This window comes from Pongo pygmaeus, chromosome 5 (assembly GCF_028885625.2).
Source record: "Pongo pygmaeus isolate AG05252 chromosome 5, NHGRI_mPonPyg2-v2.0_pri, whole genome shotgun sequence".
Lineage (NCBI taxonomy): Eukaryota > Metazoa > Chordata > Mammalia > Primates > Hominidae > Pongo > Pongo pygmaeus.
In genome coordinates this window covers 70,744,265-70,805,212 of record NC_072378.2, presented here as the reverse complement: position 1 = coordinate 70,805,212, position 60,948 = coordinate 70,744,265, and the positions used below count along the sequence as shown (strand labels likewise).

The following is a 60,948-nucleotide window of genomic DNA, read 5'->3' as shown; positions in this document are numbered from 1 at the left end:
AAAACTAAAGGTAAAGAAGTAGGCTGGCAAAGAGAAAACAATATAATAGTAAAACTAAACATATCATAAACCACAAGTAGATAAGATGAGATTAAACTTATCCATTAAAAGAAAAATTTGTCAGATTAAAATAAAATTAAACATAGACCTCTTAAAACATGCTTTACAAATGACACATACACAGTGCATTAGTTCAGGTTCTCCAAGAAGTAGACACCGAGACAAAATTAGATGTGTAAGAAATTTATTGGACAAGTAAAAGGGAGAAGAGGAGAAGGAACTCTTCAGCCTGTCATGCAGGTCTGACCCCTGTGAAAGGGAGAGGGAAGGTAGGATTGAATAGGAAGAGTCTTAAACCACAATCCAGTTCCAAGGCATTTTTGACACTCTAATTGGGAGTCCTTAGGACAAAGTCACTTGGTTGTGGAGTTCCATGTGTTCCAGAAACGGACCTGCATTAGTTCTCCTGTTATGCTCAGTTGCTGCTTGAGTAGCCTGTGGGAAATGTGGCCTTAACATGAACACAGTGGCAGACCCAGAAGAACAGCAGCTGGGACACCTGGTTGATTATGCTCCCTGAGCAGGAGATATGAGATTTTCATGTCTAATACAAATAGAAAGTTAAATAAAGGGATGAGAAACTTCTATGAAGCAAAACCTAAACAAAAGAAAGTAGTGTAAGAACATTAATATCAAACAGAATAGTTAAAGGCTAAAAGCATTTAAAAGAATAAAGAAAGAAACTAAATAGTGAGGAAACTGTGTTGGCTTTGTGCAGTCATTTTAGCTAATCTGAAACTAGACTTTCCAGAATCCCTATCCCTGTATGCTTCCAGATTAGGGCTGGCCTCAATAGAAATTTGCATGAAATTTGGAAGGCAGGAGTTAAGTAACAACCATATTCATGCTCTGCAGCTCAGCTGTTGCAGCACCTGGGGCAGCAGCTGGTCCCAGAGCTCCTCTGACTCTTGCTGGACCTCTTCCCACAGCTTCTGTGACTTCTGCACCAACATGTGCAGCTCTGTGGCAAAGGGCTTCAGCTTCCCCTACAGGTGATTAATATCATCAAATGTGGAGGCCTGAAGGCAGTGAGACAGACACAGTTTCCAGTGTGTCCTCTGAGTTTTCATTGTCTTCTCACAGCTTCTGTTTTATTCTTGCTCTCCCCATTTCATGTCCACTTTCCTTCCTGTTGGCCCTGCTGCCTTTAGGTGCAGCCCCAGACAAGCAGCAGCACAGACAGTTTAGCCAGAGCCCACAGTTGTTTATGGTCCAACACTTATAATTAATCCCTTCCTCAACATTACTCAAAGTCTTCCTGATTTTCTGATCACACCCTAACTGATAGGAAGAATTATCAAAGACAATTAGACCATGAAGAATAACAAGGAGAAACTCTGCAAATTGCAATCATAGTATAGGAGTTTAACATACTTTTACTAGAAACTGAGGGATTAAGTACATAACAAATTAGTAAATATCTAAAAAATAAAAACAGCAAATATATAAAACATACAATATGAACAACATTGATGATATATGTATATTATCTACATATAACCCAGAAAATAGAAAAAGAAAATTTCAGTACACAGGAACAATATTGTTCACAAAGTAGGTTCCAGTACACTGTAAAGAAATTATATTATACAAAACACATTCTTTGATAACAATTATAAATTATGAATAAAAATATAATAAAATATATATTAGAAACTAAAACTCCTACATAATCCTTGAATCAAAGAGGAAATGGAAATGAAAATTACAAAATTTTTAGAATGAATTTTTATGTACTATATAAAAAATGTGTGTGATAAAGCCAATGTACATTCATAGACATAAGTGCATGTATTAAAACAAAACAATATGAAAAAGAATTTCAAAATATCCAGTGTATTCAATTAAAAAAACTAAAAAAGAACAGCAAAGTAAACATAAAGAAAGTAAAAAAAAAATAATAAAAATGAAAGCAAAAAATGTATATATAAAACTTAGCTGGGCGTGGTGGCCCATGCCTGTAACCCCAGCACTTTGGGAGTCCAAGGCAGTTGGATCACAAGGTCAGGAGTTTGAGACCAACCTGGCCAACACGGTAAACCCCGTCTCTACTAAAAATACAAAAATTAGCTGGATGCGGTGGCACATGCCTGTAATCCGAGCTACTCAGGAGGCTGAGGCAGGAGAATTGCTTGAACCTGGGAGGCAGAGGTGGCAGTGAGCCAAGATCACACCACTGCACTCCAGCCTGGGTGACAGAGTGAGACTCCATCTCAGAAAAAAAAAAAAATATATATATATATATGTATATATATATAAAATACATAATATATATAATATATAGATATTATATATGTATATGTATACATTAAATATACATATACATATATACATGTATACACAGAGCAAAACCATATCGGTTATATATATGTACATATGTGTGTATATATATAAAATACACAATATATATAATATATACATATATACATATATAAATGATATGGTTTTGCTCTGCATCCCCACTTAAATCTCATCAAGAATTGTAATCCCCACGTGTTGAGGGAGGGATCTGGTGGGAGATGATTGGATTATGTGGATGGTTTCCCCCATGCTGGGCTTATAATAGTGAATTAGTTCTCATGAGGTCTGATGGTTTAAAAGGTGCAGTTTCCCCTGGCTCACTCTCTCTCCTGCTGCCTTGTGAAGAAGATGCCCTCCTTTCCCTTTGTCTTCCACCATGATTGTAAGTTTTCTGAGGCCTCCCCAGCCATGCAGAACTGTGAGTCAATTAAACCTCTTTTGTTTATAAATTACCCTGTCTTTATAGCAGGTAGTATCTTTATAGCCGTGTGAAAATGGACTAATACAAAAGCTAAGAAACAATAGAATGAATCAGGAAAACTAGCTAGACCCTCCGGAAATACTATTTAAGAAACAGAGAGGTGATATGATAAACTATCTTAAAAATTAAAAAAGGACTAATTGCAGATATTAGAAAGATTTTAAACAGTCATATGATATACTAGGGAAAGTTTTTAGCAAATTGTACAACTTTGATGGAATGAATAGTATTTGGGAAAATATAAATCACTAATGGAAACTCAAGACAAAAAGGAGAACCACAATAAAGCAACAAACCTTAATGGAATTATATTGTTAATAGTGAGATTATTTTTATATTCCCACAAAATGGCTGAGGTCCAAATTGCATTAGTAGTAATCTTGACTCCAAGGAAAATATTATTATTGTTTTATATAAACTGTTGTAGAAAACCACAAGAATAATCGCAACAAAACAATAATCAATACCTGGCAAGGAATACACAAGAAAGCATTTCACTTATAAATTGTACATAAGTATTTCACTTATAAATACAGATTCCAAAATATTAAATAAAATGCAAGCAAATGTAACTAAGCTATCTATTAAAAATAAATATATCATGAATATATCATGATATTTTATGATGCTGAACCATGTTGGCACCCCTAGGTGCCAAGAGTAATAAGTAAAGGGCAGAAACTACAGAAGCATCTAGGTAAATGCTGGAAACATATACAAATTTTTTAAAATTACATTTATAATAAAAAAATTTAATAAACTCAGAAGAGAAGGCTATTTCCTTATCCTAACTTAAAAAATCTATTAAAAACCTAAAACAAACATTGTCCTTAATTGTAAAACTTACGGGCATTATTTTAAATCAGAAACAAGATAAAAGAGACTACTATCACCATTTTATTCAACGTTTTATTGAAAGTCCTATCCATTGCAATAAGATAAGCAAAAGAAATAAAAGATACAAGTATTAGAAAGAAGGATATGACTATCTTTATTTGCAGATGATGTGATTGCATGGAAAAGCCATAGAAATATAAAAAATATTTTAAATATTGAGAAATCAGGAAAGTTTTCTGCTTATCTAATCAGCATACAAAATAAATAGCAACTCAATACACTAGCAATAACCACTAAGATAGATGCTATAGGTGCTTGGGTTCTAACAAAATATGGATGGAGAGACTCAATAATATGAAGTTAAAAAAGAATTTCCCCAAAATTTATCTATAAATGCAATACGATTATAGTAAAACTCTAACACATTTTTAAGAAACTTGACATTGTTATCATAAAATTCATCTGGAAAACTAAAGGGCCAGGAATAGCCAAGACAACTCTGAAGATGAGCATTAAATGGGGATTTGTCCTATAAGATAGCAATTTCTATATTTATAATGATTTAAAAGGTAATATATTAAGCCAAGGACAGACAAATTGACAAAGAGTACAGAACACAGAGATCGGAAATAGATTCAGACATATCTCAAATAAAGTTGTGCAACAGAATTGTCATTACAAATTAGTTGGGAATTATGAATTATCCAATAAATGATGCAGCAACAATTGGTTTTTCTCGTGGCAGTGAGGGGGAATCAGATATAAATCCCTACTATACAGGAAAATAAATTTCGGGCTTATTAAATACCTACAAGTGAAAACTAAAACTTTTAGAAGAAAAAAAAAATTTAAACATGTTTATGAGTTTAAAGTAGGGGAGAATTTCTTAAATGGGGCTTAATAAGCCAAAACTCTTAAAGAAAAATATTGATAAACATGACATTAAAATAAAAAATGAAAACCTTATTTGTGTCTGTATTAGTCTGTTCTCAGACTGCTATAAAGAACTACCTGAGACTAGGTCATCCATGAAGAAAAGAAGTTTAATTGACTCACAGTTCCTCAGGCTTAACAGGAAGCATGACTGGAGGCCTTAGAAAATTTGTAATCATGGCAGAAAGCAAAGGGGAACAAGCACCTTCTCACAAAATGGCAGGAGAGAGAGAGAGAGAAGGGGGAAGTGCTGCACACATTTAAACAGCCAGATCTCTTGTAAGAACTCTATCATGTGACAGCACTAGGGGGGTGTTGCTAAACCATTAGAAACCACCCCCATGATCCAATCACCTCCCACCAGGCCCCACATTGAACACATGGGGATTACAACTCCACATGAGATATGGATGGGGACATAGACCAATCTCAGCGTCCCAATACGCCCTGAACAAAATGAAAAGCAAAGAACAGACACGAATATGAAATTTGCAAAGGCTCTGAGTTATACTTTTTAGTTGACATGAAATTAATTTATATTATCTTTTATCTTTTTAAAATTTAAATCAACAGTTATATTTGAAGAGTGGACATTGCATCTCTGTGTGACTAATTTCTTAAGTTTTTTCTAATTTCTAAGATGAACAAACTTTTATTTTATAATTTTTTAAAAAAACTTAGTATCCTACTGAATTTATGTGGAAGATATGTTGTCATTCTTCCAGTGTTGAAAACATGTTTATGCTTTTTAATAAAACTAAAATAAAAACATTTTTATAGTTACCTCAAATAACTTCTGTAGCTTTTGAAGTACTCAGTATGTGTAATTCAAATGAAGGATAATGCTCCAGACTCAGCCCTTTTGTTAAAAACAGTGAGTAGGATATCAGTGACAACCTGTGAGCTCTGTTCCAAGCCAGAATTAAGTGCAAACACAGAATCCTTGCAATAGTTCAATACGAGTTCTGTGAACTCTGGGTTTAGAGTGGCGTTCTCAGGTTCAGGCCCACTTGAGTGCACTTTTCAGTTACATGTTCTCGCCTCACGTTGCTTCTTAATTATTTGGCAAAGACAGTTTTTCCAGGCCAGTAGTAAAGATTTCTTTAAATTAACTGGGGAACAGTAGTGCTGGAAACACGGGGAGTTTAAATTAATAGCACTGTTACATTCCCATTTCTAGTACCATACGGTTAAAATAAGCTGAAGGGAAAAGCAGCATATGGTTCATTTCTTTCCCTAGAAATTTCTATTTAGTAGTGACATACTCGGAAGCAGTTTGAAATGGAGAGTTCATGTTTGAAGAGCCTCAAAGAAGTTGTTCTATTAAATTCCATTGACAATAAAAGTGCAAAAGGGGTCTTGTCAAGTCCCCCCACCTCCATGGTCATCATAAGAATAAACACGGTGTCGGAGAAACTGGGCTATGAAGATAAGGGAATCCTTCGGAGTGGAGTGATTTCTAGCACCCTATGACATTGACAAAGGAAAAGGTAAGTGAAAGAAAAACGATTAACACAGTTTCTAAACTTCTACGGTGCTTCAATTAGAATCTGAATCACAATGGAATGACTGCATTCAGTTAAGTGATTACAAGAATAAACCATGTTCTCTCCTATTCAGAATATGCTTTCTCTAGGTTTTATTTTCTTGCCTACATAATTACAGCACCTGTATGCTTTTGCTGCCAGTACAAGTTTTGGATTAGGACAGAAGTAAGGAAATTTGCTATTTATGTGTGTGCGTATGTGTATATGTGTGTGCCTTCATTCATCTAACATTCATCTGACTGTAGAGACAGCATTGTGCAATAAAAACTAAATAGGTTTTGGAAGCAGGTGGACCTAGGTCGAATCCTGTTTCTTCCACTTAGGTATTGTATCCTTTACAAGTTACTTAGTGAATTTGATTTCTTATCTGTAAAATAGAAATTATAATACTTAACAGAGAGTAATTATAAGAAGTAAGGATTGCTTAAATGTGTCAAGTATATGGTACATAATAAATAATCATCTTCTCTACTGGGTAGGGTAAGCTAATAATAAGCTGTCAGTTTTTCAATAGTCTTACAGGTCATTTAAGTCTTTTTGGAAATGCTAGTGTCGGAAAGAACTGAAATGTGTCTACAAATGGACATCTAACCTCTTTAATAAAATTCCTTTAAAATAATTAATTATTTTGTTCACATTATACTTAAAGTTTATGCTTATCAAAATTATACTTTATTGAAGCAGTAAAATTGGTTGTTGTTCATATGAATTTTTACTTGGACATATTTGTATATATCAACAAAATATATATGTACTTCACAAAGATCTTCTGAGTCTCTTGAAATATTGAGCATATTCTTGATTGAAAATCTAGGCTGGGTGCAGTGGCTCACGCTTGGAATCCCAGAACTTTGGGAGACCGAGGCGGGCAGATCACCTGAGGTCAGGAGTTCGAGATCAGTCTGGCCAACATGGTGAAACCCAGTCTCTACTAAAAATACAAAAATTATCTGGGTGTGGTGGCAGGCTCCCAAAATCCCAGCTACTCAGGATGCTGAGGCAAGAGAATCACTTGAACCTGGGAGGCGGAGGTTGCAGTGAGCCAAGATCGTGCCATTGCACTTCAGCCTGGGTGACAAGATTGAAACTCTGTCTCAAAAAACAAAAACAAAACAAAACAAAAAAGGAAATCTAGAATACAGCAAATAATAGGTTCTGAGCTTAACTTTCTGAAGATTTAATCTAAGATCCACACATAATAGATAAGAAAATAAGTTCTTCATCAACAGATCAAAGCCTTTGTTTGAGATAAATCCACTTCTTTTATTTATTCAATTATTTTTCCATCCAGTCAATCAAGAAATAATTATCAAGAGCCAACCAGATTTTGGCCTGGCACAGTGGCTCCTGCCTGTAATCTCAGCATTTTGGGGAGGCCAAGGGGGGATCACCTGAGCTCTGGACAGCCTGGGCAACAGTGAAACACTGTCTCTACAAAAAAAAATAATAATAATACAAAAATTAGCTGGACGTGGTGGCAGATGCCTGCAGTCCTAGCTACTCAGGTGGCTGAGGCATGAGGATAACTTGAGCTGAGGAGGCAGAGGTTGCATTGAGTGGAGATCACACCACTGCACTCCAGCCTGGGTGACAGAGCAAGACTGTTTCAAAAAAAAAGAGCCAACCAGATTTTAATTACTAACTACTATATTTGATCACTGGACAACTAGCTTAAAAGCCAGGGCTCTTCCATCTCCATAGGCTTGCATCACTCACCTGCCTTCCTCCACTGGATTCTCCTCTGAATTACCAATTCCTCCATGAGGAATGGTATGCTTCTTCTATACAAAACCAGCAAACTGTCCTTTTCACCCTTTTATCTAATCACATAACACTTTGGAATTCTTGAAGTCACTCTTCAGGGGAAAGAACATATTAATAAGCTGTACAATTACAGACATAACTCACAACCTACTCAATATTTTCTGAACATCTGTGTTATTTGTATCACTAGCAATGGCATTTTTAGAAAAGAAAGAAACTATATTAACTTATTTTAGGACAAATAATGCTCTCACATGAAACTTGTTTAGTTGCTTTTGTGACAATAAATAATAACTCCTTAGGTGTATTTATCTGTGAATAAGTGTGAGAAGATAGAATGGCTATTGACTGGACATAGGGATTGCTATGCTAAAAGGCCCTTAAGGCAGCAAGAACAGTCAGAGAAGGCAGTTGCAGAAAGAACAGATTTAACTATGAGCGCTGGGAGATGGATGTGAAGAGGTTAAATAGGGATAATGGAATTAAGTGGAGGAAAGTTGTATTAGTATAACACCTTCTCCAATGCCACCATCAAACCCCCTGAACTTAAGTAAAATTAAAATATTTGAAAGTAGTAAAAGTGATATAAATTTTAGGTGGCCACAAAAGAATGAAATAAAACTCACCTATAAGTTTTAATACAATTTAGTAGCCAAAAGCCTTGCTTCTATCAATTCCCTATTAACCAGTGGTTGCCACTATACAGACAGGATTGAAGTATTGAAGTCTTAGTTGGTAGGCTTTCTTATGACATAAATTCCTTTTATTCTTTAAAGTTATAAAGATTAAAACAACGGGGCTAAAACATTCTGATGAATATTTGGAATACTAACATAGAAATAACACGACACCAACTCTCTCCAAATGGCTAAACTAGCATCTTGCCAGTGTCTTTATTGGTAGTAAAAGCAGTTCCAAAATATGTGTTGGTATTTCATCATTTCTAACTTAGAATTTATAGTTCATTAGTTCACTGATACAATGGTGTAGAATAATATGTTCATATTTCAGTTTGATAAATGCGTATATGTTTGAATGATGGAAAGATATGGAGGTGCTTTAGGCTCCCAGACCAACCTACTGAACTTTGTTAACCTATTATGTCCCTGACTATAGAATAGACCTATACTGATACTATATAGAGCCTACCTCAAATACCGTCTTTTGTAACGACATCTCTTAAGAAGATGTTTCAGGGCAATGTTTTATCTATTTATGTGTGTTCATTCATATGCTATGCACACCACACGCATATATATGCACATATAGTTCACAGTCTAAGTTGGTGAATAGGATCACTTTCACCAGCTTTTATGGAGCCGGAGCATTTTTGGTCATAATTCCATAAAGTACTTCTAGTGAGTTCCCATTTTTGTTTTCTGATACAAAACCCAGTGGTACCAACACAATTTTCCTTGTGAGTAGATTGTCTGTATTGCTTTGATGCTTTCTGATATAGTGTGGATATTTGTCCCCACCCAAATCTCATGTTGAAATGTAATCCCCAGTGTTGGAAGTGAACCCTGTGGGAGATGTTTTGATCTTGGGGGCAGACCCATCATGAGTGCTCGGGCCATCCCTTTGGTGATAACTGAGCTCTCACTCTGAGTTCACATGTGATCTGGTCATTTAAAAGTGTGTGGCACTTCCCCACCCAACCTCCTGCTTTCACCATGTGTTGTGTAAGCTCCTGCTTTGTCTTCCACTATAATTGTAAGTTTCCTGAGGCCTCCCCAAAAGCAGATGCTGATGTCATGCTTCCTCTATAGCCGGCAGAACTGTGAGCCAATTAAACCTCTTTTCTTATAAATTACCCAGTCTCAGGTATTTCTTTATATCAATGTAAGAATGGCCTAATACACTTTCTTTGTTGGACAGTTTTATTTATTTTTTATTATTTTTATTTTTTTGAGACCAAGTTTCACTCTTGTTTCCCAGGCTGGAGTGCAGTGGTGTGATCTCAGCTCACTACAACCTGTGCCTCCTAGGTTCAAGCAATTCTCCTGCCTCAGCCTCCCGAATATCTGGGACTCCAGGCGTGCACCACCATGCTCAGCTAATTTTTGTATTTTTAGTAGAGACAGGGTTTCACCATGTTGGCCAGGTTGGTCTCAAACTCCTGACCTCAGGTGATCCACCCGCCTTGGCCTCCCAAAGTGTTGGGATTACAGGCGTGAGCCACTGTGCCCGGCCTGTTGGACAGTTTTAATGATCTATTCAAACTGATGTTCTGTCACATCTACCAGGTCTCAAGGCAATGTCCTCTCTGTTGATCAGGGAGAACTTTATGGTCCCTAGGGATGTCTTCTCAGTTGATGTCTTGCTCTTGTGAGGCAGCTCAATGTGGGAGCACCTCTCAAATAGCCTCTCTGGAAGAATGTTCATTGCTAAGCTGTTCAGTGCAAATCCTTCTTTGGTTGGTTCTCAGCTCTAACAGGTCTCCATCTTCACACCCCAAAGATTTATTGATTATCTTTCTGATCACCTTCCTCATTGATATATTGATCTATGATTATTTACTAAATCTTGATCATAATAGGTTCTACTTTGCTTTCATTGTCACATTACTTTGTAAAAATTGTAATTGAAGTGGAACATTCATACCCAAAGTACACATAAACATATCACAGCTCAATGAATTTTCACAAAATGAGTGCTCCTGTGTAACCAACACTCAGATCAAAAAGCAAAAGGTCACCAGCACTCCAATAGCCTCCCTGTACACAAGGATAATAATTATCCTCATTCCTAACAGCAGAGATTAGTTTTGCTTATTTTTGTACTTTATGTAAATGGAATCATACAGTATATATTATTTTGTGTGTCTAGGTTTTTTTTTTTACACTCCACATGTTTGTGAGATTCATCCATATTGTCACAAGTAGAGGTAGATCTTTTGTTTTCATTCCTGTAGGGTATGCTGTGGTGTGAATATACAATTTGTTCTCTCATTTTATTGTTAGGGGCATTTGAGTAGTTCCCAGTTTGGGGCTATTATGTGAGTACTGCTATGACTATTCTAGTACCTGCATTTGGTGTTTGTACATACACATTTCTGTTGGGTATATACCTAAAAGAGGAGTTGCTGAGTCATAGGGTATACAGATGGTCAGCTTTTATTACCATCAGTTTTGAAGCTGCTATAAAATTATGATGAACTACACAAAACTACTACATAAAACAGGGTTTCTTGGGAAATAATGTCTTCACATTTTCAATTTAATACATGCCTATATGTTATTTGCTACATACTAGCCTGTCTTCTCAGCATTCTATAAATTTGTGTTTATTTTATAATCCTCTTGACTATCTCATGAGGTTGATAGCACACCCAGTGAGTAGCAGAACCAGAATTTGAATCCAAGCAGCCTGGCATTAAAGTCTGAGGTTGACTTTTAATATTATTTTCAGATGGTACTAGTAAATATTTAATAAATACCAGCTATCTTCATTTCACCACCCTTGGGCAGACAAGGTGTTTGCTTGTCATGGGGGTTAGAGCTCTAGTGCCCATGTTATCCTCCTGGACTGTGAAACTCCTGCATGTTTCTCAATGGTGAGATCCCCATATTTTTCTTTCCTTGGATCCTGTATGCTGGCCTAATTTTTTCCCCTTCCACAAAAACTATCTGAGTTTTGGAGGAGGATCTCTCTTCTTCCTACTCACTAAGAAACAGAACCATTTCATGGTTTCCCTTGCACTTCCACAGCTTTGGAAAATTTCTGTGCCAGCAGGACTGGGGGACATACACATGCTTCCTTCTCAAGCTAACATTCCCATCCTTGCTCTCCCTGCCCCTTCTCCCCCAACAGATATCCACAGTTGTTTTCCCTTCTTAGGGAAAGATAAGAAGCAGAGCCAGTGTGGTGTTGTGTACCTGTAGTCTCAACTACACAGGAAGCTGAGGGGGAAGCTTGAGCCTAGGAGTCAACCAGCTTGGACAACATAGCAAGATTCTGTCGAAAGAAGAAAGAAAGAAAGGAAGAAAGAAAGAAAGGAAGAAAGAAAGAAAGAAAGAAAGAAAGAAAGAAAGAAAGAAAGAAAGAAAGAAAGAGAAAGAGAGAGAGAGAGAGAAAGAAAGAAAGAGAGAGAAAGAGAGAGAGAGAGAGAAAGAAAGAAAGGAAGGAAGGAAGGAAGGAGAGAGAGGGAGAGGGAGGGAGGGAGGGAGGGAGAGAGAGAAAGAAAGAAAGAAGCATTTATGATGCTTTCATTCATATTGCAAATTTGTTTAGTACTTACTATGGCCCAGAAACCACTAAGCATTGCGATAGATGTAAAATGGAATGAACAAGAACAAATGATCTTAAAAGGCATAATGTCTAAGTGAAGAAATGAGTAAGATTTCACCTAAAAAGTATGGTATATGAAGCATATGCAAAGAAGGAGTGAGATCAAAAAGTTTTAACATCTATCAAAGCATAAGCATTGAATGAGACTGCATGTGTGTGCAGCCAACAGCAGAGCTGCAACAGTTAGTAGCCTCTGTATACAAGCCCAGCATGTGCAAGGGATGATACTAGATGGAGCCTATCAGCAGACCACGAACACTCAAATGCCAAGTGACATGCCTTGGCTTTATGCTCTAGGCCCTGCAGAGCCACAGAGAAGTTCTGAGTATGGTTATGATACAATAGAGCTATGTTTGGGGCTTGTTTCTCAGCCTTTAACCTATTGGCAACCCAAAGCCACAAAATAAAGAGATTGTTCTTTCCTATTCTCTTATAACTATTTCTCAACAACCTATGACCCACACGTTGGCATATAATTTTTTCAAACACTAGAGCTTGATCAGATAAAGACCAGATCTGGTTAGCTGTGTTTAGACATTTCAAATATTGTGTAGTTGTCATACACCAAGAAGCAGACAGCCAGCTGAAATTTTGACTTGTGTGTGCCAAAGAACAACTGAAACAAAAAGCTCACAAGAGGATGCACAATATGACTGGAATTTCCCTCTGCCAGCTGGCTGCTCTGACACTTGTGCTTCTTTTCATAATGTTTCCCATTTTGAAGGCTGCTGAGTAAGCCAAAGAAGCAAAAGTTACACTGGGGACTGGGCAAATCCCAGTGGAGTCAAACAAATGGAAGAATGTGGAAAGATGTGTCAAAGAGACACATCTTTTGGGTTAATCTTCATAAGCATGTCCTCTTTAGCACTATTCCTTTTCATTGTATTTTCTTCTTTTGAGAAAGTGTCTGTTAATTTCTCTCATATGAAATGAGCACTGTTTCATCTACCAAGGATAAGTTGGCTAAAGTTAACAGCTTGTTTACAAAACAGGATTGAAAAATCTCTTGGCTCACTGTTTGCAGGGAGGATGGCATGATGGGTATTGTGTAGGCCCTGATGTTAGACTGCCTGTGTGTGATTTCTGGCTCCACAAGACACTTACTGTGAGATCTTGGGAAGGTTTCTTATCATTTTTCTCATCTGTAAAATGAAGATAATGTTCGCTACCTCATTTGGGGTACTGAGGATTAAATAAGTTACAATTTATGTAGAAAAGAACCTGACATGTAGTAAGCACACAAATAATGTGAGTTGTGGCCAGGCGCAGTGGCTCACGCCTGTAATCCCAGCACTTTGGGAGGCTAAGGTGGGCGGATCACGAGGTAAAGAGATCAAGACCATCCTGGCCAACATGGTGAAACCCCCATCTTTACTAAAAATACAAAAATTAGCTGGACATGGTGGCGCACGCCTGTAATCCCAACTACTCAGAAGGCTGAGGCAGGAGAATTGCATGAACCCAGGAAGCGGAGGTAGCAGTCAGCCCAGATCACACTACTGCACTCCAGCCTGGGTGACAAAGCAAGACTCCGTCTCAAAAAAAAAAAAAAAAAAAAAAAAAAAAAGTTAGTTGTTTGTTGTTTCTCTTAGTATTATTGTATTCATTCTTTTGAGAAAGTGTCTGCTAATTTATCTCATATGAACTGAGAACTGTTTCATCTACCAAGGATAAGTTGGCTAAAGTTATCCCCATATTTGTCTAGATCTCTATTTCTCAATAGGAAGGAATAAATACCCTTTTGTTAATAAAGTCTATCTACTTGCCACAAACTACTAAAGATTCATGTATCTCTCCCAAGTATAAATTACTCAAAAAAAAACTAAAACTTTTAGAAATGTAATAAAGAGTCAAATATTTTTGCATATTTTTTCTCGAAGATGACAGGTCTCCATTAAGCTCTCTTTCTATTTTTCTGGACAAGCTAGACTATGCTGCGTGAAAACAAGTAATACTTCTCTAATAAAAAAGATATCTAAAAGATCATTAAAATACCTGCTCGCTTATCAAATAAAAATATGTAATCAATAATATTGATTATTCTTAAAACAATAAATATGAGAGTGTCATCCTTGGCTGAATATGTAACTCTTTCCCTTGACTACTTACTTCTCAAGGAACACTTGCAAAGGTACGCTTTGCAGAGAGAGCAGACATCTCAGAGGGAGCTGCACTGGTCAGAGATGCACTTCACAAATGGTTATAAATACTGGTTATAAAAGGGAATAGTGCTCAGATGCTAAGAAAAAGGGAAAAGCATCAGCTTAGAAATCATGTGACTTGGATTACAGTGTTGATTTTTGGAGTGGCTGTTTGATTATAACACAATGCCATTGCTTTTTGTCTCATGTTGATCATCTTTCAGATCGAAATGGTTTAAGTTTTCTTTACAGTGACACTAAGATATTAAAAAATATTAAAATAAAATGAAACTGTGAAATGCTTTGAGTACCACAATGCATTCTAAGATTGATACTGAAGAACATATCATACACAACGACAGATGGCACTCTTTGTTAGTTTCAATAAGATCTGCATGACCAGCTGATTGTTGTGTTATTTTATAAGGAAGTAGGTCAGCAGGAAGCACCAAGCTGGAAAAAAACAAAAAAACAAAAAAAAACACTAGTATGTGAGTGATGATCAAATCTTTGAATTATTCATTTTCCTCATTGATTGTATAATTGAGTAATATGGATACAAAATTCCAAAGTGCCCTCCAGAATTCACGTATCAGGGCAACAAGCAAGTCTCTCTGGCTTGAAAGGATGCTTTTGAAATATACGAAGGGTCTGGTTTTAAGGAAAAACCCAAATAGCAGTGCCTGTGAAGCTTTTCCCAACTTCTCACCTAAATTTGTTTAAAGTTAAAGAAAAAGATGAAAATACAAGGAAAGGAAACTAAGACTGTCAGCTAAACCTGTGCCAGGATTTGAGAGAAACCTCCAGGAATATCAAACAATTGGGCAGAAAGAGGAAAATGCTAGGAATTTTACTTTTTCATGTACTACAACTTTCCAGCTGGACAGAAAGTCAGGATTTGACGATTAGGAAGAAAACTTCATCATAAGCAGCAGAACTGTCAATTAGAAAATACGGTATTAATTGGGCAGAAATTTATAAAGAGAATAAAAGAAATGAAAGTGAGATAAGAGTAAAAGAGATGTGAGTGATTTAAAAAAAGACATATGAGTACATTAAAAATGCACTTGTAAAACTCAGAAATTCCACTCAGACAAGAACCCCTAGAGATACTCTTGTTTAAGTGCACCAGGAGTTACACATGTGTGTTTATAGCAATTTGTAATAGCAAAAACTCTCACAACAACCCCAGTGTTCATCAATAAAGTATTAGATAAATGAGCGTATTTTTGAGCAGTTAAAATATTCAATAGTTGAATTAAATTCATAAGAAAAGCAATATGTCCCAGAATTTGCACTGTGGAAAATCAAATCAGGAATTTTAAGGACATGCCTGAGTAGTTTCCCCAGAAAGCAGACTAAAATGAAAAAGATGGAAATATCCTCGGAAAGAAGATAGTAGTCACGGAAGATGAAGAACCAAAGTTTAACCTAAGAGTTACAGATAATCTCAAGAAAAAGAAACACAAGCAATTTGAATAGATGCAATAATGAAAAATGTCCCAGATGGAAAAAGAAAACTGTACATAAATAACACCATTAAAGGACCTGAGAAGGAAGGTAAAAAATGTTCATTATATTAAGGGCAGAAATCAATGGGAAAGAAATAAAATACAACTACCTTGAGTTATGTTCTGTTAAAAAATAAAGTTAATTTTTTAAAATTTTTTATTTCCATAGGTTATTGGGGGAATAGCTGGTGTTTCATTACATAAGTTCTCGAGTGGTGACTTGTGAAATTTTGGTGCACCCATCACGCTAGCGGTATACACTGTACCCAATGTGTAGTCTTTTATCCCTCACACCCTTCCCACTCTTTCCCCCTGAGTCCTCAAACTCCATTGTGTCCTTCTTATACTTTTGCATCCTTATAGCTTAGCTCCCACTTACGAGTGAGAACATATAGTGTTTGGTTTTTCCATTCCTGAGTTACTTCACTTAGAATAACACTCTCCAGACCAGGCACGGTGGTGCACGCCTATAATCCCAGCACTTTGGGAGGCTGAGGCAAGCAGATTGCCTGAGGTCAGGAGTTCGAGACCATCCTGGCCAACATGGTGAAACCCCATCTCTGCTAAAAATACAAAAAAAATTAGGCAGGCCTGGTGGCATACAGCTGTAATCCCAGCTGCTCAGGAGGCTGAGGCAGGAGAATTGCTTGAACCAGGGAGGTGGAGGTTGTAGTGAGCTGAGATTGCACCACTTCACTCCAGCCTGGGTGACAGAGCGAGACTCCGTCTCAAAAAAAATAAAAATAAAAATAATAAAAAAAATGTATATATAAAATATACTCTCCAATCTCAATCAGGTTGCTGTGAATGCCATTAATTCATTCCTTTTTATGGATGAGTTAGTGTTCCATCATATATTTATATACCACAGTTTATTCATTCGTGGATTGATGGGCATTTGGGTTGGTTCCACAGTTTTGCGATCGTGAATTTGCTGCTATAAACATGATTGTGCAACTATCTTCTTTGTATAATCACTTCTTTTCCTCTGGGTAGATACACAGTAATGGGATTGCTGGATTAAATGGGGTAGTTCTACTTTTAGTTCTTTAAGGAATTTCTTCACTGTTTTACATAGTGGTTGTACTAGTTCACATTCCCATCAGCAGTGTAGAAGTGCTCCCTGTTCACTGCATCCACGCCAACATCTATTATTTTTTGATTTTTTGATTATGGTCATCCTTGCAGGAGTAAGGTGCTATTGCATTGTGGTTTTGATTTGCATTTCCCTGATCATTAGTGATGTTGAGCATTTTTTCATATGTTTGTTGGCCATTTGAATATCTTCTTTTGAGAATTGTCTATTCATGTCCTTAGCCCACTTTTTGATGATATTGTTTTTTTCTTGGTGATTTGTTTGAGTTTGTTGTAGATTCTGGATATTAATCCTTTATCAGATATATAGATTGTGAAGATTTTCTCCCACTCTGTGGGTTGTCTGTTTACTCTGCTGTCTGTTCCTTTTGCTGTGCAAAAGCTCTTTAGTTTAATTCAGTCCCAGCTATTTATCTTTGTTTTTGTTGCATTTGCTTTTGGATTGTTGGTCATGAAATCCTTGCCTAAGCCAATGTCTAGAAGGGTTTTTCCGATGTTATCTTCTAGAAATTTTAGAGTTTCAGGTCCTAGATTTAAATTCTTAATCCATCTTGAGTTGATTTTTATATAAGGTGAGAGATGAGGATACAGTTTCATTCTCCTACATGTGGCTTACCAATTATCCCAGCACCATTGTTGAATAGGGTTTCCTTTCCCCACTTTATGTTTTTGTTTGCTTTGTCAAAGATCAGTTGGCTGTAAGTATTTGAGTTTATTTCTGGATTCTCTATTCTGTTCCAATGGTCTATGTGCCTATTTTTCTACCAGTACCATGCAGTTTGGGTGACTACGGCCTTACAGTGTAGTTTGAAATCAGGTAATGTGATGCCTCCAGATTTGTTCTTTTTGCTTAGTCTTTCTTCAGCTACGCAGGCTCTTTTTTGGTTCCATATGAATTTTAAAATTGTTTTTTCTAGTTCTGTGAAGAATGATGGTGATATTTTGATGGGAATTCCATGAAATGTGTAGATTACTTTTGGCAGTGAGAGGTGAAGCCAGCTGGACTTCCTGGGTTGAGTGGGGACTTGGAGAACTTTTCTGTCTTACAAGAGGATTGTAAAATGCACCAATCAGCACTCTGTAGCTAGCTAGAGGTTTGTAAAATGCACCAATCAGTGCTCTGTAAAAATGCACCAATCAGCACTCTGTAGCTAGCTAGAGGTTTGTAAAATGGACCAATCAGCACTCCGTAAAATGGACCAATCAGCACTCTGTAAAATGGACCAATCAGCACTCTGTAAAATGGACCAATCAACACTCTGTAAAATGGACCAATCAGCAGAACATGGGCAGGGACAAATAAGGGAATCAAAGCTGGCCAACCCAGCCAACAGCAGCACTCTGCTCAGGTCCCCTTCCATGCTGTGGAAGCTTTGTTCTTTCGCTCTCTGCAATAAATTTTGCTGCTGCTCACTCTTTGGGTCTGTGCCAGCTTTAAGAGCTGTAACACTCACTGTGAAGGTCCGCAGCTGACATCAGCGAGACCACAAACCCACTGGAAGGAACCAACTCTGGACACAGCAGTATGGTCATTTTCACAATAGTGATTCTATCCATTCATGAGCATGGGATGCATTTCCATTTGTGTCATTTATGTTTTCTTTCAGCAGTGTTTTATAGTTTTCCTTGTAGAGGCATTTCACTTCCTTGGTTAGGTATATTCGTAAGTATTATATATTTTTTTGCAGCTATTGTAAAAGGGGTTGAGTTCTTGATTTGATTCTCTGCTTGTTTGCTGTTGGTGTATAGGAGAGCTATTCATTTGTGTACATTAATCTTGTATACAGAAACTTTGCTGAATTCTTTTATCAGTTCTAGGAGCTTTCTCAAGGAGTCCTTAGGGTTTTCAAGGTAAACAATCATATCATCAGCAAACAGTGACATTCTGACTTCCTCTTTACCAATTTGGATGCCCTTTATTTCTTTCTCTTGTCTAATTGCTTTGGCTGGAACTTCCAGTACTATGTTGAAGAGAAGTGATAAGGGTGGGCATCCTTGTCTCATTTCAGTTCTCAGAGGGAATGCTTTCAACTTTTCCCCATTCAGTATAATGTTGGCTGTGGGTTTGTCACAGATGGCTTTTATTACATTGAGGTATGTCCCTTGTATGCTGATTTTTCTGAGAGTTTTAATCATAAAGCGATGCTGGATTTTGTCAAATGTGTTTTCTGAGTCTGTTGAGATGATCATGTGATTTTTGTTTTTAATTCTGTTTATGTGGTGTATCATATTTATTGACTTGTGTATGTTAAACCATCCCTGCATCCCTGGTGTGAAACCTGCTTGATCATGATGGATTATCTTTTCGATATGTTGTTGGATTCAGTTAGCTAGTATTTTGTTAAGGATTTTTGCACCTAGGTTCATCAGGGATATTGGTCTGCAGTTTTCCTTTTTGATTATGTCCTTTCCTGGTTTTTGCATTAGGGCAATACTGGCTTCATAGAATGAATTAAGGAAGATTCCCTCTTTCTCTATCTTGTGGAATAGTGTCAATAAGATTAGTACCAATTCTTCTTTGAATGTCTGGTAGAATTCTTCTGTGAATTCATCTGGCCCTGGAATTTTTTGTGGGTAATTTTTTTTATTACCATTTCAAACTCACTACTTGTTATTGGTCTGTTCAGGATATCTAATTCTTCCTGATTTAAGCTAGGAGGGTTGTATCATTCCAGGAATTTATCCATCTCCTCTTGGTTTTCTAGTTTAGGCACATAAAGGTGTTTATAGTAACCTTGAATGATCTTTTGTATTTCTGCAGTGTCAGTTGCAGTATCTCCTGTTTTGTTTCTAGTTGAGCTTATTTGTATTTTCTGTCTTCTTTTCTTGGTTAACCTTGCTAATGGTCTATCAATTTTATTTATCATTTCAAAGAACCACCTTTTTGTTTCACTTATCTTTTATATTATTTTTTCATTTCAATTTCATTTAGTTCTGCTCTGATCTTGGTTATTTCCTTTATTCTGCTGGATTTGGATTTCGTTTGTTCTTGTTTCCCTAGTTCCTTGAGGTATGACCTTAGATTGTCTGTTTGCGCTCTTTCAGACTTTTCTATGAAGGCGTTTAGGGCTATGAACTTTCCTCTTAGCACTGTCTTTGCTGTAACCCAGAGGTTTTGATAGGTTGTGTCACTATGGTCATTCAGTTTGAAGAATTTTTTAATTTTCAACTTGATTTCATTGTTGACCCAATGATCATTCAGAAGCAGGTTATTTAATTTCCATATATTTGCATAGTTTTGAAGGTTCCTTTTAGAGTTGATTTCCAGTTTTATTTCACTGTGGTCTGAGAATGTACTTGATATAATTTCAATTTTCTTAAAATTTTTGAGGCTTATTTGTGGCCTATCATATGATCTATCTTGGAGAAAATTCCATGTGCTGATGAATAGAATATATATTCTGGGTTGTTGGATAGAATGTTCTGTAAATATCCATTAAGTCCATTTGTTCCAGGGTATAATTTAAATCCATTATTTCTTTGTTGATTTTCTGTCTTGGTGACCTGTCTAATGTTGTTAGTGAAGTACTGAAGTCCTCCAGTATTATTGTGTTGCTGTCTATCTCATTTCTTAGTAATTGTTTTATAAGTTTGGGAGCTCCAGTATTAGGTGCATAATATATTTAGGATTTTGATATTTTCCTGTTGGACAAGGCCCTTTATCATTATATAATATCCCTCTTTGTCTTTTTAACTGCTGTTGCTTTAAAGTTTGTTTCATCTGATATAAGAATAGCTACTCCTACTCGCTTTTGTGTCCATTTGCATGGAATGTCTTTTTTCACCCCTTTACCTTAAGTTTATGTGAGTCCTTATGTGTTAGGTGAGTCTCTTGAAGACAGCAGATAGATGGTTGGTGAATTATTATCCATTCTGCAATTCCCTATTTTTTAAGTGGAGCCTTTAGGCCATTTACATTCAACGTTAGTATTGAGACGTCAGGTACACTTCCATTCATTGTGTTATTTGTTGCCTGTAAGCCTTGGTTTTTTGTTTTTATTTTTAATTGTATTTTTTCATAGGTCCTGCAAGAGTTATGCTTTAAAGAGGTTCTGTTTTGATGTGTTTCTAGGATTTGCTTCAAGATTTAGGGCTCCTTTTAGCAGTTCTTGTAGTCCTGGCTTGGTAGTGGTGAATTCTCTCAGCATTTGTTTGTCTGAAAAAGACTGTATCTTTCCTTCATTTATGAATCTTAGTTTCACCGGATACAAAATTCTTGGCTAATAATTGTTTTGTTTAAGGAGGCTAAAGATAGGGCCCCAGTCCCTTCTAGCTTATAAGGTTTCTGCTGAGAAATCTGCTGTTAATCTAATAGGCTTTCATTTATAGGTTATTTGGTGCTTTTGCCTCACAGCTCTTAAGATTCTTTCCTTCATCTTAACTTTAGATAACATGATGACAATGTGCCTAGGTGATGATCTTTTTGAGATGAATTTTCCAGGTGTTGTTTGAGCTTCTTGTATTTGGATGTCTAGCAAGCCCACAGAAGTTTTCCTCGATTATTCCCCCGAAAATGTTCTCCAAACTTTTAAATTTCTCTTCTTCCTCACGAATGCTGATTATTCTTAGGTTTGGTCATTTGACATAATCCCAGACTTCTTGGAGGTTTTGTTCATATTTTCTTATTCTTTTTTTCTTTGTCTTTTTTGGATTGGGTTATTTTGAAAACCTTGTCTTCGAGCTCTGAAGTTCTTTCTTCTGCTTGTTCGATTCTGTTGCAGAGACTTTCCAGAGCATTTTGCATTTCTCTAAGTGCGTCCATTGTTTCCCGAAGTTTTGATTTTTTTAATTTATGCTATGTATTTCATTGAAAATTTCTCTCCTCATTTCCCGTGTCATTTTAAAAGTTTCCTTAAATTGGGCTTTGCCGTTCTCTGGTGTCTCCTTGATTAGCTTAATAACTGACTTCCCAAATTCTTTTACAGGTAAATCAGGGATTTCTTCTTGGCTTGGATCCATTGCTGGTGAGCTAGTGTGATTTTGCAGGGGTGTTCAGGAACCTTGTTGTGTTATACTACCAGAGTTAGTTTCTGGTTCCTTCTCATTTGGGTAGGCTGTGTCAGAGGGAAGGTCTAGGGCTCAAGGCTGTTATTCAGATTCTTTTGTCCCACGGGGTGTTCCCTTGATGTAGTACTCTCCTCCTTTTCCTATGGATGTGGCTTCCTGAGAGCTGAGCTGTAGTGATTGTTACCTCTCTTCTGGATCTAGCCACCCAGCAAGTTTACCTGGCTCTGGGCTGGTACCGGGGGTTTTCTGAGCAGAGTCCTGTGATGTGAACTGCTTGTGAGTCTCTCAGCAATGGATACCAGCACAGTATTTGGGGTGTCTCCTGAGTTCTTCAGGAGCAATCTGCTTCCTTCTGAGGGTCTGTGGGTTCCCTTCGGCTTTCTTGATTTATTCCTATAGCCGTTCTGGAGAAAGAGTTCACAATGAGAGACTTCACATGCTGCTCTATCCGTCCGAGTGGGATCTGCAATCTAGTCCTGCCTCCCGTCTGCCATGATTCGCCTTCTTCTCTTGAAGTTAATTATTTAAAAAACTTATTTTAAGCATCCAAGAAAGAAAAAATAATAATTTCTGATAAAATTGAAACACATGCTATTTATAAGACTTTATTCTCCACAAACAAAATTATAGAAAACAACACAGCAACATGTCTTAGGGAAAAAATTGTGAGGATAAAAGTCTGAAGAACTGTGTTCTCAGAGAATTTGACCCTCAGGTATGAAGGAAAGAGAATTATATCCCTGGGTTTGCAAGAGCTTGGAAAACAAACTAGCCAAGTATGGTTTTTGACAATATTAAAGTTGTGCTTCTGTGAACGAAGCAATGAATCCTAATGAAGACTTCAAGCAGAGGAAGTCATCAAAAACAGTAAACAGAAAGGTAAATCTCAATAACTATTGCTAATATGGTTATGAAACAGAAGGGAGACAGAGAAAGTAAAAAATAATTTAATGACATTTATCTGGGTCTAAAATTGTAGATTAAGAGAAACACATAAGTGAAGAAAGACAAAGCAGAGAAGGAAACAGCTAACTTCCTCATTTTGTCTGAAAGGAGACAAAATCTCTTTTCTTTTATAATCCTAATCATTAGAAAATATAAATTAAAGCACAATTTTGAAAAACCCAAAGGTAATCTTTAATACAACTAAATACTAGAAAGTATAAAAGCTTATAAGCCATAGGCAATATAACTAAGAAAACATGAGAAAAATCACAAGCCCAGAGAAAAGAAATATGAGTAAATATATTAGTTATAGTAACAATTGTGAATAATTAAAAATACTTTAAATCCAGTTTAAAAAACATTGAACTACATGATAGTTAGAAAGCCACTCTAAGACAAAATAATATGCACAAGTTAAAAATAAAAGAATGAGCAAATATACATCAGACATTCACAAAAGAAAACAGGAAATACTAATTTCAGAAAAGACACAAAGGCAAAAGATATTAATGATAACCAAGAGGGTCATTACATATTAATACAAATATGCTTCACAAGGAAAATATAATAGTTATTCAACTTTATAAGCTGATTAGTATAATATCAACATACATAAATCAAGGATGTTAGAAATGTTAGAAATGTGAAAGGAAACTACCTTCTTATGGGTGACTGTGACACATCTCTCTTAGCGCTGGATAAACAGATATTTGGTTAAAATTTATAATTTGTAAAGATGAATCTACAGATATACTGACCTCTATTTTAAGAACTAACAAATACATTTATCTTATTTTCAAGATGAATAGAATAACTTTTTATAAAAATTTAACAAATACTGCCACAAAGAAAATGTTCAAAAGTTCCCAAATCAGAAATTATAGGGAGCTGTATTCTCAGACCACAATGCAATCAAACTATATATTTTTTAAAGTTTAAGCAATCAAAAATCCCAACACGTTGGAAGTTACCAAATTTCTCTTCTTCCTCACGAATGCTGATTATTCTTAGGTTTGGTCATTTGACATAATCCCAGACTTCTTGGAGGTTTTGTTCATATTTTCTTATTCTTTTTTTCTTTGTCTTTTTTGGATTGGGTTATTTTGAAAACCTTGTCTTCGAGCTCTGAAGTTCTTTCTTCTGCTTGTTCGATTCTGTTGCAGAGACTTTCCAGAGCATTTTGCATTTCTCTAAGTGCGTCCATTGTTTCCCGAAGTTTTGATTTTTTTAATTTATGCTATGTATTTCATTGAAAATTTCTCTCCTCATTTCCCGTGTCATTTTAAAAGTTTCCTTAAATTGGGCTTTGCCGTTCTCTGGTGTCTCCTTGATTAGCTTAATAACTGACTTCCCAAATAAATAGCTATATGGGAGAGAAAAATCCAAGGTAAAATTACAAACTTGTTTTAAAATAATGAAAATAGGACCATTATTTATCAAACCTTATGGAATGTGTTCAAAGGCAAATACTGTATGTGGGCTAAATGGTTTTTGCTCTAACTAAAAGAGAATTTTTAAAAAATTCAACTTAAGTGCAATTCAAGAAGTTAAGACAGAACAATGAAAGAATCTAAACAAGAGGAAGAAAATATTAAAAATAAATATATAAATCAATGCATGAGAAAATAGAAAAATAGTAAAGTTGACGAATAAACTACAGTACTAAATTCCTAAAGAAAAAGAACAGGCCAGGTGCTGTGGTTCACACCGTAATCCTGACACTTTGGGAGGCTGAGGTGGGCAGATCACTTGAGGCAGGGAGTTTGAGACCAACATGGTGAAACTTTGTCTCTACTAAAAATACAAAATATTAGCACTCCTGCCTGGGCACAGAGTGAGACTCTGTCCCAAAAATAAAAACAACAACAACAACAAAAAGGACAAGAACAAACCGTAGTACAAAAGTCCTAGCAGATTTAATCAAGAGAAAAAAATAAACAAATAAACAAAATTAGAAATAAGAAAGAATTTACAGTCTTAAAAGGATTTAATAACAGATTTAAAGACTATTTTAAAATGTTACTTTAAAAGTATTAGTACAAATTCATCAGTTTAACAAATTTGAAAATCTTAGTAATAAAGATTCAAAGATAATGGAGTAGAAAGTTGTCTACCAAACCTAAATAGACAACTATATACTGAAGAATTGAAACCGAAAAGGTTTTCAATAACTAAATTCAAGACAGCTGCAGAGCAGAGTTTTTTTTTAAATCAATAAGCGCTTTTCAGTTTTCAAGAAACAAATCCATCACTATGAGGTATACTCTTCTTGTACATAGAAAAACAATAGGAAACATTCCAACTCACTTCACAAAGCTAGGATCACCCTCACAGTAAAACCTAAAAATACTTAGTATAGATGCAAAAGTACGAATAAAAGATTTACATATTTAACTCAGCTGTATTAAAATAATAATTTAGCCTAAATATTTAAAGATTGCTCTAAAGAATTCATGCATATAAACCCTAATGAATATATCACACCAGTAGATTGCAAAGTAAATATATAAACATCTCAATTGATCTGCAAAATAATTTGATAAAATTTAATAAACTCTCTTGGATTTTAAAACTTGCTGAATAAGCTCAGAATTAAAATGATATTTCATGTACATCATAAAGAATATGTGTTTATCATTAACATACAGTTAACATCATATGGCTTAACAATGCTACTCTAAAAGTATCATAAACAAGTCAAGAATATCTACTATTACCACCATCATTTCCATCATTCTAGAAGTGGTAGCCAAAACAAACAAAAAAACGGAAACACATGTGTGGTCTAGTGTACTTATTGAGGGAACAGGCCTAAGTACAAACCTTTTCCCTTCATAATAACATCTATAGTCAATTCTTAGTAGAATGGAATAGGATTTTCTCAGTCAAATCTACCTGCTGGACAGGGTCCATAGCTATACCAGGTATCCCTCAAACATGGTAATTGGATGGTAAATAATTTTCTAGTTAAAACAAAAACAAAAGCAAAACCTAGGGAAATAGATATAAGGAAATCATTGAAGAAAGCTTTGGATTTAATAGCATAGTTCAGTTAAGTGATCCAAGGTGAAAAAAAATACAAAAATCAATCCTATTGCTAATAGGATTAGCTAATCCTATTGCTAATCAATCCTGTTGCTAATAATAATAGCCAATCAAAATATGATGAAGATATCCCACTCACAACAATAAGCACAATATCACAATACACAATTACAAGAATAATCTTTAAAGGAATTGTGTGGGACCAATACAATGAAAACTGTAAGAGCTTGTAAAAGGAATAAAAATACTTTCATGAAAAGAACATATCTGTGACTAAATGGGAAGAAAATAAGGTTAATGTAATCCATGAAAATCCCAATATAAATACTTAGAGTGTGGCTGTGATAGAGAGTATATTTGCAAAGCAATTCTAAAGTTTATCAGAGGAATAAACGAGAGAGAAAAAAAAGATTGAAAGCTAAATAGGGGAAGGTTGTCCCAGTGGGATGGGAAAATAGATATAACGATGGTAGAGAATGGATAGACCATAAGCCAATTCTAGTAGATTAAAAAACAAAACAATGCCAGGCAGGGTGGCACACTCCCATAATCCCAGCTACTCAGAGGGCTGACACAGGAGGATCCCTTGAGCCCGGGGAGATGGAGGCTGTGATTGCGCTACTGCACTTCAGCTTGGGTGGCAGAGTGAGAACCTGTCACTAAAAAAAAGTTTTTAAAGAATTTTTTCTAATTTAAAAAAAAAGAGTGACAATAAAAAGGTTCTATATGAGATAAAGTTGGCATCACAAATGAGTAAAGCCATAAAAGACAATCATTGGCGGTGTGAGATAATTTTTTAACCAATTGAAATAAATAATTCCTCCCTTTATGCTATAAAAACAAAGCAAACTGTAGAATGATGAAATATTTTAATGTTAAAAACTGAGGCTTTGGTGCAGTGTCTCACATCTATAATCCCAGCACGTTGAGAGGCCAAGGTGGGATGTTGGCTTGAGCCCGGAGTTCCAGACCATCCTGGGCTACATAGTGGGAATCTGTCTCTACAAAAAATACAAAATATTAGCCAGGTTTGGTGGCATGTGCCTGTATTCCTAGCTACTCCAGAGACTGAGGTGGGAGGATCCCTTGAACCCAGGAGAGATCAAGGCTGCAGCGAGCCATGATCATGCCACTGCACTCCAGCCTGGGCTGCAGAGTAAGACCATGTATGAAGCAAGCACACACACACAACAAAAAATAAAAAATAAAAAATAAATAAAAATAAAAAAACCTGAAAGCACACACACAAACACTCCTGGGGGAAAAAAAAAGGTGGATATTTATCAGGTCTCAGGAAGGGAAAGTGCTTTCTAATTATAAAGACATTAAAATGAATGTCCCCCGAAATAGTATACATTTTACTATGGAGAATATAACTTCAATTTTTCCTACAACAAGAAAGAGTATGGAAAACTGAAATGAAATCTCTATCATGAGGAAAAAGTAAATATTGTTTTAAAAGCACACCACTGAGGAAAATAATTGACACAGATTTATGACAAAAAGTTTAATATAGCTAATATATAAAGAGCTCATGTAAATCTTAAAACCTAAATAGAAAAGTTGGCAGAGAATATGAATAGATATTTCATAGAAGAAAAAAGAGGAAGGGAGGGATGGAAGGAGAGAAGGAGGGAGAAACATACGAAGGGAGGAAAGAGGGAAAGGTGAGGAAGAAAAGAAAACTAAACAAGAGGAGAAAGATTAAATTACTCAATTTCAAATACTCTTGTTTTAAAGACTACATTTTTTACTTACCAAATCAGCGAAACTTAATTCCAACACCCAGTATTGTTGAATGTGAGGTTAGAAATCAGAACAACTTTTCTAGAAAGCAAGTTTAGCAATCTATATCAAGAATTAATGTCCTTCAATTCAGTAGGTCTACTTTTAGACAGTTATCAGAAGGAAACAATTAGAGAATATTCGATAGCAGGGACATTTATTGCTGCATGACAACCGCATTTAGTTGAATTTAGTGTTAGTCATCTGAGATGTCACATAATACCAAAGTCAATTGTGAGGTGTGTCACAAGAAATTTGTTACTACTCATAGTAAAGGTACCAAACTTTGAACATTATTTAATAAATTAGGGTAGAGTCAAGGTTATCTCTGTAATGTTACTCTTACTCATATTATAATGCATTTTGTGAGTATGAAGGAAAGGGACAGAGCAATGGCAAATCCCCAAGGAGGAAAATTTGCATAAACCATAGCCTTTATTATCAATGTATGCATCAGAACTCATTGGCTTGTGAACATCATATGTCTCTAGGTGTTATAGAGGAGAAAAAAAACAGAATCACTTATAGAACTGAGTTTAGTGCAGCCATTTAAAACACATACTGCAGCCATTATTAAAAAAAAAAAAAAAGCCGGGTGTGGTGGTGGGCACCTGTAATCCCAGCTACTCAGGAGGCTGAGGCGGGAGAATCGCTTGAACTTGGGATGCGCAGGTTGCAGTGAGCCGAGATCGCACCACTGCACTCCAGCCTGGGTGACAGAGCAAGACTCCATCTCAAAAAACAAACAAACAAACAAACAAAAATTAAACCTTGATTTGGAAGAAGTTTGATGGAATGTGTAAATGATCACAATATGGTAGAGCCAGAAGGTAGAATCAAGCATATAGTGAGACCTGTTTTATAGAAGGATTAGAAGGAAGTTGACCTATGTTGTCAGTGGTAGTGTCTGCAGATTTTTAAAAATATTTTCCTGAATTTTCCATATTTTAAGTAGTGAACAGATATCACTTTTATGACTAGAAGGAAATTATTATTAACAAAATAACTGTACAAATATAAAGAAGTATAGAACATTTACAACGTAACCTGTAATCCTCTTTCCCTCCTGATCCCTGTAGCAACTAAAACATATAAGTATTTACAGAAGGAGATTTACGCCTTTCTGATGAACCTCATAGAGTCAAATCTACCATGTATTAAAAAGAAAGCCTCTGACAGCCAAAAATAACTTGGTCCCCAGCATGTCTTCATCTAACCTGCCAAAGACAATTCTTTGGCTCTTTAAGCACGTTTAATTAGAAACTAAAACGAAATACAATCATGTAATGCCTTTTCATCCTTCATGAAAACTTACTCTGTTTTTTGAGGAAAAGAGTATTAAAGGAGTAATATGAGACAAATGGCTGTACATTAGTTAATAGTCTTCATTCTTATTTACAAGCAATCATGTTAATGCCCTTTCTAGGGAGGAAAAAAGAAAAAGATGCAATGACCTTCATTGAAATTCATGCGCTAACCAACACAAAGCATATTTTAAAATGCCCTGAAAAAATGCTTCAGGGTTATGGGGTTAACACAATACAAACCGCTGCCTACCTTTCTGTTGTTTTCCTAGCCCAGAATCTTCCTAAGAGACCACAAGTTTCACACTGGGATGATGGGGAGAAGGACATCACCCTGTGTATTTGCATTGTTTCCCAGAACTGCCTTTCTAATAGCTCGAGATTCTGAAGGGCACATAAAACATTGTAATAAGAACATTTTGTGTTTTCATTTATTTCTTGGGAGAATAGCAGTCACTATTGATATATGTTCTTGACAGATCATTGGATTCACATTCCCAACAGTTTCAAATAACTAGCTAAAATATTCTTTTGAGGAATTTTTTCTTAAAAAAAAAAAGCCAGTCTTAGCTAACTTGAAGAAGCACATTTATTTTCCGAGTCTTACTGTTCCAATTTTGTTTTCTCAAACACTGTGAACCACTTTTAATTTTTAAATATTATCTTATTTACAAAGCATATACTAGAAACAGTTCTACTTTCAGGAGAGGGAAATAAAATTTCCATTTTCCATTGCTTAAAAGAAAGCATGTAAATAAGGGTTGCTTTCTTTTTTTTTTTTTAAAGTTTTGAAGTTGCTGGTACTATTTCATTTCTCCATAAAAACAATAAGCATCTAAAGCAAGGTTTCTCCACCTGTGTCCTATTGATATTTTAGAGTGGATAATTCTTTGTATTGGAGGGCTGTCCAGCGCATTGTAGGATGTACAGCAGCATCTCTGGCCTCTACCCACCAGATGCCAGTAGCACCCTCCTTCCCTCAGGGGAAGGTCACAACCATAAATGTCCTCCAGACATTACCGAATGTTCCCTGGTGACAAAATCTTCCGGTTGAGAACTTTGTTCTAAATTATACCACTCAGCGAGTGCCATATGTATATCACTTATCTTCTTTACTTACTCTAAAGTCCTCAAAAGTGAAAATTCGGCCAGGTGCAGTGGCTCAGGCCTGTAATCCCAGCACTTTGGGAGGTCGAGGTGGGCGGATCATCTGAGGTCAGCAGTTCAAGATCAGCCTGGTCAAGAGCATGAAACCCCATCTCTATGAAAAATACAAAAATTAGCTGGGCATGATGGCAGGTGCCTGTAATCCCATCTACTCGAGAAGCTGAGATGGGAGAATCGCTTGAACCCAGGAGATGGTGGTGGCAGTGAGCCGAGATCACGCCACTGCACTCCAGCCTGCACAGCTAAGCAAGACTCTGTCTCAAAAAAAAAAAAAAAAAGAAAAGAAAAGTGAAAATTCCTGTCTTTCAAAAGTTGAGACTACTTGTTATTATATTATTTACTAGTCCTTCAATATTTTAAGGATAAGATTTTACATATCCTTCAAAGAAAAATAAACAGTTGACCGAAAAACTTAGATGTTAGAGGTGTTACACTAAAATTTCATTTTGTCTTTTTACATTAATTCCTTGTTCTCACTTAGTCATGAAAATAATTTAAATTATTTTATCACAATGAATATTCAAACTTTTCATTCAAAAGTCCAAATAGAGAGATTTTCAATATAAAATAGATAATATAATTAATATAAGCCATTTACTTCTTTTTTATTTATATACTATATAATAACTAAGGTAGCAATGGAGGAGTGAGGGTTTATTAATTATATACATTTTAAAGGGCTTTTAAAAGGATTTTAATTATAACAAATTTATTGGAAACAATTAAAAAATACAGAAAAGTACATAGATTAACACCTAGGTCTTCATCTTTCAAGATTTTATTCTACTTATATAAATATATAGGATATATCCTTAACAAATCACAATTTATTATACTGCCTTATATGAATTAAACATAATGTTTGTGGGGTGATACATTAAGGGCAAAATTTACAATGATAGATATACTTAACTTTATCAAACAACTAGCTTTTACAGCACTAAGCACACGATGTTGGCTTCTTTATACATCACTCTACTTTTCAGCAGTAATCTCAACATATTGAAATTTGTCTTTCTGTTTCTCTCACAGGCTTAAATATAATTAAGTTTTTTTTTTTTTTGCTCTTTGTTTTTATTCTATGCGATGTCATCTAGATACAGATCCAAAGACCTGATAATTTTTCTGAGAAGGAATTTTTTTTCTGTTTTCCAGGGGAAGTAAGGGAGAGGCTTATGTTTTCATATTCACCTTTTATTTTCGTTTACTCTACTTGATTCCATTGAAACAAACCCAAACAAAGAAATAAGAATCCACACCTCCCCACTACAAAAACCACAGACAAGACCATTTCTGTGTTTAGAAGACTTTATTGGAAATTTGCACTTGCACCTTGGAAATCCTCTCTCTATGTCTCTTCTATCCTCACATTCAGGGAATCTTTATGAATTATTTCATTCTTTATAGTTCCCAGCCTCACATCATCTTCTTGGTTCTCTACCCCATCTCTTCCCTCAGGAGCCAGGAAAATTTCTCTCTGTTTTCTAAACAGAACTCTTTAACCATTGTTTGATTATCTTCATCTCCTGGAGGGGAATAGAGAACCCAGAGCAAGTTGGGAAAGCAAGTTCTTGACTATTGTATGATTTACAGCTGAAAGGACCCTGGTAATCAACTAGTCTAATTCTTCAATCCAAAAAAGAAAATGAGGAAACCACCAGACAATTCTAATTTTGTATTTACTGATCACACTTTAAAGTTCGGATCAAAGTAGTGGAATGAGCATTGGGAGTAATTAGACCTGGGGATCTGGGGCCATGGACTCACCTTATCTAACTGGGTTATTTATCTCTTGATCTCCGAATCTCCTTTTCATTATCTATAAAATGGGAATAGAACCCATGCTAATAAGAATATTGGCAACCCACATAAGGGTCTGCAAAGCATGTTCACACAAATTAGCTGTTTCCATCCTCAGAACATGCAGAGAGAGATAGATTCATCACCTATAATTGTTATCCTTATTTAAACACCCAGGGGAATTAATGGCTTGGTTGATTCCCACGGATGTAGCAGAATTCAAATGTGTCTTTGAACTGAAATACTATACTGAGATGCCTCCTTATCATCTTGAGGAAAAGTTATGAGGATCTAATGATGTTACATATGCGAAGGTGCTTTCCTAGTGAAAAAACATGGATGAAAAATAAATGTTTATTATGCTGTATTTATTTTCAGACAACCTTGGGAAGATGCCATCTACATAAGGATGCTTTGGTTTGAGTTCAGGTAGTTTCCACGATATCATCTCCAAATTAGGATTAAGCATTACACTCTGACAGTAGATTTTCAGTTCTATCAGGCTTCTTTAATTATTCTGGACTTGCCTTTTAGATTCATTTTGTTTATTATCAACTGTCAGTGATCGAAACATTTATTCAGCCTGGTCTCTTACACACAGACATACACACACACACACACCCTCACACACACACACCTTTTCTTTCTCCATGGCTTCTGGTAATGATATTCTTCCTTGTCTATGAATTCTCACAACGTAGTATGCCAGTCCTGTGGGTTGATTTCCCTCTTATCCAAGATGAAACATTCTAATAGACCCCCGTGGAGCATTTCACGGTGGGCTCACTATTCTCCTAAACTTGCACAGAAAATTAACAATGAATTATATCTGAAAATTTGGAGCCCCCAAAGCTCAAAAATGTTCATTCTTCCAAACCGGCTGTGTTCCAGATTTCTAATTACTTTTGTAACTTTCCATGGAATCTTCTCCATAATTTTCATTCATTTCTCAAACTATGAAGCTCACAATTGCACACATTTTCTATTGAGTTTTCCTGTGTGCTGAGTCAAACAGTTTCAAATGATACAATCACTTCATCAAAAAACAAACAGGCATTTAACAAGCACTGTCCCATACCCAATCTGCCCTATAATCTCTGGGATCCAGAGGAGGCACAGTTGTTCTCCAGCACAAAAATAAGATAATCTACTGTATTATGAATTGCTTGTGAAGAGCACAAAATAATTTCACTATATATCCATTATATTTGCTTTTTTAAAACCATCATATACATTCTTACTTGGGTCCTAAATTCCATTTTATTCTACACTAAATACAACTGTGGTTTCCCAATATATATGGATACCCTACATTTATTTTTAAATACATTCGTGCTAAGACTTTTGTATAATATTGACAATTTTCATCAAAACCGTCTTCACAGTTGGTTAAAAAAAAAAAATCAAATAAGACCACAACCCTCCTCACATGTAATTACAACAACCCCTCCTCCAAAGGAAAACTTTTTTTACCATTTCTGCTTTTAGTTTCTGCTGGTAGAAAACTAAACCGTAAACTTTTTGTTTGAACAAAACATGAACTTTAAATAATAAAATAACTAGTATATTTCTATATTTGTTATTTATTATTTACTTATCTACCTGACCCTCAGCTATATAAAACGACCTATGTAAAATGAGGTCTTACATTAGTCCTTCTTTCAACACTTCTCCAATTTTGATACTTATATTATCATTTTCAGTTTTGTTGGTTGTAATGTAGAAGTAGCTACTTAAATTTCTGTTCCTTGTCCAATAAATGTTATCTAATAAAGTTGGATAAAACCACGTTTTGTCCAATACAGTTTTTTGGCACCCCTCTATGTGGCGTGATGCCCCTACCCAGCTTTCTTCTTTGGCCCCCTTCTTTCCTCTCCCACCTTTGTCAGCTAGCTGTACCTTTACTTTTACTTGATCAAGGTTGTATAGTTTTAATCATATGCACTAATGTATATTTGTTTTTATATTTAAGTCAAGTTGAGTTGAGTTTTCTATCCCTTATGACTGAAACCCTCCTAACTCCACTGAGGGTCTCCTACATGCTGACCTTCTCGCTTGGAAGAGGGATGCTACCATCTACTTTGTGTAAACCATTCTATTTTAAAAGGATATTTTTAACCTACAACTTCTAGTTAATTCAAATATATCTTATGAAACAAAAAAGTTGGATAAGATGAAGTTCTGCAACAGTGCTAAGACAATATGTCACTCAGGAGATGACTTTTAAAAATAACTTTAACTTCGAAAAGTAAATGTTGGGCCAAGCACAGTGCCCCACACCTGTAGTCCCAGCGCATTGGGAGACCAAGGTGGGAGGATTATTTGAGGCCAGGAGTTCGAGACCAGCCTGGACAACATAGCAAGGCTCCCATCTCTACAAATTAAATTAAAATTAGCAGGACATGGTGGAGCTGTAGTCCCAGCTACTAGGGAGACTGAGGCAGGAGAATCGCTTGAGCCCAGGAGTTTGAGGTTGCCGTGAGCTATGATCATGCCACTGCTCTCTAGCCTAGGCAACACAATGAGAACCTGGCTCAAAAAAAAAAAAAAAAACAAACAAACAAACAAAGGAAATAAAAGAAAATAAATAAATAAATGTAATAAAATTTCCCAGTCAAGTACATCTATTTTTCTTCTTGCCTCTCTGGAAAAGGTTTAGAGATATTATACCTGGTGAATTAGAATCCTATTTCTCTGTGAAGGAAACAGCAGTATCCTTCATATTGTTCTCTCTACACGTTCTGGTTACGTTTAACTCTTCATACTCAAGAGTTTATGTGAGAATCAGAATATGTTAGTCATATATATTTCATCTCATTTCAGAAAGTATTTTACAGAGCTTCAATAAAATGCATACATACAAATATATAAGCTAATAATGCATAGATTAATAGTAATAAACCATGGCAAGGTAAAGGTTATGTTTATTAAAAAATTAGAGTGGCTCTAGTATTTGATAGCACAACAGAGTGACTACAGTTAACAAAAATTTATTGTACTTTTTAAAAGAACTTAAAGAGTATAATTGGATTGTAACACAAAAGAAAGGATTAATGCTTGAGGTGATAGATACTCCATTTACTCTGATGGAATTATTACATATATATGCCTGCATCAAAATATCTCATGTACCTCACAAATACATACACTTACTATGTACTTACAAAAATTTAAAATTTAAAAAAAGAAAAAAATTACAGTGGAGCAGGCCGTACCTTGTTAAATTAAGCTGTAAATTTAGTTCCAAGCTTCCTGGTAGTTGAAATAAGAAGGAGAAGCTGCAAAGATCTCATTTCAGAAAAAATAAAATTTTTCCTAACACTTAACTCTAAAAGAAATTTTCCTGAGGGACTGTGACCCAAGATACAATGGAGAAGGGAGTCTAGTGTGCCTCTCACCAATGTTTTCTAAAATTTTCTCTCTGTTACTCCACATGCACATAAAAGTTTCCTGCCATAGATACATCACACAATAAGGAAACTACATGGTTGGGTTCAAGAAATCAACAAAACATAAGTTTTGTAAAAGGAGAGTTAAAGGGATCTGATGTTGTGATTCACAAAGGCATTTTTCGCTTATCCATGTAAGAAATAGAAAGAAAAACAGAGCTAATCGTTTTACTTCTCTCTACATAGATATTATTTAATTATTCCTAAGAACATCATTTTCAGATTAATGAATTAGACTCGGTTATTTGTTGAGAAGTCACGTGGAACTCTGATTTGTCCAAGACAAGACATTCAGAAGCATTTCAAGTATCAGAATCAAGAAGATATAAATCCAGTTATTTGTTATATTCACTGATGAAGCAATCTTAAGATGATGGCAAATTAAATGTAAAGATACAGAGAAAATAATATTATAGTCATATTACCAAAGATCATGTGAGGCAACTTATAAAAGATGTCTCTGTATTTTTTAATTACCTTTACCAATGTCTATGTCTATGTATTTTTTAAAAACCATCTTTATAAATGCTAAAACTGACCCCAAAGTCAATTTCTCTCATAAACATTTAAAAATGTGCTAAAGCTGGTAGCTCTCTAAAATAGCTTCAGCTCTTTTGTTCCATTTTGGACAACTGATGAGAAAATCGCTGATGAAAAACTGAAAATATCAGTTAGTGAATGAAACATCACCACAGTGAAATCACAAATATTACCCAGACAATCACTAAAATATTCATTTCCATGTAATAAATGGGTATGGACTTGTCGATTATCAGGAAATTACCACACACTGGTTTTTACTTAACTATACTTAATAAATCATGCATATTGAATTCATATTGATAAATTCTTCCACAATTTTCACTCAGAAAATGAAATACATACAGTTAATTAACTGAAAATTACAACTGCTGGTTCAACTAAATTCAGCAAATTTTACATTCTAGTGTTACCATATGTACATTTGTTTGAAGTAATAATTAAACTTCTGTACTAGACTGCATATTTTGGGAAAAAGTAAACAAATTATATTATGACACATGGAATCTAAAAATACACATTTATTTTCCTCTTTGACAATTAAGTACAAAAGTGATAAGTGAATCTTTAATAAATGCCCCCAAAATTTTAAATTCAGTACTTGATTTGTGGGTATAACTTTGACCCAGCCATTTACAACTTCCATCTAAAACTATATTAGCAGACATAGGATACGTTAACTTATTTTAGGCATATACATTGAAACTTGCTTAAGTTTTTAAACATTATGAACAGAGTATTAAATTGGACATTATGATACATCTTATTTTTGAGGAATATACTAAGAGGAATACACTAAGAGTGAATAAAATTTCTCGTTTTCCATCCAGAATTCTTTCCTCAGTATTCTTCCCTTCTAACATCCTCTCCATTAAAAAAGAGAAAGAAACCCTAAAAGTACTGCTTTGATCTAGAATGAGCAGGCAGGAGTTTCATTCAGATCTATTTTGAGAGAAAACTGATGGGCTCAAAAATATACTTCAGATTGAAAAAATGTGCAGTCGAGGAAATATTAATGTTCTGATAATAAGCAGAGAATAATAACACATTTAAGACTGTTCTGCACTTGGCACAGTATTTTACAGAAAGCAAAGTGCTTGACAAACACTATCTTGGTTGGATCTTACAGCACCCCAAGGAGGCAGTCGTAGAGCCAGGCATATTGTTCTCTTGTAACAGAGTTAGTCATTAAGAGATTGGCTCAAGGTCAATCCAGAACCTGGATCTGTTGATAAAACTTCATTTCAGGGGTCATGTTATCCCCCAAACTTAATGTGGTAAGGCGTGGCGAGTTTCAATCATGAAAGCAAGGAGGTAATACAGCCATATTTTTCTTGTTTGGGATCTCTCTCTTCTTTTCGTTCATTGTACAGATCATCCTTTAAAAAATGTATTTGGTCATCAAAATAATTTATAAAGGAACATGCCACATGTGTACAAAAATTTTAAAATGCACAGTTTATTACCCGAAGAAATAAACTGACGTAACTATTTGAAGTACAAATAACTGTAATTTTATTTTAAAATATGCAAATATGTGTTGCCAAATACTGTTTTCGTCATGGTGTAGTCCACTTTCAGTAAACAACTCAATGAAGTTTATAAACTTCATATGAACAGTAACAAATGAGTCATCCTATTCAAATCAAATAAACAAATAACTAGTGTGCCTATTATTTGTAAGGTCCTGTGATCAAAAGGTACAGTCGTTTATAGCCAGTGCTTTACTCAAGTCCTTTCTTGATAGATAGATGGGTGGCAGATGGATAGAGATATCCTACATATCTATCATCTATCTCTACATTCTTTTCCGGTATTTCATCCAACTTCCACTGAAGATAGTTTGACTTTATTATAGAAATAAAGCTCACAATAAAGATGATTTACATACAGAACTCTTATATTTTCATTCATGGAAAAAAAACACAACATGGTGGTGCCAGTGACAGTCTGTGTTTTGGGGCAGGATAGAAACTAACCTGTTTCAGATACCTGACATTCTGGCAAAACTTATTAGGAACACAAACGCTCGGGACTCTAAATGCACCAACCTGAGCGCCGGCTGATTAGGCATTGTAAAGCAGTGTTCTAAAAGGAAAGGCCTTCACTTAAACGGTGCTACAACGTGTTTGTTCAGCTTTCTTTCACATAGAAACTTTTGCCAGAAAAGGCGTTTTAAGCCAAGGGTAAAGATATTGTGCGTCCACCGTTCCCCTCTTCAACTCTTTAGAATAATAGTCATTTAAGCACCGGACCTGTCTTCAGATTCTTACTTTGACACAGCTTTGGCCGGACTTGGCTTGATCTGGGCCCCAGGATCGGTCCCACCACCGGGCTCGGAGCGGTTTGTTCCGAATGGATCAGGGCGGGTGTGTTGCCGGAGTCGCCTTCTATTGGCTACACTCCCGGGGACTGGCTGGGCTTTCCGACACCTGATTGGGCGGAACAGCCCTCTGTACGCCGACATCATTGGAGGGCGCTGGAGCCAGGGGGCGGAGCGGGTTCCCCAGGATTCTTGACCGGGCGCGCTAGTCCGCTGAGCCGGGCGCGGGGCGCAAGAGCGGAGCCGCGCCGGCTGCTGCGGAGGGAAGGTCTCCTAAGCCAATTGGGGTCTTTGAGGCGAATACGAAGCTAGGGCCGGTTGCGTACCGGCCGCTTCTCGCCGAGGCAGTCCAGGCTTTTCCCCCGGCGGTGGCCGCTCCAAGACAGCATCTGTCAACGCTCCTCTTCTCCCCTCCTCCTCCTGCCGGGCCGGGCTCCGCCGGCTGCGGCCGAGAGGACGCGGGACCCGGCGCGGTGAGCCCATCAGCTGTCAGGCGAGCGGCGAAGCGGCCGGAGGGCGGCGAGAGACACACAAAGAACGCGGTGGGCGGCGGCGGCGAAAGGGGACGGCAACTCCTCCCCGCGCCCACGGGTGCCACCGCCGGCCGTGCTTGTTCCGAGGCCGCGCAGACAATGCGGCCGGGCTCGGCCCCGCGCGCCCCAGAGTGCGGGGCGCCCGCGCTCCCCCGACCCCAACTTGACCGTCTCCCGGCTCGCCCAGCCCCCTCCCGGGGTAGGGGCGCCCCCTCGCTCCGGTGGCCGGGGAAGGAAGTCGGTCCGCGGCCGCAGATCCCGGCAACTTGCGAGCCGGGAAAAGTTTGCGGCGCCTCCGCGGGGCGGCGCGGCGCGACGCGTCCCGCCCCTCGCGTCCGCGGTCACCGCGGGTGACTTTCTCGACTCGTCGTCAGCCGGGGCCGCAGCGCGGCCGGCGGGGACTGCGGGGAGGGCCGGAGTCCGTCCGAGGGCTCCCGCACCTCGGGCTGCGGGTGAGTCGGCTTTGGGCGCGGTGGGCTCAAGTGGTTTAGGGCACCTGGGCTTGGGAGGAAGGCATGGAAAGAGCCTTTAATACTTTATGGAGCTGGCGGGGAGAACAAACAAAAGTGCGGTAGCTTGAAGGGCACTGACATGCCACTGACTTGGGAACCGTATCCGTGGGAACCCTTCGGGGGCCGGCGCGACCAAGGGCCTGTGCGCGGCTGGGTAGGAGATGGAAAGGTTAGAAGGTCGCGGACTAGCCCTGCCTGCGACTGGCCCAGCTTGACCTTGGACCAGTGACTTTACCACTTAGATTTTCTCGTGGGTAGTATGTGGGGCTACAGCAACGTGGTCTATGGTTTCGTCCAGTTTTTAGACTACATCTCCGTTTTTGAGATTTTCCTAGGGCCTCAACACGGTGCGCGAGTTATGAAGCGGTAGGCCAGGATATGTTTACATGCGCCTGGATTCACCTTTCAGCCTACTCAGAAGTAACTTTTAAGTCTGATGTTTTAAAACACTAATATTTAAAGGCTTTCCTTCACTGAAAAATAAATTACCCATTGCTTGTTTTACGAACCTTAGGATTGTCGTATTTTGCTGCACCATTTGGAATCCTAGGGGCCAGGGTGGGGACAGAGAGCCAAGTCTGAGGGTGAAGTGGCAGGTGCCCCCGGGCGATCCCTGCCGGATCCAGTTGAGGGGGAGAACAAAGCATTTATTATGCATAAGAGAGAGTGAACAGGGCAGGTGTTTGTGTTTTTGTTTTCTGTATTATACTGAAAACTTTTTTTGGTTGGGGGGGTGCGGGCAGTGGAGGAGGGGACAAAGAAGAAAAAGAAATGTCAAAAACGAGAAGAAAATATCACTTATACCCAAAGTAAATCTTAAACTAATGTAAGTCTTCCTTACAGGAACAGCAACACATAATGCAAGTACATCTTGATCTAATTTTAATGAAGGATTGAAAATAGCTACTGTGTTCAGTATTACTGACGCCAAGGCAGCTCACTTACATAATCTTCTTTGTTGAGATGTGTTAGTGGCATGTATAATTTTGATAAATAATTAATGTTAAAGGTTTAGTCCAGCAATGGTATTGAAATATTGTCGTCACAGGTTGTATTGCAAGACAATGGTGTGTAAACTTTTGGTTATCATGATAACCTACATTTTTTTCTCTAAACAGTAAAATCAGACATTTTTCATAACCAAAATTATCTTAAATATTGTATGTGTACTTTGTCAGTAGTGTATACAGGAGAAATTATTTTGTTTTGTAAATGACAAAGTCTTTCAGTTTTCTCACCATTTCATGAGAGTGAATTCTAGATTTCAGGTACTCCACTGGGCATTTTCTCTTCATGGAGCTTATAGCAACAAAAGTGCTTTACAAAAGTGCTTTACAAAAGTAAGTGCATAAATACAGATACTCAACAAATATTTGCTGAATAAAATACTCAGATGAGAATAATTAAAAGTCCACCTTGTCCACCTTAAAGAGAATGATGATCATGCTTTAGTGGAGAGAATGAAGGTATCAAAGAAAGAACTGGCAGAAAAACAGAGCTTAGTTCCAGTATCTAGCCTAAACGTTTATGCTTTAAAACAGGTATACGCATTTGAAAAGAGACAAAGACAAGTGATAGGGTTTCTAGAAGAAATATAGCAGTGTTGATTTAACGTAGTACATTTTATGACCTAGTTTTGTTTGAAGAACACGAACGTTTGTAAAGGTATATTTCTTAAATAATCAGTAGCTGTTTGCATTGTGATTGGATGTCTAATTAAATGGCCTAATCATAACCATAATATCTCACTTGAATGCTGTTTTTAAATTCATTTTTAAAATAGCTTGAAATAAACCAATTTAGTTACATGAAGGAAAGTATACCTTTTGAAATCAACTAAATCCACAGTAAGGAAAATTATCGTCAGTGTATCACTAAATGTAAATTAAGCACTGGAAGTAGCATCTTGCCAAGAAGGTCTTCACTCTAGACAATCACTTTGTGTAGAAGAGGTTTAATGTGGAATGTGGACTGCAGTGAGAGATGCCGTTATTCCTCTGAGGGTCTATTTGGTGACATCAGGAAAATACTAACGCCCCCCACCACTTCAACATTTGTAAACCTGGCAACTTCCGGAAAGCCTAGTGGCCCTATTTCAAAGTAACCACTCAACCTAGAACTTAGCATTGATATTTGAACAAGCTATTCTTGTAGAATATGGGTTCTCCTCTGTGCAGATTTGCTGGCTGGGCTATCTTGTAAGAGATCACAGCAGTTTATCTCAGAGTGTAGTCCTTAGAGCACCTGTGTCAGAATCACCTGTAGTGCTTACAAAACTTCAAACTCCTGGGCACATCCCACATTTACATAATCAGAATGTCTGTAAACAGAACCTAGAATCTCTGTTCATAAAACCCATTTATGCCTAGTGTTCCATTGGAATGCTAAGCTTGTGGGAGTTATTTATATCCTACGGCTCAAGGTCATCGCCAAGGTCTGATTTTTCACAAAAAAATGTGCAACCTCTGGCATAAATGGGTTAATGAACTCCTTCAGAAGTGAGAGTTAATTACACTAAATTTTAAGAATTAGTGTTAGAGTTTTCTTGCCACAATTGTAATGCTCATGTTGCTTTCTTCCAGGAACATTAAAATCTCCCCAGATGCTCACTGCTCTGATCATTTCCCCTACAGCACCAGACATGTTGGCATCATCTCTTAGTTGGGCCCTGTGGCCAGGGAACCCCTCATGAAACCACCTCTGCAGGTAAATCAACATAGAATATACCACCTACAAGCAGAGTTAAGGCTGCTTTGGGACACAAGGCTCAAGAGAGCACAGTTCACAGACACCTCCTTCTAGTGGGATACTCCCACCATCCTCCTTAACCTGTTGGTGATTTGTGGGAGTGGCAGTCCCAGCCTTCTGTTCACCTAGGGATATACAGTTTCAAGCAAATGGTTGGAAATGGACCCTAAGGGATGGATGACCTGAGAGAGAACAGACAAGAATGCTGGATGGAGGGCTGTCCCTTCAACATCCTTCAAGCCCCACATTTCAAAAATTTTAGTCCTAAAGCAGATAATTTGGCAAGCAAGTGTGGCTAAGTCCAGGCACCTCTGTTCTTGGTTGTCAAAACTTTAATTTACAAACTCATATAATGGCTCCTATAATCTCTATCTATAAATGCCCAACATGTGAGAATTTTCAAGCTTATCAGTTAAAAAAAAGGGGGGCAGTGATTGTTTAGAAGAGAGGTTCAAAGCATAGGTTGAGGAGTCAGCCAGTCCTGACTGCAATCCTAGTTTTGCCATTTACTGCTTGGGTGGCTTCAACCTACATCTTTGACTCTCTAAGTTTGTTTCCTTACTTGAAAAATGAGGATAGTAGTACTGCCTCATAGGAGTTGTTTTGTAAATTATGTAAGATTATAAATTAAAACATCATCAGCTAATAAATCACACAGTATATATTTAATATATGTAGCTTTTAATTTATTGTAATAACTTTTTCAAATTTCCTTTTTAGTCCTGGAGAGTTGCTGTAGAAGAAGGAAAAGAGAGGAAGACAACACAACGCAGGAGGGGATAAGTACCTCTGGACACAATGGAAGTAGTAGTTGTTGAGCAGAGGGAAAGGGATAGGGGAAGGATGTGGACTGCAGTGCTGCAGTGCCAGGTAATAACTTTGATCATGTACCTCCTTGGCTCAGGTGCTGTCTCTTCTACTCTCTTCCTTACTTGTACTACCTTATTTAGCACTTAATTATATACTTTCTTGACTCACTTTGAGACACACTGATTATGTGGTCTGCCTCAAAGACAGAATCCTAGTTTTGGATTTTAGCATTACTGATCTATGTAGCCTTGCAGGGGCTTAAGGATGGCAGCTGTCTCTCTCCCTTGGGATCTAGCTTTTGCAAATATTGAAGGGAAGAGATTTCTATGATCTTATAGGAATAGATCCACAGTTCATCTCCAAATTTGCTTTTATAGAGAAGTGTGTGTCACCAAAACAATGGAGATACGGTCAGAGAGGCCCCTACCCCCAGAATTTTAATATAATTTTACTTTCCGGGACATTTATTCTTGTCAAATACTTTCTCTCCTATCAGCTCACTTGTTCCTCACAAAAGCCCTGTAAGATATTAATATTATTAAACAGACCCCTATGAAGCACCTCAAGTCTTTCTCTCTTCCCACTTCCATTCTTGCACACCTTTTGCTAGACTAGTCTCTGCGTTCATCACATCAGGTTTCTAAAATAAAAGTCCCCTAATAACTTTCTGTTTGTTCCCTCATCAAGTTGACCCTTTTTTGCCTGGCTTATAAGGTGGCCTTAAAACCCCATTTTCCTCTAAACATTGTCTCTGTAGTTCAGTAACATAGCAGGCTCAACACTATGCATGAGCCCATATTGCTTCCCTCATTAGTGATGCCTCCTCTCAAACCACCCAGATTCTACTCATTCTTCAATTTCCAGCTTCTCCTTGGAGCCTTCCCAGATCATTAGCTTGTTAAAAATCCCAGCTTTCTCTGAATTCTGATGGTAGCCACCGTTATTTGGACAATTATGTCCTGGTCTTAAAGTCCTAATGGAAAAAAAAAGTATATGATGGACTTCATGTAGAGAAGAAAGCACTGGACTGAGTTTTAAGACAGCTGCGAAGGAGCTGTGTGAGCCAAACCAGGTTACTTTACCTCTCTGGATCTATATTTGCTGATCTGTTAAGTGGAGAGGATTGGGTCAGATAATCTTGGTGGTCTTTGCTTATTCTGAGGTTCTTGGACAACTTGGCCTAGTTCACGTGGGATGGGATTGAAGATCTTACTGAGTTCTTGGATGGAAATGTCAGTAACGGGCACTCAGTGCCTTCAGGACTTGTTCTATGCTATCCCAGAAATTTCTGATGCTAAACTTGGCAATTTTTAAATGCCATATTCCTTTTCTCCAAACTCTTTAACCACAAGAATTCAGAGAAGGTTAATGGGGGGTGACTTAGTTATCTGGATAATATGTATTGTGGACAATATAGCATTATCCTTGGGAATGATTTCATATTGTTGAATAAATAGGATCAACTTCTTGATAAACCTTAGTCCTAAGCATTTCATCTTCATTGGATAGTGTTATATAGTAATATATTTATGTTTTCTTTTAATCATTTCATAACTTGGAAAATACTAACGTAGTCAAAACTCTAGGGTAGGTGATACATGAGTTTCTATAGTAATCTGGTTGGACACATGTTGTAATTCTGCATATATATGTACATTTATCCCATGCATGTTATGCCTAAACTAAGAAGGATACCCCCAAATTAAGAGGTGCTGTTGTACATTGACCAGGCTTAAGAATATCTCTTTAAAGTGTGTCGACATTTAATTGACCTTTGAAAGTTCATTCTGTTAATCATACTCAAAGTGCTAAAGCTATGGTTGACTGCTCTGGTGTTTTTGTATTCATTCGTGCTTTAGCATATAAATTCTTCAGCATAATTGCTACTTATTTAGCAAGAGTTTCCTTTCTTTGAAAATGTGAGTTCTGCTTGTATTTTTGTGTCTTTCTTTCTTTCTTTTTTTAAACTTTGCTTCAGGCTGGGTAGTGGTAGAGGTTTGAATTAAAATGTTTTCCTGTCAGTAGCTGTATGAGGTGTGGCTTCTTAATCTAGAAGTAATGGAAATTTCTTGCTTAAATGAAGTGCACTTTTCTTCCTACAGAATTTAGAACTCTTTTAGACAAGCTTAACACTTCAAAACCGTATATCTTTAACAGAAACTTTTGGAAATTTTAAAATTCCATTTGTGTAGATTAAAAATATCAGTGCTAATACTTTCTATTAAATAAGGATTTTTCTATTTTCATAAAACCTCTAATTATATTCCTTGAATTGCTATGGGTAGAATTTTGTTGTAAACACAATATTTTTTAAAAGTCAAATATATTTTAAAAATCTTAACATTATATTACTATAACTTAGAGAACAGATGTTTACATGTTTAAAATTTTCTAGGCCTTAAATTTGTGAAATCAGTCTTTCAGAAGTTATTTTTAATATAGTTAGCTGTGTTACAGGTTTATAAGTTGGCATTTCAATTTAAAATTTTTTCAATTTATATTTCAATGACCAGAAAAAATAGTTAAACTTGTTCCTAAATTCTAATAGAAAAATAAAAAACCACATAGTTGTTAATTTCTGGTAATTTATCTTGAGACTCCAGACATGTTTTTAGAACATTTTTACCTTAAAAGCAATTTTAAAATAGGGAAATTAAAGTTTAAAGCAGAGTTTTCACTTTAATGAGGTAATTTTATACTTCCCAGATAGGTAGGCCCATATTCAAGATCACTCTGATCTCTGTTTATAGTAAGTTTTGATGCCATTATATCATTTACTTGTTCACGCATTATAAGCATAGTAGATAGCCCCATTGTCACGAAGCTGGCATTTTCTTGTCTGTCATTCAATATTGTCCCCTTTTTTTTTCTGTTTTCATCATAGCCGTCCTTTTCATTTTATTGTAGCCCTGACTCAAAATGAAAGTAAGTTTGTTCCTCTTAAACATGTCACTTGAAACTCTTTTTTAAGAATATACAGTGAAATGTCTTAAATATTATCTAAATAATACGTAAAGAATGCAAATGACTTGCAATGCTGAATAGTCAGACACAGGATGTTCCATGCTAAGGGTAGACTCATATTTCCACTTTATAAAATGTGGTTTCAGAAAATAAATAGATGTGTTTCTTCCTTAATAATTAGTGTTTCAGGACCAAAGTTGACTAAATATGGAAGTTTAAGATAAAGCCTGGTTTCTTAGGGAATCTTTCTCAGTCCTTAGTAATTCTGTAGGATTGATGATAGAGTGACAACTTCAATACACTCAGTATTCTTTTCTGTTTGAAGTCTGTTTTGCCATTGTAAAAAACTTATTGTCGTTTGAATTTGGGTATATGTATTCACAGATGGTTTACTTTATTTTTATTTTATTTAAACAAATACTTTCATGTCCCAAACACTGAGACATGTTTCATGTCCTAAACACTTCATAAATACTAGAATATTTAATCCTCTTAACTCTGTAATTATAATATCTTCATTTAACAATTGAGAAAACTAAGATACGAAGTTTTATTTAACGGTAAGGCCTTAAGTAAGGGGAGAGTGATAAGTGTAAGCAGAGTGGAAAACTTAGTAGTGCTAAGAAGCAACAGAAGTATGTGCAAGAGCTTGGGAAGATGTGTCTACTTGGAAAGGATCAGGGACTCAGCTGGGATCAGTCTTAAAGAGCAACATGTCCTCATTCCTCAATTTTAAGCCTTTGGGCTCTAGAAGTAAAGGGCAAACTTAGAAAGAGGAGGCACTCCTCAGGTTTCGGCTGCCTGTTCCGTCCTGGTGAGGTGGCTATACTGGCTCATGTGTTTCTCATAGGGCTACATGAGCCTTTATGTCTTACCTCCTCCTCATTTCTTGGCTGACTCCTGCTTTTTTGGAGGGTTTAACTTCTCTCTCAGCTAGAAGGTTAGGCATTGCAAATATCAGTGGATAATTTTTTTCTTAGCTTTAACCCCAGCCCATTTCAACCCCCTTTTTGCCCTTTGTATATTCTTTTGAAAATATGATCCAGTAGTGTTTATGAACGTGTGTTGTGTAAAATTTAGAGATTGATGTTAAACAACAGAATTAAAGGACAAAGCTGTCTTTTTTGTTGGAATTGGGGATGGGAGAGCAGCTCAAAGTAGGAAATATGGAGAAAGGAGAGACATTGTGGAAGAGAAGAGATATATTGAGGGGAAAAAAAGAGGGTGAAAAAATGAAGAGAGAGAATTACTGATGTGCTTCACACCCACACCTCCTTTCCAACTTCACAGTAACAGAGGCAATGTCACTATCTTTTACCTGACAAGTGCTTTACCAGAGAATTGTGCCTGGCATCGTGGGAGTGGAAAATTTCTCCCTTTTGCATTTTGAGATTTGGGTGTGCTGCTTTAAGATGCCACTGGTATCTAAGTAATGTTTGTTTATACTGGATATTTTTCTCTGTAGCCTTTGTGGATTGGACTTATAATATAAACAATATTGTTAGCAGAACTGCAGGTACTCTATTGCTATGTTTATTTTATTAGTTAAAAAACTACCAGAGCCCTAGGACTTCTGAGCACATTTAGAAAATACCAGAGGCAATTTAAAGACTAGCATTAGAAAGAAAGAAAAAAATAAGAATAAAACTAAGACTTGCGTACCTTAGAATCCTAACCAATGTGGTGATTTTTAAAAATTAATGTTTCAGAGACTCTAAATTAGGGTAGTTGGTTTCATCAATTACATTTTTTAAGTTAATATAAAGTGCTTTTGTATATAAGTTCTCTTTTCTTAATAGATAATTTAGGTAAAATGAAAGTGTGGCATCTTTTGTTCCATAGAATGTAAAACTAACGTCAGAATAAGAATTCTTTTGGGAATTTAGGATTTTTTTGATGCTTCTCAAATCATCTATAATGACTTTTCTTTATAGAAAAAGATTATTCATTAGTTTTTATGAAAAACACTCAGTTTAAATAGCTGGGTATGGTGGCGCATGGCTGTAGTCCCAGCTACTCGGGAGGCTGGACATGAGAATTGCTTGAACCTGTGAGGCAGAGGTTGCAGTGAGCCAAGATCGCACCACTGCACTCCAGCCTGGTCCAGAGTGAGATTCCGTCTCAAACAAAACAAAAATATTGAGCTAATCTAAATGGTAAAAATCTAGATTTGAAGAAATTTATTTTAAAATAGTTGTTCATTTGTCAGAAAGTATGATCTTAGCAGGTTTGGTTAGATCCCTATCTGAAACAAAGTAAACTAAAGATGTTTTTCTTGATCAATGCATAGCAATAACTGCTGTTCAAACATGTGAGGAATCACCAGTAAATTGGGGGACAGAAAGCAGGAAAAGGAGCTTTTTTTCTTATTTTTTTCATTTATCAGTTTTTCCCATTTGTCCATCCTTTCTTATAATCGTGGAAATTTTTATTTTTTACACTCCTCTCCCCATTTGTTTATCCTAGATTGCCACCACACCAAGGTTTTCTAGAGTTAGGCAGAAAGAGAACCTGGGCCTAGATGCTAATGGAAACTATCCCATGCTTTCTCAGACTCTGTTTCCTCCCCAGAGACAAGAGGAGCAAAACAGGAGTTGATGGCTCATTGCTGTTGCTTCTGTGGCTGCCCTGTTTGGTTGACCTGAGCTTTTTTTAAAAACCTCCACTCTTGATGCTTAACTCTACGAATAAAATTAGGGCCAGTCACACTGTATTTTCATCATCAGTTATCCCTAGTGATTCAAATTTAGCACAAACCTGCTGTGAGTACATATTAATTAGGTGAATACAGTAGAATGCAATCATAACATGAGTCTTTTAATAACTATTCTTTGTTTGATTTTTATTTTAGAAGTTTGCAGTTATTTTGTTGAAAATCTAGAAAATCTTTATGTGAGCAACTGAGGTTCGGGTAGCCCACAACAGTTTAAATCAAACATTAACTTGCAGTAAAACACTACTGAAAGTGTCTTTGATTTTGAGGTGCAGAGAGCTGTTTCAAGTTAAGTTGCTATATTGGTCTGTTCTCATGCTGCTAATAAAGACATACCTGCAACCGGGCAATTTATAAAAAGAGAGGTTTAATTGACTCACAGTTCCACATGGCTGGGGAGGCCTCACCGTCATGGCGAAAGAACAAGGGATGTCTTACATGGTGGCAGGCAAGAAGTTTGTGCAGAGGAACTCCTGTTTATAAAACCACCACATCTCATGAGACTGATTCACTACCACGAGAACAGGATGGGGGAAACCACCTCGGTGATTCAGTTATCTCCACCTGGCCCCACCCTTGACACGTGTTGATTATTACAATTCAAGGTGAGATTTGGGTAGGTACACAGCCAAACCATATCAGCTGCCCATTCTTCTGTGCAGTGACATAAAGGTCTGATAACCTGATTGAAAGCTTGGATTGAAAGTTTTTTCTTCTTTTTGAGTCAGGGTATCTCTGTCGCTCAAGCTGGAGTTCAGTGGCATGAACAGGGCTCATTGCAGCCTCAACCTTCCAGGTTCAAGTGATCCTCCTGCCTCAGCCTCCTATCTGGGGCTACAGGCCTGTGCCACCATGCCAGGCTAATATTTTTATTTTTATTTTTGTAGAGATGGGGTCTCACTTCTGGGCTCAAGCAATCTTTCCTCAGCCTCCTAAAGTGCTGGGATTATAGGTGCAAGCCACTGCACCCTGCTCTAAAGAATTTCATATCCCTGTTTTCGGTGTGCTGTGTCACTGTTTGCCATGGGTAAAGGTATATGAATCTCTTTTATTTTGCTGCTTGCAACCCAATTCCCATACCAAACCCAATTTGTATCCAAACAAACAATATTGGAGACAAGTTCTTCTATAGAAAGCTTCATAAGCCAGTTACTGACTACTGTGTCTGTAAATATACTCAAACTATTTTGTAGTCTTGCTATTTTAAAAAATGTGTGGGTGTGGGAAGTGATGTTGAATGAATTCAGGGTAATTGGTGGTTCTTTGTATTAGGAAAACTCACTAGTTAAGGGAAGTCTGTTTTCATGATTCATGTATGTTTAACTTAAAAAAAAAATTCTTCCATCCTTCTCTCCAGTTTCCACTCTACCTCATAAATTCAAGTAATGAAGGAATTTAAATAATAGAATTTTATAACTGAAAGGATTTTGGAGAGAATCTATTAACCCTCCTACTACAGTTGAGGAAATAGTTGTCCAGTGAGGTCAAATGAGATCATGTAGCTAGTTTAAAAACCCAAATAACATTTTAGTAGTTTGTTTCCATTAGTAAACACTGTTCTGTTTAATTTGCCCTAACATGTTCATAATCAGAGTCATAATAAGGAAAAATCACTAATATGTGTGTGGTACTTTCTTGTGCATACCTCAGTCACTTCTCAAAAGAGGTCTGTAAGGTGTGGGTATCCTGGTTTCCATTCAGGGAGAGAACAGTCTATGAGCCTAAGAGACCTGTCTGTGCCAGTCACTATCAAAACAGTCTAATACTATGCGTCTTCCTACCTTGGCAAAAGCATTGGCTGGTCTCTGGACAGTTCTCATAGACCACAGGATTGGGCAGCGGGGAGCCACATCTTCATATTAGGGCTCTAACCTGTACCAGTTATTAACTGTTGTCTCTATTTCATCCCTTTTTAAAGGGGAAAAAAAGCACTTTTTAAAGAGCGTGAGATTTTAAATTTTTCAAAAGAAGGATGCTGGATCATTATAAGTAAGGCGTGTTTTAAAGATCTTCTTATCAACAGCTTAAAAATTAGCCAGTATATACTGAACGTCCACTGTATAAAAGGCACATTATGGGGTGCTCCAGTAGGTACAGCAGTGATCGAGACAGAATCATAGCCTTCAGGGAAGAGGTATGTGCAATGTTCTCTCCTTCCAAAGATTACCTAGATAGAGAACTGTTCATAAGAAATATCTTGATACTGTCTGCATTACTCTTGAGATATAAAATATATATTATTTCTTATGTCTGAAATGAGTCAGTTGTTTCTAATACAATTTGTATTAAAGTATTCACATTAAAAAATTTGTAAAATACAGAAAAGTAGAGAGAAAAAATCATGAATTTTTAACATGGTAATGATTATATCAGTTTCGTTCTTGGCGTTTCTTTAACTTGATGGGATAGCTAATGTTTTTTGTCATTGCATAGCTTTGTAAACTTGTCCTAATGATTATATAATTTCAGCATGGGTTAGTTTCTAAGTATGTCAGAAATCTAGCTTTTTTGTGGTAATTATTGTTGTTTTACACAAAATGATTAATAAAAGACTCTAAACTAACCTTGGCTTTAGAAATGCTTTTTAAATTTTAAAATAGTGAATGAGTAGCAGATTACTTTCTAGTATTTCTTTAAGGTCACCAAAATCACTTAACTTGCTTAAAATATTGATGGAAATATCAACTACATACAGTTGACCTAAATTAGAAATGGGTGTTTTTTAAATAGTGAAATTTATAAATATAATAGGTATATTTTAAAATACAGTTTATATTATAGAATTATGTTCCTCTGTAATAATTTCTCTTTACACTGAATCATGTTCAGTTTCTATTGTGCAGATAATTTAATTTTACAGCTTTGATCTTTTTTAAAAATAAAACAGCTATTTGGAGTCTGAATTCAGCCATATGATTATTACAATGAAATTCATCTTAAATCTACCTAATGTCCCTTTAGAAATAAGACCTATTTCAATAGAAGGGCATTTCTTGGTTAGGGTTGCTCTTCCTGAGAAGAGTCTCCTGGAGCAGGAGCCCCTGGGGAGGAGTGAACTGAGCCAGCAGGTGGTCTAAGGGAGGTGCCAGGGAACTGCTGACAGTGACTTGCCTGAAGGAAGGGAGGGAGCAGGATGGGAGTGGAGTGGAAAGTCCCTTATTAGCCTGGAGGCTGGGATGCCCTGACCCTCTGGAATCCCCCTCCCTTGTAAGAATGCCAGCCAAAGTAGGAAGGAGGGGCTCCAGCCAGATGGGGGTCCCAGTGCAGGAGGAAGAAAGTAGGGTGACCACAACTAAAAAAGCTATCTGACAGGCTTTGAGATCTCCTGTCTGGAGAACCCCGGCATAGACAGTCAGTATTAACTTAAAGGAGAGTTTGGCAAGTGAATATATATGATGAATGAATGAGTAACTGAATGAACTGCTTTATCACCAAAGGATCTGGATATTTGTTTCTACTCTCAAACATTTTTTCATTTGTTAACTTTTTATGCCCAATTTTAAAAGAAAATACAATTTTCATTGAACTATGATTGACTACTTAATATTTATTGAAATCTACATCCTCCAGTACTCCACAAATGATACAGAAAAGCTTACAATAAAAAAAATCAGAATAGAAAAGTGAGTAACGGATGTGGTTTCAATTCTCCAAGGCTGTTGTCCTTATCTGTGATGCTAATGATTATAGATGCCTTATCTTGCTGTGGCAGGGATGAAATGAGATCATGTGTAGGCATTGTTTGTCATACAACAAATACATAGTTGAGGTTGTATTAAAATTAAGGCTTTAAACTTGAGTACATACACTTTTGCTTAATTCTCAATTTATTTTTCATTACCATTTTATCAGAGAATGATATTTAAGCGATATTCATTTCTAGAGTAGAAGAGATTTTATTCCTTATAACTGTAAACTCTGTACTATCCAAGATAATACTTTTCTTCCTAGAATTTGAATTCCTTAACAATCTTTCACATTTGCACAGTCCATGGGAAATCACTCTCAGTAAATTCTTACAGCATTCGTCCACTTTCATGAGGCAAGGAGTAAGTAGGTATTTGTATTAATTGCAAAGAAATTCAAGGGAAGGTTCATCATTATCATCTTTAGCAGGAAATATAATGAATTAGAAGCCCTTGAATTAGACTAAAAGAGTGTGGACTATGTGTAAAAGAATGAATCAGAGAAGGTAAAGATTAATTTTAAAGGGCAGAATTTTGTTTGTACATTTAGGTCACTTCAATTTCAGATCAGTTCTATGTATGCTTTCTAGAAAAGATATCAAAGACCACTAGATTTCTTGCCTTTAGGTGTGTTTTTCCAAAGGAACAAGACGGAGGATGAATGCCAAAACTATTAATGCAGCTACCCTGGACACTAAGCCCCCAAAGAGATGGAGGATTGGAGGATGTAGAGCCTGGGCACTGGGTCCAGTGCTGACATGGAACACTTTAATTCTTAGAGTTTCACTGCAAACACTCCAAGGATAGAGAGCGAGAAGGTTATGTGGACATAAGAGGAAAAGGGTGGAAGAGGACTGAATGGTTCAGGGTAGCTAAAAAAATTTTTACACTTTATCTCGGGCTGCTCCTAAACCCTCCACCAGAAAGAATTAATCCTGCAAGCACTTAAAACAAAACTGATGTGAGGAAGATAATAAAACCTGTCCAGGGTACAGATATCCAGATTTGCAATTTAGGCTGGGAAGACTTTAGAGACCTTGTCTAACAGGGCTAAAGAGTATCCTTATGGTTTTAAAGTAGGTACATTGTTTTTTGTAAGCATTTCTAGGGTTATATAAGACAAATCAGGGTCTGATGTATTTAACACAATTGGATCTTATTCTGCCATATTTGTTTTTAATTCACGATTTTTAAATGGATTTACTGGTCATATTTCTCAGGTCGTGGCAAGATTTTTTAGTCTTAAACTTATTTAGCTCAGTCCTTCTAGATCAGTGGTTCTCTGCCCTGAAGGTGTAGCAAAATTGTTTGATAGCTTTTGCAAAATTTACATACCCAGCAGCCTCCCCATCAGCTGAATAAGAATTGCAATGTGGATATGGCAGAGGCAATCCAGGTATGTGGGGTTAGAAGAAGCTGTCCTGGTCATTCTGTTCCCACCCTCTCACTTGGAGAATTGCTGATCCAGTGAATTCCTTAACATAACTTTGAAAACACAGCCTTTTGCTCAGAACTTCATGAATAAACATCAAATGTTCACTAAACAAAATAATTAAAGACCCTAAGATCTTAGTTATAAGAGTTCATAAATGGAAAAGCACTTTATTGCCTGTATGTATGTGGGCTCCTCTTTTAGCAAGATGTGAGCTAGGTGAAATCTGTGTGAAAGCTAAAGCAGATTTATTCCAATCGGATGCCAGACAATTTTGCCAGTTTAACTGAGACTCACTATTACTTAAACTACATGCTTGCTTTTTTTGGTTACTGAGTAGTATAGGATCAGCAATTCTCCAAGTGAGAGGGTGGCAATAGAATTATTTAAGCAATTATTTGTTATTGAGGTTGTTTGCTTAGTATTTACTTGTCACTGTTTTACATGTTATTTAAGAATTTACAGTTATTTAAAAGTGGTAAGATTCCAAGGCAAGTAGGGGACCTGTCACTTGGAGAAAAATTTATGGTAGTAAAAATATTTTCTTTTTGTAAAAAGTCACTGATATACAATGTCCTCCCCCCCACCCAGGGTGTAAGTCTTGGTATTTATCTATTTTAATTAAAGAGTACTCTGCCTGTCTAGTCATGGCTAACTTAAAAGAAGTGGGTATCTTGGTGAGAAGTTCACAAGGTTGGTAGCCATAGCTGAGTTTGGTGGATTGACTCAAGCTCTAGTCGGCAGTGGTATATGAATGCCAAGTACTAAGAATTTCTGGAATGTAGAATTGCACAGCACTGATAAAGTTTGCTTTGTTCCCCTATGTGACTTGACCCATTGAGAAAACTGGTTCCCTAGGAAGTTTTAATAGTTCAAAGTCCTTAGTTAATAAAGAAAAAGGCCACAACATAGTTCAGCTTGTTTTCACCTGCTGACTCAAAGATTAACTTTTTTAACCTTAATGGGATAGAGTTACCCTTTGCTTTGAAAAAGTAATTTATGGAGTTCTTCATATTTGTTAGTTTCAGTAAACATGATGCTTTTTGTGTGGATTTTATTTTTGTTTCGGGTTTGGGATCACAAACTACTAAGACTTACGCAATTTAAGAACCTTACGGTAACTTCATCTAAAAACAAATCTCAGGGAAAGGCACACCCACTTTTCTGTATCAACTTAATCTTTCACTAAATTCAGAATGGTTTTGAATTACTTCAGGAAAGTAGTGACTGATAGAGCTTAACCTTCAGTTTTCCTCATTTATTTTCATAAGAGAATGGGAGTGGAATTCAAAACATTCAAATTTGGAGTTAATGTGCGTCACTGCTGTGAGTGATAGGTTCTGTGTTTTTCCAGTGGGAAACTTTGATCCACATACTGATATATGCCTGTGTTATACCTCATTATTCTTTTCTGTTTTTCTCCTGATTGTTGCTTACTCTTTCAAAAATCAGCTGACTCTGGGAGCAGACTTTAGAGCAAAAGTGATCTATAAAAACAGCACGTAAGTCTTTTTTTTTTTTTTGTCAGAGTTTATAACTTTCCAAGTAGACCTTTTATATTTTCACGGTAGTGTAAGTTCGCTTAACTGCAGTATTTGGTGTTAAATGTACGCTTTATGCTGTTAAGATAATTTAGTTTCTGTGTTTGGTCACTTTTGCTTAAAGGATTGTAATTACATAATGCATGTTGAAATCATATTAAGTAACCTGGCCACTTGCCTGTTTACTTCTTGTGGCTAACAATAATGAGTGAAACCGTTTATATATGTTGTCTTAGTATATCACAAAATTTTATAGAAACTAGAAGCTCGGTGATGAATAATAGACATCCATGAGCCTTCTTGTTTGTTTTGAATTTGAGACATTTTCTAGAATATTGCTGTTTGAATGAGGCTTCAATACTTTACAGAATCGTTGCCTGCACATCTTGGAAACACTTGCTGGGATTACTGCTTCAGGTTAACCCAACAGAAGGCTAAAGAAGGTATATTGCTGTTGACAGTGAGCGACTGTAAACATCCTCGACTGGAAGCTGTGAAGCCACAGATGGGCTTTCAGTCGGATGTTTGCAGCTGCCTACTGCCTCGGACTTCAAGGGGCTACTTTAGGAGCAATTATCTTGTTTACTAAAACTGAATACCTTGCTATCTCTTTGATACATTTTTACAAAGCTGAATTAAAATGGTATCAATTAAATCACTTTAAAACCATCTCTGTACATTTTTAGAGGGCTTCAGCAGGGCATTGAGGAGGTGCTCTGTGTATGCATAGAATTTGCAGTATCAAAAAGAAAGTATTCGTAAGAGAAGTGAGGAAATGTGTTACAGTATTTTTATTATTTTTTTAAAAGCGTAATCATCATTCTCAGTAAACTATCTCAAGGACAAGAAACTAAACACCGCATGTTCTCATTCATAGGTGGGAATTGAACTATAAGAACACATGGACACAGGAAGGGGAACATCACACTCTGGGGACTGTTGTGGGGTGGGGGGAGGGGGGAAGGATAGCATTAGGAGATATAGCTAATGCTAAATGACGAGTTAATGGGTGCAGCACACCAGCATGGCACATGTATACATATGTAACTAACTGCACATTGTGCACATGTACCCTAAAACTTAAAGTATAATAATAAAAAATAAAATTAAATTAAATAAATAAAAAATAAAAAAATAAAATAAAATAAAGCGTAGTAGGGCAATATTTCACAGAAAAATCTATGAAGTGATTTGTTTTGTCCTGCCCTTTCTGCAGTTGCAAAATAGGTGTTTTTTAGACCCATTCACAAAAAAATCCATTAATGAAACCAAAACTATTTGGGGGAAAAAAGTAAGGTGAAAGGTTAGTTATTTTCACATTACTTGGATTAAACCCCTTTTATTTCCTTATAGGCTTAGTGTTTAAGTAATAAAGTAGCAGCTCTCAGCTTAATAAAGTGTCTAAAACAAACAAATACTGATTCAACTAACTCTGTTATTTGAAAAACCTATTCTTGTTTCAGATGATTAGAATAGTATTTCAGGAATTTGTGGATACTGTTTCCATTTGGTTGAACTTTTAACTTAGCTTTATGCAATAACTCGTATCTCTTAAAAATAATAAATGCATCAAATTCTATCCTAAATATATGAAGACAATTTTAAGATTCAGAATCCTGTAGAAGATAGCTGTGATGGACATAATTTCTAATTTGCCTTTTTTGTAAATGCGTATTTTTCTTATGGCGGATTCGTTTAATATTATACACTTAAATAGAAATATTTAAGTGTATAATAGAAATATTAAGTATACACTTATATAGAAACTAGACACTTTAAAAAGATATGAAAGTGATATCTTTTGTCCTCTAAAACACACTATTTTATAAATATATAGCGTTTCCATTAATGTAAAAGAATTTCTTTTCCCTGTTTAATGCCCATTGATGATGATGATAAAGAAGTGATACTAAAACAGTATGATCATACCACTATTTAAAATAGTAGCATTTATTCTAATACCTGGGATGGAGAGAAATAGGTGTTAGAAATGTCTTTAAGTTTCCCTCATACATAAAGCTATCAAGTGAAAAAACTCTATTAGTCATGCTGAGCCATGAGAGGTTCATCAACTGCCACTGAAATGCAAGGGGCTTGGAGAGGCCTCTGCCAGACCCTGGGTCTGGAACTGAGAATGTGGTCTATTTTAATTGGTAAGCTGAAAACACCTAGAGCAAATAACTCGGCCGTTTTTCTGGGGTCACCCGACCGTGGTTTCCTAGGTAAATGACTATAGGTTTGAAGAAATGGTTAAACTTTTCCTAAATCTTTGACCTTCACTTTCTTTAGGTTCTCTTCCTATGTTATTTTATATCCTCTTCCTTACCTTACTGCCCTCTAAATTTTCCATTTTTCATTTTTATCTGGTCATTTTGTTCATGTAAATGATTAGTTATGGGAACTTTTTAATTTGTAAAAATTGCAGCATTTTTAAATATTTTTAAATCAACAAATGCAAACCTCCATAAGCCATTCTGGGTAGTTTTGAAATGAATACCTAGTATTTCTTATGTCTTGTGCCCCACATTTCCACAGTAATAATGTGAACTACTATTTTAAAATAACATCAACAGTCCAGGCACGGTGGCTCACACCTGTAATCCCAGCACTTTGGGAGGCTGAGGCAGGTGGATCACTTGAGGTCAGGAGTTTGAGATCAACCTGAACAACATGGTGAAACCCTGTCTCCATTAAAAATACAAAAATTAGCTGGGTGTGGTGGCACGTGCCTGTAATCCCAGCTACTCAGGTGGCTGAGAATTGCTTGAACCTGGGAGGGAGAGGTTGTGGTGAGCCAAGATGGTGCCACTGAACTCCAGCCTGGGCGACAGAGCGAGCCTACCATCTCAAAAAAAAAAAAAAAAATATATATATATATATATATATATATATATAAATAAAATAACATCAACAGTGTGTTATTCATAATTGAAATAAGATCTGGATGCAATTTTTTATTTTACAACAACAATAACTTCTAAAGTTTACAGTATTATGTTTCTACCACTACGTGGACAGAGTTACCATGCATGTGCTTAGGTAAGATAAACTAATATTTAACATAAATTAGAAACCCTTACTAATTGCTTTCATGTGTTTTTTTTCTTACTATAATTTTTAAAATTTCACGTATCAGCATAATAAAATATCTATAAACTAAAACATAAAATTCTTAAAATGGACTGTAGTAAGTCAGTTACTGAAAATAAAACACTGTCAAAATGTGTTAGTTAAATGTAATGTGAGTGTTGCTATAAAGTTAGTAATGTTTAAAAAATAGCACCACAATGAGTAATCATCAAAAGTATTATACATTTAGTTTTTATTCATGATTTGCCAAAATAAAAATTGGCACATGCTTGAAAGGGAGATTTCTAAAGGAAGTTAAGAGCTTCTAAAAGTGTCAGTGGTGATTCATTTAAGTGATACTTATTTTTCTTGACCTTAAAACTCTGATTTGAACTTGCACTCCATTTTACAATGATGTTGTCTATAAATATTACACATGGTATGAAGCCTTTCCTCTACTACAGAATAACTAAAACCAGACCGGAGGACTGTGGAGACAAGGGAAATGCATTTGAAGGCCGTCCTGCGTGGGAATTAGTTACCTAGACCTGAGAAACCCCTTTCTATTTAGATTCCTGTCAGAATTGCTCTGTTTTCTTTCACTAAAATTTTAGCTAAACATTACCATTCAAGGGGAAAACAATCTTTCCTGAGTGGTATCAATTTTTGGTAGCTTAATAACACTAATTCAAAGTTGCCAGTTTTTTTTCTGTATCAGAAGAGTAACAGGAAGTTAATTGTTTATCTTAATTTTGGAAGCGCCTTACTGAAATTTTAAAGGTGCTTAGTGAACTGTCTTAACAATCTCACTAAAATAATACAGAAGACTTTCTTCATGTGGTTCTATATCATAAAAAGTATTCTGTATAGATACGGAAGATAAATTTCCTAGTGCGTACTGTAGTTGTTTTTGTGCACTGCCAAACAAATCCAGAATGAAGCTGTTAAATCATTTGAGATTGAGGGTTTTTATGATTATTATTTTTCCTCCTCATTTTTACACCTCCTAATGGCCAGTAAGTAAAACGCAAAAAAGTATCCTCTGAATGTGTTTATTATTAGAAATAATAGTCAGTGAATTAAATATTCTTTAATAGACTTCTCTTGTAATGCGCAGAGAAGTGTCTCACTAATGTACACTTCTAAAATCTCAATATGAATGTGATGGGCAAGTTAATGTTGCCAAGCAAGTGATGCTAAATCTGCCTTTCCTAATTTGTATACCTCATTATTTTATAACCTTAATAATGCAGTACTTTCAGGGTAGAGGCTTTTTGATGCAAATTAAAACAAAGTAGGTTGGGGATTCATTTAGCACAAACACTAAATGTGAACTTACTGTCCCCACAGACTTCAGTGCCCTGAATGGTTAGAGAAATTAATGAAGGAGCTCCATCGGGTGCCTTTACAACTCTTAGTAATATCAGAATCTTTCTACAGCTCTCATTTCAAAAATGATAACATGAGATTTCAGGATGTGAAGTAACATATTAGTAAGTGTGTTAGAAAATATAAAATATTTTACAGTATGATAACATATCATCAGCTTGTTATTCTTAATGTGTTTCCTTGCAGGGCCTGACTACCATTTCTGAATTTTGGAATTTGGTATTTTTTAGTAAACGTTTGAAAAGATGAAATGCTTATACCAATAGCCTGTCAGTGAAGGAAAATTCATGTAAAAGCTAAAGAAATGCATGCAGTTAAATATATAAATAAATATCTTAAGGCCATGAAACAGTAGCATTTGCAGTCATAATTCCCACAGTCAGTAAAAATATATTTATTTTCAAGATGTGTGATGTTAATGCAATAAAAACATTGTTGCCCTATTTGAATGAAAATTTATTTGCACTGAGTATAACCTTGCAGAAATGAGTCAGAGAATTGGTAAAATTTGCAAATCCAAACATTCAACTTTGAGTGTTCATGTTTTGTGCATAATAGATCTTTCTAAGTGCATATCAAAGAAGTGATTTTGCTAAATTTATTACTCTTTAATCATGTTAGATTAAAATTATCTTTAGAATTACAATCTTTAAACTATGTAATGCCCACCTAGAAAATTTAATTTTCAAACATTTGTTCTTTTTTATGTGCTTTCAATGGTTTTCTTGGCCATATCAGCTATATAGTTGTCTTTCTGCAATTCTCATTCTACTCTTATACCCCAGTGAATCTATGTTTGGCTTAAAATAAATTTAGATGGTCAGATACAGAGTAAGAAATTAGGAAATCCACGCACTATTAATTCATAAAAACAATAATGTTCATTGAAATAATTAACCTTTCTGCACTTTAGTTTCTAGTTTGATTTTATTGATTTCTTATAATTTGACCTAAAATCTCTGTGTAATAAAAAATAAATCATCATGAGTTATTAGTAATTCTAAAATTTTAAGACTAAAAAGTAAAATTCAATTTATGAAAATGCAATTTACTGAAAGGTAATTTCTCTGTTCTTTTTGTATAGAATAGAATCTATTCAGGTTGTTGGTACACGTGTAATTCATATTGAATATGTGTGATATGCTAATAGCTAATTAAAACTACTTTCATTCAGTTTACCACCTGAGACAACAGTAAGACTAGTGCTGGAGAAGTTAGGGTTAAGT

At 36.3% G+C, this 60,948-nt stretch overlaps 1 protein-coding gene and 1 long non-coding RNA gene across 2 annotated transcripts; one reads left to right on the top strand and one right to left on the bottom strand.

Moving 5' to 3' along the window:
• Window positions 1-227: 227 nt before the first annotated feature.
• LOC129039171 (uncharacterized) lies at window positions 228-38,552 on the bottom strand. The gene is made up of 8 exons (XR_008503277.2): window positions 38,276-38,552; window positions 29,300-29,430; window positions 27,716-27,784; window positions 23,571-23,606; window positions 8,151-8,235; window positions 5,989-6,079; window positions 418-604; window positions 228-309 (listed from the first exon to the last, which is right to left on the bottom strand). It is a non-coding gene; the product is annotated as an uncharacterized LOC129039171 (long non-coding RNA).
• A 405-nt stretch (window positions 38,553-38,957) lies between these two features.
• Window positions 38,958-47,084, top strand: LOC129038337 (putative uncharacterized protein encoded by LINC00472). The gene is given in 4 exon segments (XM_063666323.1): window positions 38,958-39,164; window positions 39,167-39,310; window positions 40,632-42,076; window positions 42,839-47,084. Coding segments are annotated over 3 exon segments (396 nt in total). The 3' UTR covers window positions 40,677-42,076; window positions 42,839-47,084.
• The last annotated feature ends 13,864 nt before the right edge of the window (window positions 47,085-60,948 follow it).